Below are 72,089 nucleotides of genomic sequence, written 5' to 3' on the forward strand. Positions count from 1 at the left end.
TGTTATATGAATGGGAATGTAAGATTCAATTACGTGTTATAAATGGGTATGTCATTTTATCTAAGTACCTCAGGTAAAATGACACACTGTTGCATTTTTCAAAAAAACTTTGTAAAGAGCATATAACATAACATATATTATTTTTAACTGTACCATATAAAAGGTAATGCTTTGAGTTCTTAATATGTATAAAATAAACAAAGAGTTGCAATTAGTACACTTGCTACAGCATTTTTTCCTTACCGTATGTCATTTTAGGACAGGTTCCCCTACATAAAGCAGGCCCATCCCCCCCCCTCGAGCCATGAATTTTTTAAATGCAAACCTATAAAATAACTACAAAAATAACATGGACGATTTTTAAGATTTTGCAAGAGTTTCGATTTTCTTCTGTCATGCATGTGTTGTTTCTGGAGAGAGGCTGACTCCAGAAGTCTGCAGTCTATTATATTTAGTAATTTTAGTTTCATAAATATTTATGCGAAACTGCTAAATGTTCCAATTTGGTCGGGACAGTTCATCATTTTTACTCCCTGTTCTGAATTTTTTGGAACTGCAGTTTTGATGAGATTTTTTTTTGTTTTTGTTAATTCACATTCAGACATGTTCTTCATTATAAGGATCATTCCATAACGTTGGTGGTCACATCCAGAGTACGATTCCCATGACGGAAGGGGGTCTGCCACCTTCCCACCGACGATCTTCTTCTATTCAAATCCCCCCCCCCCCCATCAAAAATTTCCGAGGGTAATAGTTTTTGTTATAACAACAAAGACAAGCAATTAGTTTTGACTTCAAACATACTTTACTAAGACCCTCTTCCTCCCCCCTCCCCCGTCCCCAACAGGCTACGGTCATCGGCGTCCAGGATTTTCACTTATGAAAGATAGCAACTCTAGGTAAGGGTAAACTAAAAACCTCCTCAGAGACGCACTCATCTCAAAAATCTAAAAACATTTGTTAAAAAACTGTCATCATAATCCAACATGAATCAAAGACAGTTGGGAAGGTTAAACGTTCGTCCGAGGAATGTAAAATCGGCACATTCGTAAGTATGAGTATGATTTGTAGGTAAGGTGCCTACGCTATAGTAATTTTAATAATAACGAACGAACTCTCTAGCCTTTATAAACCCGAAGGTTTATAGCAGCAGCAGCAGAAGCCTTCCATCTGTCCCTGTCCAGGGCAAGATCAATCCAATCTTTTCCATCCTTACCGATATCCTTTAGATCAATCTCAATGCTATCCCTCCATCTTCGTCTTGGCCTTCCTACAGGTCTCTTACCATCAGTTTTCCCAACAAGAATTCCGTAAACTCTTTCCTCTCATATTCTTGCCACATGGCCTGCCCTCCTAGGTCTTCTTGATTTAATTATTGTAATCATATCTGGACAGGAATACAAATTGTACAGTAACCTTCTCCAGTCACCTGTTGTCTCCTCATCCCTTTTAGGTCCAAATATTTTCCTAAGGATTTTATTTTCAAATACTCTTAATTTATATTCCTCTTTTACTGTAAGGAACCAAATTTAACATCCATATAATACTACAGACAAAAATTACTGTTTTGTATATTTTAACTTTTAATTTCTTAGATAGATATTATACGAGAAGATAAAAGTTTATGAAGAGAAAAGTAACACGCACTTCCTGAATTAAGTCTGTTTTTCATTTGTTGTTTATAATAATTTTCATTTTTAAACTGATTCAAACGAGTTGTTATCAATAATTACATTTTGATTATTACCTAGCATTTGGTTTCGACCTGTAAGCATATATTTAGTTTTCTCTTTGCTAACTTCCAAACCTCTATCTTTAGCTGCTTTGAAAAATACTTTAGAATTATTCTTAATTGTATTTACATCATCCCCTAGTAAGTCTACAACTGAGTCAGATCATTTAATTTAGTCCTTATAATGTTGTTATATCGATGTGGCTGTTTAGGAAACTATAAATACTACAAAGATAAAATTTTGTGTAATAAATTCGGATTCAAATGCAAATTAATTATGATTAAGATAAATAATGTAATTGTTTTATGCGAGTACGAAGTTCAGTGATCCGTGGTGGTAGAAACGTGGCTACCACGAAGTCCGTTAATTTCGCCTTGGTAACGCCAACGGACCGTACGTGTTGCTAGCAGTTGATGCAATTCCCGCGGATAATGTTGCTACGGAAGTTTTGATGAATGCCAGAGCGGCCATTGGTGGTTTATTCTCTTCCATTCTCCTATTGGATTCAAGTGTTCGAAACGTTGGGCTGACTTTCGCCACTGTGAGGCGAGAGGAACAGATGTTGAGGTGAATTAGGAGGTCTATCTTGTTTCGTTGTCATGCTTCATTGTTCAAGTAATCCGATTATTTTCGTCTGTTGATCCCCGTGGCTGCGCCAGACTTTCTGTCTTCAAAAGCGATCTCAAACAAATTTTTACCCAACAATAGTATGTTTATATATCGGAGTAAGTTAAGTTAGGTGCAGGTAAATAGGTCACGTTAAGGTTTTCGGATTTTTAAAACTTATTATTTGTTTAGCAAACGACACAAATGTTACAAACATTTACAGGTAAATGCGCTATGGTTAGAATAGCACTACAAACTTGTTATGAATACTTACAATATGTTTATTGAATGGAGTAAGTACCATTGTATTGCGTGGCAAGGTAAGAAATGAAGTTAAAAAGACGAAGGTATATAATAAAAGTTGCTATAATACAAAATATAGAGATTTAAAATATAGAATATACAGTAAACCCTCGTTAACACGAATCCCAAGGGACCGAAAATTCAAGAGTTCGTGTTAAAAAAAATCGTGCTAACCGGTGACTCAGATTTTATTGTTGCAATACAGTTCTTTCTACACATTAACCATTTACAATACGTATTATGTATGTCGTCATAGAAAACACTAGTATAGTAAAACAGTAATTAACTTTTAAAAAAAGTACTCACAGGTCATTTTCTGGTGAAAAATTCCTTTATATTTCGATTAGACGATTAAGACCTCTTCATAAGAGCAATAATGCCTTGATGCAAAGGCACTTGATGTTACTCGTAATGGCTACGTCTTAAATAATAGAAAAACACATCTGAACATACAACTGAATTTGTTGGCTAAATACGTATAAGCTCATTGTTGACGCGATGATGGCAATTGTCGAGCAATTGCACACAAGTTTTAATCTTTATGTTACTCGTACTGGCTATGTTGTAAAGAATAGAACAACATATTTGAGCACATTTTGATCTGAATCTGTTGGTTTCAATACTGTATAAGTTGATTGTTGACAAGATGATAGAGATTGTTGAGCGATTTCTTACATACCTAGCAGAGGAATGACAGCAACAGAAAAATATTATGAAAAACTTTGAAAGTTCGTGTTAAATAAGATCTAATGACGCAACGGACTAAAAAAGAGTTCGTAATTCGTGGTAACCGAAATTCGCGTTAACCGATAAAACTTTCTTAAGATATAATACATCCCTGCCGGGACCAACATTTTGTTCATGTTAACCGAGTCTTCGTCTTAGCGAGTTTGTGTTAACGAGGGATTACTGTAGAACAATTTCAACAATTGAATAGGTGGGTTTCATGTGACGTCAGGATGCGCACAGCCGCCATGTTTGCGGCAAATTTTACCACAATGCAACAGTTGGTGACGTAGGTGAAACACACCTATACAGCAATTGGAACAGGTAGACACATGCATATTATTTTCCTACTTTTTAATGCGTTTTAAAATAACCGTTTGTAGTTAGAAACTACATTTTTGGTCAATATATGTGAATACAGTTCAGCCAGGGAAGACAAAACTACTTGAAGAGGTCTATTCCGAACGTGAGAGGGGAAGCAGGCAGATGCACTTGCCAAACTACACTGTGATATTTCGTTTATATAGATTTGTTTGTTTTTATTTTTATTCAGAACCCTTCCATAATACTGCTACTTACTTCATTGATATTTCCACAGCAAACTATTTCCACTGAACCCTTACCTTCTAAAAATGTCATTGCTGCCACAGACCTCCAGGTACCAGACCGGAAACATGAGCCTTTTTTATGGGTCAACTTTCAGCTAAAAAAAATCGTAGAAAGGGGGGATACCATCATGCCGGCAAGCATACGTTCATATTTCTACTTGCAACAACTATTGTGAAGATTGTGAGTCATTACACCACACAAGATTGTAATTTATAAGTTTACTTTTGTAAGAAGTATATAACTCTATATACATATATTACGCTCCACAAATGAGTACAAATAATTTCTTCACAAAAATGAAAACTTAACAAGCTCTAATGTGCATATTCGCCATATTTCTAGCCCCAGGACTATGCACAGCTTCAAACAAAAGCTCATCGTTTTCAGTCTGTGATTTCTGCCGTCACCCCTATTTTGACAATGAACAAGTCCAGTTTGCGCATGCGCACTTCTGTCCATGGTTTCAGCTAAGGCAGCCGGACTGTACAGGCACTTACGCCATATTTGCTGCATTTACGTGCACTGCATTTTTCTTTCTTTATAGGCTTCATTGTTTAAATACCTAATGCGCTCGGAAACAAGAGGTATTGTATTCGATTCGTGCAAGGTTTCCCGTCATAAAAACCATTATCTTCATATTTTTATTTTATTTTTATTACAATATTTTCCAGTTACATTTTCACAGTGTGAGCCAGCTCTTTATAGCTACAACTGATTCGGCTATTTAAGTTTTTGTATAGTGGCTTATTGTTCACTGCCACATTATTCCAATAAAAGCTCGTCCCTTCAGATTATATTAGTAACAAGTTGAAAACTCTTTCCACAGAGGAACAACTTCCAAATAAAATATAAAAATACTTTCAATGAACAGGTTTCCCCAATAGAATAGTAGCTAACGCTGTCATCTTGTTTCCAAGGGACTGAGAGTTCTCTTATTGGTGGAGGCTCGTTACACAGTGTTTCATATTTCACTTTAAACAGAAGGCCCGGTTTCAATTAACCTACCCGTCTCTGATTCAGTATAATTCCTTCCGCGTTTTATTCTCAACTACAAATTTACAATTAAGGCCTACGCATTCTCGAGTTTATTTGAGTTTTTGTTTTAAGTCCACTTTATGCACAGGTAGGCTAATCGGGACTGGACCTACAGTTTAAAGTGGGATCCGAACCACTATGTGCCTCCAACCCGGAATCCCTTGATTACAAGGCGACGACGTTAACACTGCGCCATTTGGGAGGCTCCTAAGCATGCTCGACTAGATGAAGTTAAAATTTTGAATATCAGGTGACTAACGTGTTTGTACAGTGAGATGCGTAAGTATTACCAATCAAATTGTCCATTACCATGTTCATTCTCTTTGTTTTAGCCAATGAGAGCTTCGAGAATTGAAACAAAGCAACAAGCAAGCTCCTGACAACCTCTGTACCAGCATACTTAAAAATATATTCCTTAAAAATACATATGGTGCGAAAGAAAAATTAATAAAAATAGTTATTGAAAATTTGTTGAGGAATACATGTATACTGTACAGTCACTGGCAATAAAAATGTGGCACCTAGATCCTGAGATACTAGCTTTCCTGCATTGCTTTACGTGTTGCCTAACTGTACGGTTAAAGCAGAACTTGTCATTGAAAAGTTGATTCTGAAGCCTGCTCATCGCCATAGAGTTAGGCAACACACATAACGCATTTCAGTATCTAGGTGTCCCATTTTTATTGCTGGTGACTGTACGTATATACACAATGCACGCACACACCTACTCAGATACACCAACCACGTGCATTGGTGGTAACTCAATTCAACAAATAGCCAGCGGGTGCTGTTTACATATATTGTTTCAACAAATTTTCATGTCTGTATAGTCTATGTCAGAGTGTGGGAGGAAGGGTGGAATAGAAGAATCCAGTACGTACGGCATTTGAACATCGCCCGTTATTGTTGTTATAAAACTAATTATTATTATTACTATACCTAGAATTATTTATTTTATGAAAATATGTAAAAAGAAGGTAATTAGTGTTTTTAAAAGCTATGCATATGATTTTGTTAATTACTGTAAAGTATGTAATGTATGAAATGATAATAATTAACGCGTTTATAATATTGAATATAAGATTTTATGGTTTATGAAATGCTATGAATGGTGGTAATGAGTGCAGGTAAAAGTCCAGTTACGATTTAGGATGGTCCTAGTACTAGATCCCACGATATGTATTGGTAACAATTATAGTGTACTATGTAATAATGTTATGAAAGGAATTGATCCGACACGCTAGACAGAAAACGGTGAACTCCACGCTGAAGAAGCGACAGAGGAAGTTTTTAAGGAAAATGTCCTACATCATTAAAATGGACTGAATGAACATTATTTCGTATACATAGACTTTGAAATTTGTACTTTAAAAATAAAGTAAAATTATTATAGCTTTAGTAATAATAATAATTAGTTTTATAACAACAATACCAGGCTATGTTCAAATGCCGTACGAATTCCACAAACAAAATTACTAATCGACTTTGAATCTTAAATTCATTTAACTTTTTCTATGGTTTCGGGGGCATCTCCAGCGATTCATCTGCTGAGTCACACATGTTCGGAATCGGGACGCGTACATCGAGGGGGAGGGAGGATGATTCTTGATATGTACGGAACCTTGAGGAATTTTTGCCTGTTCGGAATCTGGATGATACGGAATAGAAGTGATCGATCCCAGAAGGCATCTCACCAACAGGCATTTGTTACAACTGCCCCTGCACGCAATTCATATAAATCGTTTTGACGTCATTGAATTTCATTATTGCATAATCTCATCCAAGCAAGCAAGCAGCCATGTGTTAAGGCGAAGAGTTTATCACCAGGAATGCATTTATTTCAATATCGCCGGAATGGACATTGCTACTGAAAGAAGCAAAACATCGGAATAGAGGGTATGAATTTCCCTCCATCTTGCAACTAGAAGCGTTTTCTAAGTTGATTATCATTAATCTAAATGCGATCTGTAAAGAATTTGTTCAACTTGAAGTTACGACTAATGAAATGGAAGTTTCGACTTTTCCCAACACATCTTCAACCTGTCTTGTTTCCGCTCATGTGTTTTTCAAGAGAACAAGTAAAATAATACTCCCATAAGCGTAATGCTAAGCTTTCCCCCCTCCTATGACGATCCAGTGCATAGATTATCTCTTTCTCCAGATCGTTACGGGGAATGGTCGGTGCAAGAGGAGCAGTTTCTGGTCCTCGCCACTGACTGGACGTGCAAACTGTCCGTCGAGCCCTTAAGCAAGTGAAATACAAGCAGCGACAGATTAAAACGACTTAATGGAGTCAATTGTTAAGAATTATGAGACTAATGTAATTAAAATCAAGAAAATTATCGGACTATACGGTCCAATAAAGGTTTTGATAATTTTAAAATACTAACCACAAAGTAGAAATACAAGCATCAATATGTTAGTAGTATTAATAGTAGTCCAATTATCAGTATTTCTAGAGCAGCTAGAACTAGAAGCTAACTAGAGGGTGTCTCACTCTACCCCTAGACTATATTACATAGTACATTTTACCCATATGCTCTCTCCTGGGAATCTGTGGAGCAAGGCCGCGCATAACGGTAGAGGTGGGGAGAAAGCGAGTAGGCGGATCGAAGCAGTGTGCACTGCTGCTGAAGGCTGGTGGTAGCTGCAGCCGCATTTCCCTCTTCATGCACTGACTTTCCTTCCCACGTGTTCATTGCTTACTCCAGAGATTTCCCGGGATAGAAAATAGATATATGAATGATGGCTGGTAATTTGAAAGTACACAGTAGTAGTAATACCATAACTAAAAATTGTTCTGGTACTGTATACCTACTTTTGGGCCACCCTGTATATGACACATTTATTTATTATAACATGTGTATATGTTTATTTACACTATAACATGCTTGGAAACTTTACATTATATTAAAGTACATCGTTTGTCCCGTGTGTTGTCGTTCATGCACCCACACACACATCACAGCTGTAACTATGTCCGCTTACATCAGCCATGGCGTAACGACTGACATACGAATTGTCGCGAGCGATCAATGCGACCAACCAGCCATGTTAACGAAATCATTCCAAGCAACCGAATAACAGGCTAATTTTCAACACGGTCGCAACACGATACGAGGGCCATGGCAAGTATTTTTTCCCGCGAGAATGCAGGAACGGCACAAAAATTCGAAATATACAAATGGAAGAGAACAAAAACAAGAGAGGCGCACGCAAAGCGTGATATAAACGCTTAAAGTAGTCCCCCAGAACTTCCACAACACGTTTTGTAGTTGCTATGACTACTTATGTACTGCCAATGTAACATTGAGACTAAAACACGCATGTAGAATGATACATTTTTAATGATTTTTTTTGGCACTTCCCTACCAATCCCTGGTACACATGACCTGCATTGTTTGTACATTGTTCACTTCCATACAGGGTTCTCTTCCACTTGTATATTACCAATTTTTGTGCTGGTCCTACCTTTTCGCGAATATAAAAAAATAGTTGCCATGCCCAACCCTCGTACATACAAGTGGCACGGAGACTTCTCGAACGCTACTTTTTCTGTGAAAATTGCAATATCTAAATTAGCATATTTGAATTTCTGTAGTTAACTTCTAGTAATTATTATATCTAATATATATTGTTCATCCTCCGCACATCACAGCACATCTGAACATAGCACAGCACGTTACGAAACTCGCAAGATAGTGTCTAATTTATTTCTCCATCCTCAGATGTGATCCGTACCACTGTGCAATATGCCTTTATGGAGGATCGAACCCGGTACCGCTTGATTATTAGCTACAAAATGACAGCGTAACCACTACACCATACGGGAGGTCTCAGTGTGTATAAGGAAGATTGTGCAGTAAGGTAAGTGATGCTATCTTTGTTACACGAATCTTCTGATCTATACGTCAATTCCAATGATCAATCGATGTCGCATTTCAACCACTTTATATATATAAGTGAAGACCATTAGTGGCATTATTTGGAAGTGGAACCTTTTTCCTAACATCTTCAACCAGCCTTTCTTGAGCAAATCCCATGTTGAATTGCTATTTCTCTTTCTTGAAATGCTTCTGGAGATTCCAATCCATCAATCAATCTTATTATTTTGAACTTAACAGCTTTTAAGCCGTTTTTGTCCATGAGTTCTTTCTAGAATATACATATAATTGCTTTACATTTAAACTCTCGTTACATCTTTCCCCCCATTATTTTACAGACGTTATATTAAGACTATTTAGAACAAAATAAAACCACTCGACTTCAAATTGTATGTTACATTTTCTTAAGAATATTAACTATATCCCAGTTGAACATATGGATTGGCCACCAAACTTGTAAATTTTCTTTCCCTATTATATTTTGAACATTCAAGATTTCAAGTAACAAATGAAGTTCTGGCGTTACAACAATGCATTTTTGTCTGTTTGGCAATTATGATTTCTATTGTTGAAACTACAAATTATAGGTTTCTTTCCGATGTTTTCACTATGAAAACTGAGATGGAACGTGGCAACGGTGCTCAGGACACTGGTAATACGTTGCTGTTTTAGGTATGAGGCCAGTGCCCCTCTAAAAATCTCAGCTTTTATCATATTGATCGTGAGCACATCTTCCCGCCAAAAGCGTAGAGAGGTAATACGCATCCGTGCCAATGAACTAATTAGTTTCATTTGTTCATCGCTGAGATTCGCACAGGAACACTAATTAGGGACATGCTCTTGCGGACAAGAAGAAACATTGCAGGCTTGATCAACTCCGAGGCTTGTCCAAAAAGGAACCAGACTTTCGAAATAGCAACGAATGTGTCGATACTGGTCCTGCGTAGTGGGATTCTTTAGAAGTAATTTTCCGTTTGTCGTGCGCCACTGTACATTGTTATATTTCCAGTCTGCAAAGGTGCAAGCGAGACAGTGTTTCATATTTGCGGCGATTTTCAGACCTCTTACAAAACGTGGAAGCTGCACCTTGAGAATGACAACACAAAGCATTACGCAAGGGGTGATCTTTTCAGATGGCATCCAGTGTCAACCTTTCTTCCAGTTATTACTATTTTATTACGATTGTGATTAGTACACCCCGGATTTTTATGTAATTTTAAAGTACTAAATATGTACATAAATATGTAACAATAATTGACAAAACATGTATCATCAAAGGGATATGTAGCTAAATATGTAGTATCAAAGAATATGTAATATTAATATAAATCGAGTATCCAAGCAATTTCAAGAATTCTGCTAGATATTAATTTTATTTGAACATATTCAACATAATTTTAAGGATATAAGTTGTTCAAATTATAATTTGTATCAAATTTATAAACTCATAAAAGGACAGCAACGTATTTACGAAATATATTACATATTTATGAAACCAATTTTGTCAACTATTAATTACTTTTCACATATCAAATTATTGTAAAATATATAAATATATAAGAGAGCTCTTTGTAACTTCGAAACTAATTGTAAAAAGAAGCATCTACAGAAAGAACAATCGAATGAAAATACGAGCTACTTTTGCATTTTTTGTACAAGGGAACATATTGTGTAACTCGCTACGTACAGAAAAGTAGCTTTCTTGTCCACCGATGCAAAGTTTCTAGGTGCTTTGCCTAAACCTAAAAGTGAAACAAAAATATATAAACAGAGGGGGGGGGGAACTTCAGTATCTTTCGATAAATAAAAGTTCCTGTCAGTGGCAGCGATTAGGGGAAAGGCCGAAAACACAGGGAAAGGGATCAAGATATGAAAAAATTACGGAAATAAGTTGTTTTATGTATAAATTAGCAAATATGTAAAGTATGTAATATCCTGGCAAATACTCTATGTGATCAGAATTATCCGGACACCCATCTGAAAATAAAGTACAAGTTTGGGCAACCCTCCATCGGGAACACTGGCAGTCAATACAGTGTTGGCCGACCCTTAGCCTTGATGACAGCGTTCACTCTTCACAGACATACTTTCAATCAGGTGCCGGAAGGTTTCCTGAGGAATGGCAGCCCATTCCTCGCAGAGCGCCAAAATAAGAAGAGGTATTGATGTGGATCGGTGTGGTCTAGCACGAAGTCGGCATTCCAAAACACCCCAAAGATGTTCTATGGGTTTCAAATCAGGACTCTGCGCAGGCCAGTCCATTAGTGGGACATTGTTGTCGTCAAACCACTCCCCCACAAGCCCTGCAGTATGGACGGGTGCTCGGTCATGTTGAAAGACATAATGGTCATCCCCGAATTGGTCTTCAACGGTAGGTAGCATGAAAGCTGTTAAAATGTCAACGTAAACTTGTGCCGTGACATTGCTATGTAAAGCAACAAGGGAGCCAAGCCCCCTCTAGGAGAAACATGACCACACTGTAACCCCGCCACCTCCGAATTTCACTGTCGGCACTATACAGGCTGGTAGATGTCGTTCATCAGGCATTCCCCACACCCACACCCTACCATCGGATCGCCACATTGTGTACTGTGATTCATCACTCCACACAACGGTTTTCCACTGTTCTATGGTTCAGTTTCGACGCTACTTGCACCACACGAGGCGGCGTTTGGCATTTGTCTGTATGATGTTTGACTTATGGGCAGCTGCTCGTCTATGGAAACCAAGTTGCCACACCTTGCACCAAAGAGTAATGGTGCTTGGAGTAGATCCTGATGCAGTTCGAAATTCCTGTGTGATGATGGCCATGGATGATTGACGATAATGCTGTACGACCCTCTTCAACACTCGATGGTCTCTGGAGGTCAACATGGAAGGTTGGCCTTCACGCTTTTGGGTTGTACACGTCCCTTCACTATAACATTGGAAACGTGGACAGAGGGATGTTTAGGAGGGTTGAAATCTCACACACAGACTACCTATACAAGTGGCACCCAACCAACTGACCACGTTGAAAGTCTGTCAGTTCCTCATACCATCCCATGCTGCTGTCTCACACTGTCTGCAGACTACTGAGTTCGCTGACTATGTGTTCCACGCTGTAGATGGCAGTACTGTGTCGCCTTCTATCATAAACAAACGTTTCGCGGTGTGTCCGGATACTTTTGATCACATAGAGTATGTAAAAATACGTAACAAAATTTATGCAAAAGCTTGTCAGTTATATAATTCGTTGACATTGTATGTATCTAGGAAGAAATTGAATATGTAATTACATACAAATTCGGGCTCTAGTGGTTAAGTTATAATATTAAATTTCTTCATTTGAAAATTCTTAATTTTTTGTTTATATGCAACCAATGCCTTTAATCAACTTATCGAAGACAGATAAGGCTAATTATTCAAATACCCTGTTCTTTGTGAGTGTTACAAAGAACGTGATCCTGGACTACATGCTTGCATACTAACGAGGCTCTGGCGACTGGACCTTCAGCCAGTAAAATTCTTTTGTGGGATACATGTTTCTTGTGTCCGTATTATGTTTGCGATTGCCTATTTAACCATCTTCGTCCTGTAACCATTCATCCTCACTGTCACGATTAGCTCAAAGTAAAAGAAAAGAACTTGTAAAGTAATGAAACAAGCTGTCATTGTACCCCTACTCTCCTGATTTGGCATCTCCAGACTTATTTTTGTTTCCGAGAATAACTTTCTCCCTGAAGTTTCCAGGCAACAGAAAATCTGACGAAAAACAGTTTTTATCAATTTTGTGGAAAAACTTTTTCTTGGTATTGGATACTCCTACAAATACAATATTGGTCTTGTTTTGAACATCTTTGCATCGTTTTTAAAATCCATTATCATTGTCATTTCACATTGCGAAACCGATTTTATGCAGATTTTTATACAATGGAGTAAAGATGCACGTGGAAACACCGCAAGCACTGATCGCAGTGATAGTTCGAAGTTTCAACTGTTCAACGTACATCGTTGTGTGACAAATTTTGAAAATCCGAGAATTTAGAATTGTTCCATCACGATCGCAACACAAGTTCCCTTTTCATTTATTGAATTTCAAAGACAGCCATTTTTGCAAAAGTAGAAGGCATACTCGAAAAAAAAAAAAATGGTTACCACATCTTAACGCAGAATTGAATAAGCTAAATTTTAATGTAACTCGTTTTTAAGTAGATCTACTGGTTAATTTCTAATTGGAGTTCTAAGTCGAATATATTATTTGTCGTTTTAGTAGCCAATAATGTCTTAAAGAGTTCGGGGATCGTTGTGTTTCGAACGCGCGACGCATGCCCGCATCCCCTCCAGTTGATGGAGTTTACGGGGGAGGCCCGGGACGGGGAGAGGGCGCCAGCTTCGCGCGGGAGAAATTCACTCCGTTCAACGCATTCGGTGCAACTGGCAGCAAGCTAAACGTTGCGTGAAGTCTCTCAGCTTACGCAAGACGACTGACGCAGATCTACGCGAGAACTTGTCCACGTCTGTCTTTTGCAGGTAGGTAATTCTCTTCTTACAAACACTTCTTTCCCGCGGCATAGTGTACTTTATGAAATAGAAACGTTACTTTTCACTCCCCTCTTCTCTGCTATAAAATACTACAAGAAAAGTATGTGGAAATTTCACGGACTGTTTCTACTTGTTTCGTATAACATCGATGTTATATCTAATAATATATTTATTTTTATAAAAAAAAGCAAGAAACGCAATTTAGCCAGGGACGATAATATTTCACAATACATAACCGGAGAATTTTTACGATTCTCGGAACATTTTACTATTTTATTTCAAATTCGCCCATTTTATGTATAAAATAGCTACTATGAACCTCAAGAATATTTCAATATTTTTTCAACCTTCTTGTGTCACTGCTTTTATAATTTTTTGCAATTTCAAGTAAACCAAATCCTTGTGAATTTTATGGAAGCATGAATTAATTTTTTCTTGAATGGCCAAGGAAGTATTTAAATTTAAAAATTACTTCGTAATGTTCTCACGTTAAGCACAATTTTCTGGCATTTTTCGGAATTGTTGAAATGTGAAATTGTTGCTTATTGGAAACACTGTGGACAAGTGGAGTAATCTAGACTGGACTACTTTGTTGCCGTTTACTATAGTGATTTGCTAATCTCTCAAAGCAATTTTGTTAGGCAGTTAAATCCGCATTTATCCCGTTAGGCTAATCGCAACGGGTAAAGGGGACGAAACGTCTGTTGAAAAGCTGATGAATTGAGTGATTTGGTTTATTTTCGCTTTTCTGCCACTTTTGGCTAATCGCGAAGATGAGGATGAGTGATGATATGATGAAATTAATGAAGGGGTGCTCACAAAGAACACCCAGACCGGCATGGGCGTAACTTGGAACATAACTTTGGGGGGGGGGGAATCGAACTTGGGGCTTAACTTAGTGAGGAAGGGACAGAATCCAACTTGGGATTTAACTTTTGGGGGGGGGGCTGAATCAAACTTGGGACGTAACTTTGGGGGGTGGCAAAATAAAAGTTGGGACTTAACTTTTTTGGCGGGGGCAGAATCAAACTTGGGACTTAACTTTGAGGGTCAGAATAAACTTGGGACTTAGCTTTGGCGGCATAATCTTAACTTGGGGAGAGGCAGAATTAATAAGCTATCCATCGCATAAAAATAGCGTCCACAACTATTTTTCTGAATAGCTTACATTTTCACAATTTTCACATTTGCTTCTTAGGCTCCAAGAGGTTAACAAAAGTAAAATTAACTTTTATATTTAGTAGCCTGAAACGTTTGGGGGGGCAAGCGCCCCTCCTTGCACCCGCCAAGTTACGCCTATGCAGGCCGGGATTCGAACACGAGATCCTTGGAATCTTAGCGCCCTGTGTACTCCGTCGCGGAGGTCGACGTTTGTTGAAAAGTGCCCGGAACGACTGAGGGGAAAATCGAAGTTAAATTGACTAACATAATCACTGTTTCAAAGGCAACAGATCTCATTGCGGCATCGCTGACAGACATTTCCACATAAATAAAACCAGTCTCCTTGGCGAAAAGGTTAGCATAGCGCGCTACGATAACATGGGTCCTCGGTTCGAATCCTGGCTTGGCCATGGTTGTTCTTTGTGAGTGTCCCTTCATCAATTTCATCATATCATCACTCATCGTCGGAATTAGCCGAAAGTGGCAGAAATGCGAAGTAAAATAAATCCAATCATCCATCAATCAATGCACACAGGTAAAACGAAACCAGGGTTGACACAGTATGCCAGGGACCCAAGTTCGAGTTCTGGTCGAGCCTATATTATTCGATTAACTTTCTGATAGTTTATTACACTTTAGGAGAGAAAGAACGAAGAGAGAAAGAAGAGATGGGAACAGGAAAAAGGAAGGGAGAAAGTAAGGACAGAAAAAGTGAAGAAGGGATAGGTGACAGAAAAAAGAGATGGAGGGTGAACGGACATAAAAGAGGGAAAGAGAGTATACGAAGCAGGAACAGAAGACGAGAGAGAAAAGAAGTTGGGACAGAGAAAAGAGAGTGAGGGAGAGGGAACAGAAAAAAGAGGGAGTAAATTGGGGACGTAAAAAGAAAGAATGGAGAAGGAACATGAAAAAGAGAGGAGAGAAGAGGCAGAAGAGAGAGAAGAATTAGGAAGAGAAAACAGAGGGAGGGACAGAAAAGAGAGGGGCGAGAAGAGACAGAAAAAGATAGAATAGAAGCAGGAAGAGGAAAAGAGATGGAGGGAGAAGGGACAAAAAAGAGAGGGAGCTAGAAGAGATAGAAAAAGAGAGATAGGAAGAAGAGAAAAAGACAGGGAATAGAAGAGAGAAGAAACAAAAAGTTAGAAGAGAAGTAGGAATAGATAAAAGAGAGGGAGGGAGAAAGAACAGAAAAATGATAAAAATGAAATGATACAGAGAAAAGAGATGGAGGGAAAAGAGAAAGAAAAGAGAGAGGAAGGGAGAAGAGACATAAGAAGAGAGATAGGGAGAAAAGAGGGAGGAAGAAGGGATCGAAGAAGGAGAGGATGGGAAAAAGTGAAAGAGAGAGAGGGAGGGAGAAGCAAGAGTGCTCAATTACTGTCTCTCATGCAACCAAATTCACTCGAGAGCTAAAACAGTTGCATAAGTGGTAGGAAACCTGTGCAACAGAGCTTCATAGTACTCCTTGAAAATCAAAACCTTGCAAGAATTGTAGGTGTATGTATAGATACTTTATATTCCTTCGGGACATTTCAAGCATAAGAAAATGCTATCTGCTTTTTTAAACTCAGCGACATCTCTTAGTAGGTTTATATAAATGTCTCAGCGATTGCGCTGACATCTGGTAATGGAGAAGAGTACCAATTTTGAAAATCCTCTTAAAGTACGTAGGATTTTCCTATATTCTTCATATCCTGGTAAGTAGAATTCTCTTCTTTACATATCCTCCATCTCGAACTGCACAAACTTCTTTTTGTACCGTATTTTTATCCAGGAGTTAGTCATCTTTTTTTTGAAGATATAATCCATGTAGTATGTTTTCCCTTTCAAACAAATTTTAGCAAGAAACAAGCTAGGATTTATATTTGTGGATGTCCAGGAAAAACACCAGCGTGATCCCCGCTCCCCTTCCTGCACAATTTCAGATATAACTTTTAGCCTATGTTATGTCAAATGGTTGCTTATATTTTTAAATATTCTTGCCACATTTCAATTATCTTATTTTTTCCCAATTTCTGGCCTTTTCAAAGCAATTTTGAAAGACGAAAGGCGCGGGCTGTGGCCTCATACCCCGTTAAATCCGGCCCTATTAAATCCATATTAATTAAGTTCAAATTTAATAGCTTCGAATATAACAATTACAGTGAGTGTAAATTATTTTATGGGAAGGAATTTCATCTGTACTTATCCACCTGAATATATTTACATCCTCGTTATGCATTATTTTAATACTAGCCAATGTATTTTGTCGATATTTACACTTTGAATTATGCATTTGAATAAATTAAACACCGAATATTTATTTGTTAGAATCATATATGCAATAAGAAATAAATATTCTATGCCTATATGAGGTAACACCAACCCCTGTTCATTTGACCGTGTCTCCACACATTCACGATCTCGGTCATTTGGGGATGTGATGTGATTAGCATCACACTCCGGTAGCCTTTAACCCAAATGGTTGCCTTCAGGTATGCATCTTATCGTAGGTTGGGAGAACTCCAGAGTCACTTCTTCCAGAAATATTCTTGATAAAATGCCCACGTGAAGTCTCACACCCTGGGAATACAACCTTCGTGGACACACAGACACACACACACACATAAAAATAAATTAAAATATTTTATGTCATTAACTTGCTCAATGGTCGCCGTGGTAAAGTGGTTAGCGTTATCCGCTACGAGGCTAGGGATCTTAAATACCAATCCCTAGTAAGGAAAGGCTTTATAGACTTGTTTTAACATATTTTCCCGACCTCCTAGGCGGAGTGGTTATCACAACACCAGAGGTTCCGGATTTGAATCCCGGCCTGGGCATGGCCATTCTTTGTGAGTGCCCTTTCATTAATTTAATCATATCATCACTCATCCTCATCTTCGTGATTAGCCAAAAGAGACACAAGGCGAAGTAAAATCAACCCACTTACTTAATATCTATTTTTCATCATTAATTTTCATCGTTGCGATAAACCCAGAATGGTAGAAGAACAGCGTAAAATATGAGGTCTCCCGAATAGCGCAGTGGTAGCGTCGCCGCCTTGTAATCAAGGGGTTCCGGATTCGATACCCGGTGGAGGCACATAGTGGTTCGGATCTCACTTAAAACTGTAGGTCCAGCCGTGATTAGCCTTACTGTGCATAAAGTGGAATTAAAACACCAATTCAAACTCAGACAGCGTAAAATGACCAAAAAATAAAATAACAAGCAGTATTGAATGGTTTAAGTAAATAATTGTAATAATATTACTTTCACTGTAGCAATATGGTTAGCCGCGCTGGTCTGGATAATAGGCGTGGCACGCTAGAGACCCGGGTTCAATTCCCGGACGGGAATCTTTTCGTCAAAGATCCTCTATTCACTGGGGCCAACCTTGTGGGTAGAGGTGACCGGAGCGTGGTGCTGATTACATCGCCTTCTCTATAGCCCAGCTCGAAAACGTCTCTGTTACCATATTTTTACTCCACATTGTAACTTCATGTCGCTGTGTAATGCCCACGGGATATCTTTACCTCTTGTCTTACTGTAGCATTATAAGGAGCACACGTACGTCCGCGCGGACGCATGTGTACATATGAGGGGAGGCTGATAAGTATTGAGCCTTGCCCAGAAAAAAATGAGCTAGGAAGCTGAAATTTGAAGGGTGTACTGGTCAATTCTTCGATATGTAATGATGCAAAAGTTAACTTCACTTTTTTTCAGGTCAAAAAGTAACCACTAATTTGCAGCATTAGTTGCCTCCTGAACACTCAAAATAGTTGTCCCTTTGGGTGTTTTTTTCAGGTGGAGGAACAGATGATAGTCAGATGGAGCCGGGTCAGGCATATAGGGTGGATGGGGCACCGCTTGAAAGCCTAAGGAGGCCAGTGTCGCCATTGTTTTACCTGCAGTGTGTGGTGAGGCATTGCCATGCAACAATCATGAAACTTTCCTGGAGGTGCTGCCATTTTCACTTTGGACCTGCAGAACAAAGGGAAGTTAAAATCATAGAAAGTCGATTTTTACACCATTACATATAGATGAATCAACCAGTACATCCTGCAAATTTCAGCCTCCTAGCTCATTGCTTTCTAGGTAAGGCTCAACACTTATCAGCCTTCTCTCATACACGTACGCTCACATATTGACTAAACATAACGTTTATTTGATGCAAAAATGTCAAAAGTACATGTGAGTGTGTGTGTATGTGTGTGTGTGTATACGAGGGTCATCCAGAAAGAAAGGGACGTTTTGCTCCACAGTTAGCTGGCACAGGGTTTAGTGACAACGTCTTTGGGTTCATCAGTAGTGGAAAAGTGATTTCCGGAAAGGATGTCTTTCGATTGCTTATGAATTTGGCACGAACATTTCTCGCATTCAGAAAGCTGTATCACACTCCGCGCCTCACATTTGGCAGCAGGATTCTCAATATTGTCGCACATGTTCAGGGCTCACAGGGGGAGGAATACATTTATATATATATGACTTACAATGGATCGTTACAACCATAAGTGTCCTTGACTGTACAACATATTTTATACTTATAGTAAAAATTAAGACATGTTCACGCTAAATGTAGGATAATATTGTTTGTCATTGTCTACCATTTTACAGTAAAATTACTCTTCTGAAAGGAGTTTTCAGGTCAAATCGAAACTCAGAAACCTTATGACGTAATGGGGAAATGATTACGTAATATCCGGAATGGAAAACAGGCATTCGAGATTGCTTTGTGTGACATGCTGGAATTACTGCTTTACAGTGGGTTTCCCCAACACTCAACAAAGTTTCACGAACTTCTTGTATGTCTCCTTTTAAAGTTCCAGTAACATTTCATATGTCGCTTTCTTCTTTCTCTCATTAATACTTCCACGAGAGCCCTTGTTCGTTTGACGAAAGCTAAAACTTTCAAATCTAGAGTCTTTGTACGAAGTGTTGAATGGCGTACAAGACAGGTTTCTCGTCTAAGAACTCAATGTAGAAACTACTAGGGTGACATCTTTTGGAAATTTTATTGTCGCTGGTACAGTGTCTCTCAAAAGTTTTAGGACAACGACATTTTAAACTAAGCAACCCAAATTACACAAGGCGTTGGTGGGTTGCGTGTACAGTTAGGCTCAATTTCAGGGTTGCCACATGCACAATAGATATTTATAAAATAAGCGAAAGAAATAAAAACAAGTATTATTGTATAAAATTATTAAAAATATCACTATTATATCGCAAGTGACAAAATTCTTTCTCAAAGAAAAACATAGGTTTTCTAGTATTTCATTGCTGATGAGTCTACAGAAAGGAAAAGAGGTGATAGAAAACGCAAGGTGACAAAGGAGAGGAGAAAGACAAAGCGAAAGGAGAAGAGGAAAAGTAGAGGAGAGAAGAAAGAGAGGATAGACGAGGAGAGGAGATGTCGTGAGGAGAATGGAAGAAGATTCTAGGAGAGATGAGGAAAATGGAGCAAATAAGAGAAAAGAGAAGGAAAACGAGATGAGAGAAGAGTGGAGAGTAGAGTAAAGGAGAGAAAAAGAGAAGAACGAAAAGAAGAGGAGAAAAGTGCGTGGAGTCGGAAATCTAAGACAGGAAAGGAGATACGAGGAGTGGAGATGAGTGGGATAGAGATAAGATGCGAGTAAAGTAGGGAAGGCGATATGAGATAAAAGCAGAGCAGAAGGAGGGGAGAGAAGAAGGAGAAGGAGAAGAGAAGAACAGAAGGGACTGAAGAGAAGAGGTAGTTGCAAAAAATATCGTCTCAGCGTCAAGAATTGATGCATTGGTCAAATTATTATCGACATGAAACCTTCAATAACATTTTGAGATGTATTGGAGAATATATTAGATCGGTGCGAAATGCCTTTTGGCGTATTCAGAGCAAGATAAATTCTTCCACGTAAGATCTTTGATTTTACCTGCGATTATACCACTAAAAACATGAATGTAATTTTAATATTTATAAGAATTATCCAATTTTTGTCCACTTCTCGGTTCGTTGAAATGGAGATTTTGTAATTTAATATTTCCCCTCCCCCCATCGTTAATTCCAAACTGAATCATTCCGTTTCACATGGCGTGGAAAATGAACACAATGGGTTAGGTCTAAAACTTACGAAAATTTTCCGCCACCAGAAGGATATGAACCTCCGACCATCAGATTGACAGTCCTGAACGGTAAACACTACCCTACAAGCTTTCGCTCCTGAAGTAAGTAGAAGGAGCTGACCAATGTGAAATGTAGATGCAACTCTCCTCCTACATGTAGTGTGCAAACAATACTTTGTAACAAAGAAAACGAAGGTAGTACGACTCGGCGAAAACATTTAATGGAGAATTGCACATGTTGGAAACTTTTCATTCTATATTTGCGGAGGTTTCCTTGCATTGAACTCGAATGGGAAAAGGGGTAAAATTAGTATGTCCTGAATTGCCATAAATATAAATAGTTATTTCATTAATATTTGTCAATGTCTTTGAAGCAGTACACAATTATCGTTAGAGTATCATAATTCACGATCGTATACATGAAAATATCCCTTTGAACGTGTGTCAATTCATTTATTTGTTTATTTTTTTATTGTTTATTATAATGTTACCATGCTTTTGTTTAATAGGAGGGGATTTAAAAAAAATAGAAATAAAGAATACCTCCTAAGGAGCATCGAACCTGGGACCGCAATCAATGCTTTCAAGAACTCTAACCAATACACTACGCCCTTCGTTTCCCTTGGGGCAACAGTTTTTAATTATTCTGTCGCGTCAATATTGTAAACGTTATCCTGCAAAAATAAGTTCAATACTTTGATATAGCTCTGTACTTCTAGAATTACTCTATACACATTCATTTGAAATTTAACTGTGAATTTATTTCTTCGTTGTTAGTATATCTAAGCTTGTGAATATATTTTATTTGTAATTTTATAATGGTTACATGAACATCTACGAAATAGTTCCTTATAATAACTTCCGGTTGACCAAGTTGCCAATATAAACAAATGGAATACAGATTGTCTTCGAGCTTACATTGTTAAAAAGGAGCGGATACACGTATAACTTACTATCCCAATACTTATCTCAATACTCATTCAATAAGGTTTCTTGTTTGACAGAAATTATCACTTAAACTATTGCATGTTGAGCAAGTGCCCACATAGCCACCTCTGATGAAATCTATCATTCTTCAGATTTTCTTTAAAATTCGACTGTGGTCACTTGTGTGCAGACACTGTGCATCGACGCACAGTGTTTTGCGATAAGAAGCGGCCTTGAATAGCGTGAGTGAGTCACTTTGATCGCGAGCAAGCTAGACTACCAAGCTTGTCTGCCTTTGAAAACAGTCATTTTTTTCGAACGCGATTGCTATTGCAGAAGTATATATTCTCTCAAAAGAGCAAGAAAGGAAATTAGACCAATGTTCTCCCGTCGTTTAAAACCAAATATTATCTATTAAACGAAAAGTTCACGATTGTCAATAAACCTATCTGAGCATAAGGTGGATGGAAATAATAAATTTAATACAAAGATTCTCCAAAATTTCTCTCTCACTGTCTACGTCAGGCCAGTACCAACCCTGAAATATTTAAATGTCAACCTACCAATAACTACGAAAATAACATCGTCGATTTTAGGAATGTGTAAAAATTTCAATTTTCTTCTTACATAAATGATTCTGTTTCTTGCGCAAAAGTCTTCAGGCTGCAACATTGGATGGTTTTAATTTCATAATGCAAGGCTAGCAGACGTCCGATTCACCGATTTAGTCAGGACAGTGCGTTACTTTCAATCCCTGTCCCGAGTTTTTCGAACTGCAATCGTGATGCGAGAATGTCTCTTTATTATTGTTTTTTCTTAACTCACAATTAGACATGTTCTTTATTGTAATAATAATTCCTAGTACGCAACATTTAATTTATAAATATATTATTTTCTAAACATAGAATTATCATGACTTTTCAATGGCGCTCGCACTATTTGAACTATTTTGTAATATCTGTGTCTCTCTCATATATATATATATATATATATATATATATATAATATATAATAAAATATATATAAATTTAGATCTGGCCCCTCCCTCAAAGAAATCCTGCGTACGGGCCTGGTCTACGTCAATGTCAGAAATGCAAGCAATATTTTTAACCCAATTAAAAGAATGTGGAAGAATTTAAAAGAAATAAGAAACGACTGTTGCTCTACTTTAAAAATTGTTGTTCTTCGAGGAAGAAAAATAAGAAGGATTTACTCCAGCACCTTAAAACAATGTCCCACGAGTCTCTCTTGACTAATACTGTCAAATATGAAGTGATTTTGTGAATGAAATTTTCCGCCTGTTTACGTCTAACGTTGAGCAGATTTGGTAGTTCGCAAATGGTGTAATTATTTCGTGTTACCTTACGCAACAGCAAATACATTTCATAAGACTGTTCTGAACACGAGACTTGCGTCAGGAAACAGCATTTCTTCTGTTCCAGTATCGCAGGAAAAGAATATCGTTCTGCAATGTTCAAGCCTCTAGATATTTCCCATTAATAATGTATAATCCCTAATAAGTTAGAAGAAATAACTCGCATTTTCACAACTACCAATATTCTCGTTTTTCTTCATCACTTCGAAAATTATTTCTCGAAGATATCTGCTATACTACAAGAAAGCAATTCAAAATTAAAGTAAAAGTTCAACTACATGTATACCCACCGACATTTACAATATTGGAGAGACAGAATACTTAAAAATTGTTGCTTCAGTCGAAGGTAAGGGCGTGGTGTAGTGGTTAGAGTTCTCGATTGGGCTGCTAGTGGTCCCAGGTTTGATCCTCCTTAGGAGGTGTTCTTTTTTTCTATTTTTTTAAATCCCCTTCTATTAAACAAGAGCATGGTAACATTATTTGTAATAGCAGTGTATAGTGGCTATATTGTTCTGCATATGGAATTTATAAAAAATAAACAAATAAATGAATTGACACACGTTCAAAGGGATATTTTCATGTATACGATCGTGAATTATGATACTCTAACGATAATTGTGTACTGCTTCAAAGACATTGACAAATATTAATGAATTAACTATTTATATTTATGGCAATTCAGGACATACTAATTTTACCCCTTTTCCCACTCGAGTTCAATGCAAGGATACCTCCGCAAATATCAAATGAAAAGTTTTCATCTTGTGCAATTCTCCATTAAATGTTTTCGCCGAGTCGTACTACCTTCGTTTTCTTTGTTACAAACAAGTATTCTTTGTACATTACATGTAGGAGGAGAGTTGCATCTACATTTCATATTGATCAGCTCCTTCTACTTACTTCAGGAGCGAAAGCTTGTAGGGTAGTGTTTACCGTTCAGGACTGTTAATCTGATGGTCGTAGGTTCAAATCCTTCTGGTGGCAGAATATTTTCGTAAGTTTTAGACCTATCCCATTGTGTTCATTGTCCACGTCATATGAAACGGAATGATTCAGTTTGGAATTAACGATGGGGGGAGGGGAAATATTAAATTACAAAATCTCCATTTCAACGAACCGAGAAGTGGACAAAAATTGGATAATTCTTATAAATATTAAAATTACATTCATGTTTTTAGTGGTATAATCGCAGGTAAAATCAAAGATCTTACGTGGAAGATTTTATCTTGCTCTGAATAAGCCAAAAGGCATTTCGCACCGATCTAATATATTCTCCAATACATCTTAAAATGTTATTGAATGTTTCATGTCGATAATATTTTGACCAATGCATCAATTCTTGACGCTGAGACGATATTTTCTGCGACTACCTCTTCCCTTCAGTCCCTTCTGTTCTTCTCTTCTCCTTCTCCTTCTTCTCTCCCCTCCTTCTGCTCTGCTTTATCTCATATCGCCTTCCCTACTTTACTCGCATCTTATCTCTATCCCACTCATCTCCACTCCTCGTATCTCCTTTCCTGTCTTAGATTTCCGAATCCACTGCACTCTTCTCCTCTTCTTTTCGTTCTTCTCTTTTTCTCTCCTTTACTCTACTCTCCACTCCCCTCTTCTCGTCTCCTCTTCTCTCATCTCGTTTTCCTTCTCTTTTCTCTTCTTTGCTCCATTTTCCTCATCTCTCCTAGAATCTTCTTCCATTCTCCTCACGACATCTCCTCTCCTGTCCTATCCTCTCTTTCTTCTCTCCTCTGCTTTTCCTCTTCTCCTTTCGCTTTCTCTTTCTCCTCTCCTTTGTCACCTTGCGTTTTCTATCACCTCTTTTCCTTTCTGTAGATTCATCAGCAATGAAATACTAGAAAACCTATGTTTTTCTTTGAGAAAGAATTTTGTGACTTGCGATATAATAGTGATATTTTTAATAATTTTATACAATAATACTTGTTTTTATTTCTTTCGCGTATTTTATAAATATCTATTGTGCATGTGGCAACCCTGAAATTGAGCCTAACTGTACACGCAACCCACCAACGCCTTGTGTAAATTGGGTTGCCTATTTTAAAATGTCGTTATCCTAAAACTTTTGAGAGACACTGTACAATCGTTCTAAGTGTTTCATCTTTAAAAATATCCTTCATGTAAGGTAAAATTAGGAAATATACAGGAGTAGAGTTTTGCAAGAGTCGAACTCTTGGTAGAAGTTACAACGTCCTGTTTATCTTTGCATAGTGTGACTCATATTGTATCTATCAATGTCAGTTGGCAACACTGTCCGAATGCAGGCACGCATGCGCAGTAATATCCCATGCGTAGGCAGCTTCAAGGCGCGCCATCAGTCTGCCACAGAAGGTTGGCTGGTTCTGACGTAGTTATACTCTGTGTCGGGAATCTGTGGAGCGAGCGAGGGAATGGGATTGCGTGGAGGGGGAAATTGACAGCAGCAGCGTGTACTGCTTCGCTTCGCCCACTCGCTTTCTCCTCTACTCCACCTTTATGCGCGGTCTTGCTCCACATATTCCCGGGATAGAGTACAGCGGCAGTCGAAGAGTTCATCTGAACAGGTTCCATTCTGAATACAGCCAGACTGATCGCGAGTTTTGCAGCTGCCTGAGCATAGAAGACATATACGCATGCGCACCTGAGTTCCGACAATGTTTCCAACTAACAATGGTTGACACAAAATGCCTCACATTGTATCGTTGTCTATATATATCGATCTTGTATCCCTTTATAAAATATATTTAACCAAAGGTTGGGAGCTTAAAAGACTAAATTTACTGGAAGTTTTGAGCCTACTAAGCATATAGTGAGTGATTTAAAAGTGACCGGCGACAAAGGAAATAATTTCCAATGTTGTGATCATGCTAACTGACGCACGTTTAGAGATTTTGAGCTGAAATATTCATAGACTTTAGATAACATGAAGGCCAGGTCTGCTATTACATTTGAACGAAATCCGTCAAAGGGTTTTAATACGACAGACTAAAAACGATATTCTCTCTGTCCCGACGTTCTAAATTCATTAAAGTGCGTGAAATGTAGCTGAAATATTTGTAACAGCTGGACATCGTTTTAGAGTTTGCATTGTAGCTAGTTCGACCAACACTCTTATATACAACTAGCTGATTTCCCGGCGTTGTCTGGATATTTATTTATCCCAATCTTGTATTGGACAGGAAAATAATGAATTCTAACTATAGTGTAAATTGTTACTAATTTTAAATGTGATCGTGAATGTCACCAATTAGTTTATTGACTCCGAAAACTATGGATTCGACACTAATCTAGGTAATTTGTGGCATTTTATTTTTCACCCCCTCTCACCCCCCATGCCGATAGGTTGGGAGATGAACCCCATTGGGAGTGTCACCACAACTATGGATTCCATTCGCAACACAGCCTGAATATTAGACAACCCGAGAAACACTATCGTTGTGCGGATTGCATAGAGTCACGGAATTTAATATCTGTGGTTCTCGATTATTTTTACATGTTACCCCTTCCCACCCCATCTCTAGGGGTGCCAGGGGTGTCTTACCCCCACAGTATTTATTTCCAGGTTGCAAGTGATACGCGTACCAAGTTTGGTTGAAATCGCTCCAGGCCAGTGGCGTGGCGTGGGATTTTTAAAAGTGTTACCGGTTATCAGTAGGACATTTAAGGGAGGAGCCGTAAGATTTGGTCGCCTCCCCACCTCATTCCCCCCCCCCCAATGTCTTCCAAGTAGTTCATATAATATTAATCTGGCACGTCTGCAATTCAGTACTAGATTTTGGTAAAGTTATTAATCGGGAAATAAAAATGTTGACATAAGGACTGAAGTGAAATCGTAAACATTGGTTGTTGACACAATAATACGTAATTTGATACTTACAGAAACATCGAATTCTACTTATAGAGCAGATCAATCCGACGACTCTTCTTTGAAAATAGTTATATGATGCTGTGGTCCAAGGTTCGAATCCTTGCTTGGGCATGGGCGTTTGTGATGTCTATTCATCAAATTTCATCATATCATCACTCATCCCCATCTTCGCAAATTAGCCAAAAGTGGCACAAGCGAAGTAAAATCAATCAAATCAAATCAAAAAAGTTCTATGATGCTGTCATAAAGTGAAGTTTTTCATTTGAATTTGAATTTTTGTGTGCGTCATGGTCATGGTCCATGTTATCCACAACTGAATTCCACACGTTTTTTTTTTTCACCCGAAAATAGAGTACATGGCCAACAAAAGAGTTTCGACAACTGCGCACATCCACATAACCACGGATAGTCGTTATACCACGAAACATTGAAATGTCGGTCATATCCAGCAGACGACTTGGTTTTTAAATCGTTCAAAATAGGCTTTGGCCTCCCTTTCGCTACAATTTCGATTTTTTCTGCAAAAGAACGAACCAAAAGATCGCTTCAAAATATCTTCTATCGCACAATTACACACACACTGTTCAGATAGGATGAACCCGCCACCTCGGAACTCGGAGCAAGCTCCATTCCGCTTGTTAATTAATTGACAATGCCCGAAAACAACATAAAGACGAAAGACACCACTCACAAAACTCGCACTGCACAGTCCCTCCCACAAACCGTTGTTTACTTTTGTAACACGTGAAGCACCCTCCTTGCCCCCTCCCCTCTCAGCATCGGCGCTTCCCCAATATTTCCTTCGGAACCTGCAAGAAGTCCAGTTCTACTACTGTTGCCATCTTAGTTATTTTGAAACCAGATTTGCCCAAATGGCGAAACTTTTCGTTTCAAATAAGACGTATGTATGTAGAGTAGACGTAGTCTTCATCTGTTTCCTAACTACTCCCACTCCCATGTTTCGCTAAATCCACTGAAATCTCATTTCTGACACCACTACTATTTCGTATATTTTACGTCCCTTGCTACCTTTAAGGCTTTCGCTTTATAGGATAATCGTGACGATGAGGATGCATGGTGAATTATTGAAATAAAATTATTATTTCTTTGTGTATGTAATTATTATTTTTTATAATTATGTAAGTAAAATAATAACAACAAACATTGAAATAACCATTTCTTGCTGAGGATTCGAACCTGCGACACCTGACACTTCAGAGCGTGCTAAGATAACAATCGGGAAATTATGCTTGTAAGTAATGTTTTCACCCAAAAACAGTTCTACCACCCACCTCAAAAACATTGCTTCAATCCGAAATTATCGCATTCCTGCGACAACGTATGTCAATCTCAAGCGGCCCTTTCAACAATTATTACAAATTCCTGTAACCGAAATAATATTATATGTGTGAAATATAGAATTTTAAGTTGACATTTTAGAAGGACACACCCATGCCCATCCCTCTCCTCTCCTTCTCGCCCATGATGTCGAAGAAGGACAAAGAGGACTTTCGTAATCGCTGATATTTAGAGTAAATACAAAATATCACTTGGTAGTTTGATTTTTCCCCAGTGTGATTTGATTTTTTAAAATTTTGATTTGGCGATTTAAGTCCACTCATGCACAGTAATGTTAATCGGGACAGTTTAAAGTGGGAACCGAACCGAACCGAACCACTTGTGCCTCCACCGAGTATCGAACCCGGGATCCCTTGATTACAAGGCGGCGGCGCTATCACTGCGGCATCGTTCCCCAGTGTGACTGGACACCTTCAGAGTAAGATAGACCCGATTAGGCGACTTAGCTCTTTTCTGTCAATTGAATATGGCAACACTGATCTGTTTCCGGTAAGTATCACCGGCAACTGCGGCGGCTAAACAGTCATGTCATTAACCCGCCTCCTCCTCCCGCCGAAACAGTCTTTGCCGCGACGGAAAGTTTTCCTTGCGTGGGCTCAGGGCCCTTTCCCCATGTTGTCTGTGGAGGGTACCAGATCAGTCCTCCTCTTCGCTTTTGCCGGTCTCAGAAAAATGTCAGTCTGCAATGTTTATTTTACGACAATATTACCAGATTATGTACGTAATAATATTTTAAGACAGGTTCTTCAATTCTTTGTATTTTGGTGTTACCTGCGGTAACAGCGGCTACATGCACGCCACGCCTCTGCTCCAGGCGTTCGAGAGTTATTGCTGAACAAACAAACACACACATATACACACATACATCCATTTTTATAGTATATAGAGATGGACGCTAAATGTACCGAAACCAAGCCTTGGTTGTGATTGGTGCCCCAGAATAGATACATGCGTTTATTTGGGGGTAAGTTGCTGGAACAATTTTGCATACTTTCAAATGGAATAGTTCAGATGTATCTTTATTGTTTTATCAACGCGGTGTAATTTACTTGAAATTCGGGTTGTATATATGTAAGTGAGTTACATTTTATTTACCTTTACTTGTGACGTACATCTACGTCACAGGATACTCAACCCTTGCTCCTTGCAAGATATTATGGGGATGTTTTAAAACACATTGAGCTCTCTCTTGTACTGACGCCATTTTCAGTTAGCTGACCCCCGTGACGGAGTGGTTAGCACATTGCGCTACGACGCCAGTTGTCGCGGATTCGAATCCCGGCCTAGATGTTTGTGAGTATCCATTCATAAATTTCATCATATAACAACTCATCCCCGCCTTCGTGAATTAGCCAAACGTGGCACAAAAAGCGAAGTAAAATAAAGCAAATAAATAAATCAAAACATTTTCAGTTATAGCGATTCCTGATCCTCCTATACCAACTCAGCCTGTAAAAGAAGGGGAAAACTCAACGAGTTTCACGTTCGTCTTTCTAATAAACCTCTGCAATGTTGGAAGGACTTTATGGCCACCCTGTATTAAATATATCCTTCAAGCCAAACCGTATCATTCTACTGAATGATGGGATCGAACCAACCACCCCCAATAAGTTAATGGAAATGTAGCTAATCACCATTCATTTTCGTTAATGATGAGACCACTTGTCCTCGTGACAAGTTGGATGCTTTGCTGCGAAAGGTACAACTGAAATACAATGCCTAACTATAAAACTATAAATGGCAAATAGTCACTCGTTCGATTTTGTGAATCTTTGAACCTAAATCATGCATGTTATGGTTAGGATAGTTACCTGTCTACACTTAGAAGAATGATTATGATAAAATAAAACTGAGATCTCTGTAGGCTTCGTACGTATTTCACCTAACTCAGGCTGACTCCTCTCCATCCCAAAGTCTTCTTGCCTCTCCCTGACCCAAACGAAAAGTGAGTCCCTTGCCAGCCTGTCCGTTCCCCTAAACAGCTGTCCGTGGAGTTTCCTCCACTCTGACACGTGAGTTTTTCTTCCTAGTATTCTCCACAGCTTGCTGCTTGTCAACCTTGCAGCCTCAATACAACAGGAAGTTTGCTTGATACACGACAGTGGATATTTCACATACCTGAGAGGAATGGACATCTGGCAACTAACAAGTGAATGACCTGGTCAGCTCGAAGCCTCTAGAGAAACTCTTAAGTGAAATAAAGTATAATCCTAAGGATTGATACGAAACCTTCAGAGAATATGTACACAATATTGAACCACTTCTGTGACGATCGTATGCTGAACTAATCATGAAAGATATTACAGTAAACCCTCGTTAACACAAACTCGCTTAAGACGAACACTCGGTTAACATGAACAAAATGTTGGTCCCGGCAGGGATGTATTTTATCTTATAGAAAGTTTTATCGGTTAACGCGAATTTCGGTTACCACGAATAACGAACTGTTTTTTAGTCCTTTGCGTCATTAGACCTCATTTAACACGAACTTTCAAAGTTTTCCATATTTTTTTCTGTTGTTCCTCTGTCGTTCCTCTGCTAGGTGTGTAAGAAATCGCTCAACAATCTCTATCATCTTGCCAACGATCAACTTATACAGTATTGTAACCAACAGATTCAGATCAACAATGTGTTCAAATGTGTTTTTCTATTCTTGAAACATAGCCAGTACAAGTAACATCAAGATTAAAACTTGGGTGCAATTGCTCAACAATCGCGATCATCGCGTCAACAATGAGATTATACGTATTTAACCAACAAATTCAGTTGTGTGTTCAGATGTGTTTTTTCTATTTTTTAAAACGTAGCCAGTACGAGTGACATCAAGTTGCAAGCAGTAAGATGGGAGTCATGGCCAAGAGAAAGCAGACAGGTATAGATCTGCAAACAAAACTGAGAATCCTAGAGGAAGTAGACCGTGGTGCATTGAACAAAACGACAAATTCTGAACAGTATGGAATTGCCAAATCTACATTATCTGCAATACTTAAATACGTAATACGTATTGTAAATCGTTAATGTGTAGAAAGAACTGTATTGAAACAATAAAATTTGAGTCCCCGGTTAGCACAATTTTTTTTAACACGAACTCTTGATTTCTCGGTCCCTTTGGAATCGTGTAAATGAAGGTTTACTGTATACCTGTATACATATAAGTTATATCCAAGAATACATTTAAAGTAACGATAAGTAGGAGAGACCATGATGTACGCAGCATTTCGCTAATGGTTTCGGCAAACAACCAACCTATGTCAGCCTAAGAGGCAATTTCTGTAATACGAAAAGTTCTTCCAGCAGGGCGTATACCGAGAGAAACTTCCATGAAAGCAAACAAGAGTGGTTGTAGTCACGCCCAGCTACAATGGTTTTTCCAGCCAATTACTCTACAACAGATTCGGACTCTTTGAGAGCAAAAGAGAAACAAGCCCCGGAAAAAATCCCCCATCAAATCAACATAGAAGTGGCAGGAGGATAGAATCAATAGTATTCTAAATGCGCAGAACAATTTCTGAGAATACTTAATAAGCTTGATGTCAAACATGTTGGTTGTTGCCGGGATTTTCTTGTCTGTAGTTGCCCCTCAGGATCGTATAAATAAGAGGGTAGGGTCTACAGTCACTGACAATTATGTGCCATTTGCTTTCAATGGTGCCATTACTACACAGAAGTGTTCGTGACTGTACTTCCACGCGTTAACTAATTACACCCCCCTCTCTCTCTGGGCCTCCCCGATAGCGTAGTGGTAATGTTATCGCCTTGTAATCAAGGGGTCTTGTTTGATACCCAGTAGATACACATAACTTGGATCACACATTAAACTTTAGTTTATTATGTATTATTACATACAGAATATTTATCATAATAAGAGCCGCGGTTGTCTAGTCGGTAGGGCTTCTGACTGCCACGCGGGAGGCCCGAGTTCGATTCCCAGGGCGGTTGATCTAAGGTCGGAATTTTTCCGGCTTTGTCCCCGCTTAAAACGGCTCTGGGGCTCGCCCAGTCTCAAGTCAATGGGTACCTTGGGTCAACCGTCAAGGGGTAAAGGCGGCCGGAGCGTGGTGCTGATCACATCTAGTGTTGCCCACGAGACGAGACTTTGGCCTGTCTCGTCTCGTGGAAATGCTGTGAAATGCTGTTTCGTCTCGAAAATATTCGTTTGTTCTCGGGACACATTATCAATCTCGTCTCGTCTCGAATTTTTAAAAGCCTGTCCCGTCTCATCCCGTGGGCAACACTAATCACATCACCTCAAAAAATTACCTAGATCGCCCAAATGTGCGTTCATGGCACGGTGCTATATGTATGGGGAACTTTAAGAAAATATAATAATTCAACAATATGTCTAGTCCTGATTAGCCCATCTGTGCATGAACCAAACTTAAACTCTCTCTCTCTTTCTCTCTCTCTCTCTCTCACACACACACACACACCCACACACACACACACACACACACCGTCGTCGTCTTGTAATAAAGGGGTCCCGGGTTCGATTCCCGGTGGAGGTACATAGTGGTTCGGATTCCATTTTAAACTGTAGGTCCAGTCCAGATTATCCTTACTGTGGATTTAAAACACCAATTCAATAAAAAAAGAAACACACACACACAGCGCTAAGAATTTGAGGCGAGAGGACAATATACAACATTTTAAATTATTTCCGATTCCAAAAATATATCCCACGCATTTAAATTTAAGATTCTAATTTTTAGCATTCACATTTTCTTGTGACATTCCTGGCTAAATGCTAATAGGTCTGTTTCTAAGTGTCTCAAACTGGCTCAGTGAATACGCAGGTCCGGTACTACAAGCTAATGTAAGTTTTCGGCTAAAGCTTTCTGTGCAAAGGTCACCTGTGGCGATTAAGAGAAATATATCTACAGATTCAGTCAACGTCACGTTAAACATTTATCAACAACATTCCGTTTTCATCAAAGCTGCTTTTGCGGCATTTTCATCAATCTAACGTCGTATACCATGCAAACACAATTTTACAAGTTGGGATCCAATATATCCCCAAGGAATCCGTATATGTGGAAAATTGCCCCTGTAAATGAGTTCGTGGAAAAAGTTTTCCAAAGCGAATGCGTTAATTGTGAACCTGATTGGACGAGAAATGTTCCCAAAATCCAAATCCTTCATGTTTTTTTATGTGTGTTCATATATGTGCGTGTGTGTTATTTGATTTACATTATTGAATATTAGATTCCCTTAAGCTACCAGTTGGGGGAAGCTGTAGTTTGAAGAAAGAAACGTTGCAGTCAAGGACGTATTTATGGGGGTCCAGCGGGTGTGGACCCCTCCGGAGGACTTACTAAGTACTAAAATTAAATAATGAAAATATACTTGTTGCTTAATCGAGGGTTATTAATTTGCACCGAACTAATTGTAAAGCAAGGATTATATTGGAATCATGCGACTTTGAATGACAGTACCGAAGAAGATTTAGTTGTATTAACATGCATAAAATATTACCAGGAACTTTGCTTTTCGTCAACTGGATCTAACATTTTTTTTGATGTTCAATAAATATTCATTTTTGTATCTATTTGACATTAATTTCCTTATGGCAGTTGTTTTGTTTTTTACAAATTTTGACGACCTTAACTTTGTACAAGCTTTATACGCGCTGTTATATCACTATCCTTATGCCGTTTTTCTACTAATTCATGTAATGAAAATATATCAGTTGATTTGAACATTTTAATTAATACTATTATTATAATTATCGTCCGTCCAAGAACTGACAGCTCTCGTGGAATCCACGTGGAGTAAATCAGATGTTGCCTCTTTAGAGAATTCTTAACGTAAGCTTGCGGTTGCAATATAAGGGCTAGGTTGTATTATTGTGCTGCGCTATTTTTTATACAATTTGGAGACCTTGAGAGTATCACGTCGCACTGAATGAATGGAAATACTGCAGGTAAATGTGGCAACAGTGGTTTTCAGATAAAAAAGGTGCTGGCTCAAAACAGCAACTTCCTCTCGAGCTGTGTCAAAGATACCGAACTGGCGTTCCAATGAGGACTTAAGCTATACGGCTAGAAGGATGCGAGGCCCGCAGAGATAGTTATGCTAACTCTGCATTAATGGAATTACAAATGGTGCTAACCATAGGTGTGCTCTTTGATTATTTAGAGACTTGATGGATTTGAACAATGTACCTGTGGATATATGCAAATAGAAACAGGATATAATAAACCGTATATTATCACCTCCAAGATAATATTTATTATTAGAATAATTAAATCAAGAAGACTTAGGTGGACAGGCCATGTGGCACGAATGGAAGAGGAAAGGATAGTCTAGAGGATTCTTCTTGGGAAACCTGATGGTAAGAGACCTGTTAGAAGGCCAAGACGAAGATGTAGGGGTAACGTTGAGAAGGACCTAAAGGAAATCGGTAAGGATGGAAGAGATTGGATTAAGGGCAGATGGAAGGCTTGTGTTGCTGCAGCCATAAACCTTGAGGTTTAAGAAGGCTAGAGAGATAATGTTTTATATTAACTTCTTCAGTAAGATACTGCCAATTAGTTACTATTAATTTTTTGTAATGTTGAATGAATCTAGGGATAGGTTGTACGTGTTGTACGTTTGACCCTCTTTCTAAACTTCCGGCGATATTAATCTGCTCTCAAGGCACCCTAGGAGAGGTGTGAAAGGAGAGAGATTATACTCTGTCCCAGTTATCTATGGAGTAAGGCCGCTTATAGCGGAAGAGAAGGGGAGGAAATCGAGTAGGCAGACCGAAGCAGTACACGCTGATGGAAAGGCTGGTAACTGCAGTCGCTTTCCCCCTTCCACGCAATCATGTTCCTCTCACGTGTTCATTGGTGGAGCAGTCTCGCGTCACTACTTGCGCAGACTTATTTTCGTTCGTCTGCTCCAGAGATAGTTGGGACTCAGTGTAAAAAGGAAAGGAACTAGCGGGGCCGGAAAGAAGGTGAAAGGGGGCAGACCAACACTAAAGGTAAGGGGTGTCCAATGTGTAAGTATAGCGTAATCTAAACACACACATTCAATAATTTACCACAATAAATTGAAAAAAAATTGAAAATTATCACTTATTCTTGAGAGAATGATATGTAAATGTGTAAGTGCACAACAAAGTTATACATTACAAAGTATTGTGAGGGGTGTGCAAAATGTCTGCAGTAATCTCCATACTGTTTAGAGGAACCTATTGAGTATTAGGGAGCGGGGCATATAAAATGTGATAAATATTTTCTCCCTGGCCACATGTGCCACCTGTTGACAGTTTATTGTACTAAGAGAGTCCATGGAACGATATACACATAATTTACTAACATATTAATCGATCCCAGTTTTGGGGACAATTTTAAATTAAAGGACGTCGTATGACGTCACAGGCATTTGCTACGAGACTAGGAAGACGTGATATGGTGTCCTCAGGGCTGAAGATGTTAAATAAATAATAATAGTAAAAAGAAACTAAACTGTAACATATATTTGTATAAAATTTGAAATGAAGGGGGCAATTGCAGCTCTGCCCCCCCCCCCGCAGCTGCTCTTGGCAGTTTGGAAGAAATAATGCAAGAAAGACGTGAAAACAAAATCCATCTTGACTATCCTTTTGTCCTGCTACTCTTAGATTCTGCTACTCTTGCTTTCCTTTACTTCCATGTTTGCCCCCTAAAATTGATTTTCGTTCAAGGTTGTGGGGGGCTGTGGTTTCGCCACTGCACCCCCTTCTCCCGTAGTTGCTTTGCTTTCATCGGCTTGAAAATACTTAATTTTCTTTAAGAGTATAATATAGTTTAATAACGGCGATAGGATTCATCTATCCTAAATTTCTAGGTGAAAATATAATAATATAGGGGCATAGATGTCTGAAAGGGAGGCAAGTATTGCCACATCTTCCCCTTAGAAAACGAATGTCAACCAAAAAGTACGTTTTCACATGTATAATTTGATTTCAGTCATAATAATTTACATTAATTATTATAATGAGGATGCAGGAATGCGATAATGCAACACTATTATCGGGGTAATATGCCCCATGGAAAAATACCTTGCTTGTCTCTTCGTGGTAAAAATCTGCAGACGTCCATGATTATGGGTGCATTTGCCGTTCCCCTGGCCCCCTGGGCGCACGCCTATGATCCCCGTGATGGAATATGTAGCGCAAATCCAGGGCTTTAAGATCAAATTTGTTTTGATATTGTTTTTATTAGTAATTACCTCAGTTTTCTTCCTCTGAAGTTAAATTATTCATGACGACGATTTATGATTACATTAAAGACATGAATGAACATACACAATGAATCCATTTTAGTCGGAACTCGAACTCGGAACCTTGTTCGGCAAGAAATAAAAATATCCTTATGGCATGAGTGTTTCATTCCTCTACTTCCGTCATTTTATCACTAATATATTTCTTTAATATACAATAATAAATCACAACTACCTAAAAGTAAATATTATTTTGCATTTTCACATGCATATTTTTTTTACGGTTAGAGTGTGAACTGGCACCTGTTTATTTAGATTGTTCTTTATGTTTCGTGTGTAGTTAAGGATAGAAAAAATGCTTGAGGAACGATTAGGGCTATAAGAATTCCGTCCGTGACAGAGTGGTTAGCACAGTGCGCTACGATGTCTGATGTCCTGGGTTCGAATCCCGTCGTGCGTATGGGTGTTCTTTATGAGTGCCCCTTCATCAATTTCATCATATCACTCATCCTTGTCGTCGCGATTAGCAAGAGGTGAAAGAAAAACGACGCTAAATAAGAAAATAAAAATACTTATAAGAATCATTCTTATTTCCGGACGTGTCCTACATTTTATAGTTGTGTCTGGCCTCCGGAAGGAATTTGAAAGAAATCTCAAATGTCTTATACGTATTTTGGGCATCACGTAACTTCAAATTAGATAGAAAAACTGAGGGGAGTCTAAGATAACGTGGTTCCTTGGAGAAGTATGCTTAAATCAAAGAGTGTGCATCGTTTCTACTGGATGTTCAGAAAAGCAATTACAATCCCAGCTCAGAAATTACTTCACGATTTTCTAGATCCGGAAAAGTCCGGATGTATGTATAAAAATGCTTACTTTGTGAAGTTTTATCGATATAAGTGTCGGTAATTTGTTCGAAGTAACAAGTAATTATTCTCCTTATTGGAGAAAGAAGGCACACAATTGTTTTTTTTCCCCAGTGTATAGTAGTTTTTTTTACATATTAATAAACAAGAACTTCCAGACTTTGTTTACGAAATTGTGAATTTTTTCCTTCCCGAATTCATGGATTGTTTTCTCTTCCTGGCCCCACATCGACGAAAAACGTTCCGTCTTACATACAAAAGTTGAAATCACATACAGCCGTGCTATTATTTAGCAGTTGAGGAATTTTGAACTCAACCGTTCACTTCAACATTAATTTTTCAGCTGAAGATGTGTCATATTCTCGTTATATGCTAAGATGTCCTAGTAACCTATTATATTTACTGCAAATGCGTTCGTGTTGAACATTTTGAGACAATTTGTCCTACTTTCAGCTGAAGAGTGATCTGATAGCCCTATGCGTGATGGGAACTGTTTTTACTCAATTTCTGATATAATTTATTCCAGCATTTCCTTCAACCTCCATTACCTTGTTATTATCTCCAATGATTACACAACTTTTCCTTCGTGCTCGACCTTTGGGTTCAGAAATGTTTACAACACCCCCATCTCCCGCGTGTAAATAGCAGGCAACAACACTCTGGAAGACCATAATGTATACAACTTGTTTACTACATATTTTACGAAAATATTAGAATGTTAGCTTGATATAACTGTGGATTGGAACGAACGAAATAAAATACCTGTTTCATACGCACACTGGAACTAGCGCAGGCCTGCTGTGAGTCACTCTGGCAGTGAAGGTCACTGATCGAAGCAGTTGGTGCTTGCTTACTACAAGCAGGCGCCTTATCTTTCCTCAAGGAAACACGGAAATCTTAGTTACTTTCTTTCGCCAGACTAATGGTGAACATTTACAGGAACGTAAGGAGTAGTATCGCATTCTATTGGAATTAGATTTCGTGGTGTTTAAGAGATATCATAACAATATGTAAATCTCTTTTGTGACCTACACTGAACTTATTTTAAAGTTTCATTGACATGTGAAAGCGGAAATTTAGAGATCCTTCTTCCTTACGATTTCTAAACAGCCGAAGAGTGTGGTGAACGTGAAACTACTTATTGTTCGCAACAACGATATGTATTATACAAATGGTCCTTAATCAAAAACCCTATTACATCACAGGAAGTGATATTTAAAACAATTCTACCACGTATCCAACGTAACCAATATTCAGATTGATTCCAAGCTTCTGTTTGGGTTATTTTGTGTCGCAATTTTACCTCTTGCGATAATCGCGACGACGAAGATGATGGGTAATAATACGAATGCAATGCTACATCTAAGCCTCAACAGGTTTCAAAAATGGATCCTCTGGCTTTGTAGAGAGTTACGGTGATTTTGATTTTTATTTTCATTTGGTATTTTAAGTCCACTTTATGCACACAAAGGCTAATCGAGACTGCATCTACAGTTTTAAGTGGGATCCTAACCATTGTGTCTCCACCGGGTATCGAACCGGGGACTCCTTGATTAGAAGGCGACTCCTATACTACAGCGCCATCGGGAAGGATGAGAGAGAGAGAGAGGGGGGAGGGAGAGAGAGAGAGAAAGTTACGGTGACTACGATAATGAAGAATTGAAAGTAGCAGAATGCCTAAGCTATTCTTTTGTCAATATTGGGATTGTTAATGAATGTTATGAATGTCATTTCAAATTGAAAAAAAACAAAAACTAAAAGATTTCCAGAGTGTCGTTACAAATCGTTAATTTTTCTCTTTCCACACATTACTTTGCTACTATGTAGATATTTGCATGCTAAGATGTAAAAAGTGCTGCATTTTCAGTGTTTGGAATTGCGATTTATTTCTGAGAATGGAGTGAGTAGTGGGAAAAGGATCACCTCACATGTTTGGATTATACCTCCCCGCCAAAAAAGGCACAAAATATATATCGGAAATATAACATGTATGAATTGTGTCAAGAAATATTGGAGCCTATTCACATCCCTACGGAACTTGGGAGAAAGCCCACGTAGAGATTGGGAAGTTTTGTTACGACAAAATTGGGATGTATAGTAAATTAAAATGCAAAGTTCTACCTTGTGCTTTGCACCAAGCCATGAAGGCGTATAGGGGGTGTGGAGTTAGTGGAGTTAGGGCCCCACGCTTTCTTCATCAGGCCGAAGGTGGGAATGATGTGATCAGCACCACGCCCCTGGCCGCCTTACCCCCCCTTCCCCAGAGTTTCCTCTAGGTACCCACTTTATACGACGCTGGGTGGGCACCGAAGCAGCTTGAACAGGTGGACAAAATCCCGATTACCCCCCCGTCGGGGATCGAACCCAGATCTCTCGCATGGTAATAAAATGTCCTAACGACTGTGCTACTGCGGCACATACAGTAATTAAGGCAAGAATTGTTTTAGCGTTTCGTTCAACGTTTTTAGGGGAATCATTTTCGGAGATATAACGTTTAGCTCTTGTCGGTTCTGCGACCTGGCTTGAGAAAAGGCGATTTTCTGACGAACAACATTACACCTGACAAGTCACGTGACTTTCCTACATTTCCTGTGCCTCTTGGCTTTTGCATGAAAGACGAGTTGCTTTTGAGACAGACAGAATTACCCGATCACCTAATGGTGCAATGTGTGTTGCCTACCCTTCCGGCATTATTTACTGCCATTAAAGTCTTATGGGGAAGAACTTTTTTCCACCACTGTACGTCCCCTGGCTGACAAGTCTGCACAAGCAAACAAGAAAACCTACACGAATAAATTATCTTTTAGCCCAAATATGAATATTTGTGTGGTATCTAGAGATATATTGGCTAGAATTGACAATACCGGAAGCGTCTATAATTTGTTTCCTACTTCTTAGTCACGAAATAATTAGTCACGGTGGTTTATCTGATGTTCACATGTTGGGGTGAAGTGGTGAAGAAATTAATTATTGAGCTGTAGGAGTTGTATAATAAGCTTCTTCATTTTGGCATTCATTCTCCGTATAGAAGTATGTAAACCATAATTGTTGACATAAACAATTGACGATCGCAATCCGTTACGCTGTCTACAGCGTTGCAAGACTGTTGACTTGAAACTTGGAAATCATGGATCGTGGAGGAATGGCGGAAGATAAGAGTAATAAAGTTGTTAATGTATCACAGATCGTGAAATGGAGTATGGAGGAGGATGCACGAGGACTAATTATGATTCAACGTACATATATAGCCTATGAGAATTTCAAATACGTAGAATTCAACTTTTTTTAAATCATCTTTTCATTCGTATTATTTAATGTTTTCATTAAAAGGGACTCTATAGAAAAAGGCTGGGCCGCGGTAGCTGTTGGGGGCGATAGGTCAATTACCCCAGGGGCGGAGCCCGGAATCGGGGGGCAATTAATACTACTTTTTTTTCCAATTCCGATTCTTTCCTTACCTTAAATTTTACATTTATGGAATCCTTGATTCATAAACTTTCCAACGATGTTTCAAACATATTTTAAGAGGGATCGATTCGACATCCTTACATCTTTCATTAAAAGTAGGTTTGACAACAGTGCATAGATCATACAAATTTGCAAGTTACGAAAATGGCGTCTTCCGTGTAGAAACCTTGAAGATATAGTACTACTAAATGAAGATTTTTCAATCGGTAAGTGATCGCAAATTATCAAATTCACGGTAAGGTTATGTTAGTTTAGGTTAGGTTATGTCTTGGTAATATCAAGAACATATATTTTTCGTTCTGAAGCGTAAAATATTGCGATAAACATTGTTTTCGAGGAAAACTCCAGAGTTAGTGTTCGGATCAGGGAGAGCTAAATTTCACTTATTTCGCAATTTCCAGACGTGACCCCCAAGTTTTAACTTCATATTCGTGATTAGAAGGTATCATTTAGTGCGTACGTGAGATATTAACAAAATCGGAGAGGCTTCCGGTATTGTCAATTCGCTCCGATATATTAAACGTGACTGCCCCCAGGAAACTTTGCAGCCACCCGTCACCATTGTGGTGTTACTTCTATTGACATTGCCGCGCTTGTAAAAGTTTACGCAGTACCTTATCGATTTACAAAGAATCTAGGATGTGTGAGCTTGCGCGTTGTCATGCAGCAGAAACTCTAATGGACAAAAGCTATAGCGGATATTCTTAACAAGACAATTTCAGAAAAATACCTTGAAATCTGGATAAAGTATCACGTTTTTGAAAGATGTTCAAGTGCATAAAATATAATAGTAGTAAGAACAGAGTTTTGATCCGTGCTGAGCTTTTCGAGAACTGGAGAAGGAAATTGTTCAACTGAAATGGCTTACTTCCGTAAGAATTTAGTTCCACTCGACTTCCTCCTACACACTATGAAACTCAGGTTTCTTGTTTAAGGAAGTATTGGGGAAAATGTTCAGGCCCAGAGATTGATCTGCAGGTCTCCACCCACCCTTCTTTACTCGAAGACAAGGCAATGAGATTAATGGTTTAAGAGAAGATTGCCTTTGATGAGGGTAGCTCAAGCAGTATTAGAGGAAACTCGGAAAGGGAAAAATAATTTCTTTGGAAATCCCTCCTTCGCGATATCCTTAAGACGTAACATTAATTAATTTCACTCTCTGAATTAGTGACACAGCATGCTAAGTACACCATCTAGTTCGCTGCATATTTTGACTCTCTTTGCGCAACACCGAGCCGTCTGCTTTGTCGATTCTGTGCCACGTGGTGCATTTGGTGTTCACACCGTTTACACTACATTCTGGCACGGTGTACGGTGTGATTTATGATCACGTGGTGCGTGCTAACCAAAGAAATGTACGTTTAAACTTTAGTCGGCCAATGGTCCACCAGTGGACCATCGAAAATATAGGCGTAGTCCGTCGATGGTTCACTGGTGGACCATCGAGCTGATTAAAAAGTTCATGAGGTTTTAGGACCTTGATACTTGTATGTAAGGTTGTAAACGCTGACAGATATTGAGATAAAACTTTGAAATGTCATGTGGAAGAAAACCCACCCCACGACCCCCCCCCCCCTCCTCGCCCCCCAGACTCCAGAGTTACGTATGGAAGCTGGCGCGAATATTAAATTTGTACACTTATTTGACAAAAAATGCTATAACTCGTAGACTATTTGACCAATCTACTTCGGGTAACTATTTTTTTGAGCCAGAACATCAGGGCATGTAACCGTGGAGGAATAAAAACGCCAAAGCCAATAAAAGGGGTTGGGTGGGCTGCGGCCCCCAACTTTCAATGTAAAAATCATAAAAATGGGGAGTTTGCCCCCTCTTTCCCCTCTATTTTTGGAAAGAGAGGAAAACTTTAGCCTTATTTTCAAAGAATGATCCTTTATCAACCGAATGAAAGTCATTCCATGTTCCTGGGTGCATTACATTATAGAATATGTGAAAAAACTCCCCATTTTTATATTTGTTTTCATTGAAAGTTGGGGGCCGCGGCCCACCAAACCCCTCTTATTGGTTCTGTCGTTTTGATTTCTTCACGGTTGCATGCTCTGATGTTCTAGCTGCAAAACAAAAGTTACCCGAAGTAGATTGGTCAAATAGTCTACGAGTTATAGCATTTTTGTCAAATAAGTGTACAAATTTAAAATTCGCGCCAAAAGGCCTCGGCGAAACGGAGAAAAAATGTTATAACTCGTAGACTATTTCACCAATCTACTTCGGGTAACTTTTGTTTTTCAGCTAAAACATCAGGGGAGATGCAACCGTGCAGGAATCAAAATGCCAAAGCCAACAAGAGGGGTTGGGTGGGCGGCGGCCAGAGAGAGGTTACTTTCGAAAAACCGCTCGGCGGTCTAAAGGTTAAAGCAGCAGACAGGGATTTGCTGAATCTTCACCGCTATTCTTGCACACAGCGCCTACTTGGTTGAACGTAATTTCCTTGCACCACCCTGATACTGTGATGCACCTGCACTACACCTGGTGCCATAAAGTGTAGCGAACTAGGCGGGGCTATTAATTTATCTTCTGCTTCGCATAAACGAATGATGATAACTGTATAGAGCGACCACAAGAGAAATAACTTTCGCCGAAAGGTGCCCGCGCAGCTTTTGATTCTTCCGTTCAGCTCGAGCCATAAGAAAGCACGAGAGTAGAGTGCACGGGAGTCGCGGGTCTGCGCAGGTTTTTTTGCTTGTGGTTCCACTATAATAATGATAATATTAATATAGTAGTGCTAGGATTTTCATGACTTAGCATATTTATTTTGTTAAGGGTGCTGTGTTCCCTAAACATATAGAAATTCATATTATGAAGAAACTAATTAAATTAAGATGCTTCTTAAGGACATATTTTGGCATATTTAGCCATTTCTGCGTGATGGAGCATATTTTGATGGATTTTAGGTCATATTCAGCATATTTTTGCTTTTTCAAGAATTATATACTCATTTTCGAAGTGGATTCGTTCTTACTACCAGGTTCACTTGAGGCTTTTCTACTGCAGCAAAATCGTTTTCATTTTCATTTGAAAATTTACAGAAAGTATTCATTGTGGATGCAACTCAGGACCCATAAAGTGAACTAAAAATGTGAAAATATCTCAGCATATGTTAAATATTGATGTTTGAAACAGTCCTGTTATAAGGGCATATTTTTCAAATTATAGTGCATATTTTGTACAATTTTAGGACATAAGAGCATATTTTATTTTTAATATTTTGGTGATTTTTATGTCATAAAAATCGTAGCCCTACTCATAAGTAACGAATGTCATTATTGTAGTACAGGGTGGCACACGAAAGGTCATACCATTGAAGTATCTTACAGAAATTATTGAACTATCGACATTGAAACTGAGTGTGCAAAGCGATCGACTAGCGACAACCCTGGCAACTTGGAAGATATATGCTAACAGCACCAACCTAACCTATCCACGTAGGCATATAATAACAGAAATAAGCATGTAAATAGGTTAGGCAGGTTAACTTTGGTTTATTTAAGTTATTGCGAGGGGCGTACAATAAATTAGTGTCCTGACTCACTTCCGGTTGTGTCTAATGAACCAAATTCTGTATTATTACTCATGTATCATTTCGTTGTAAGTTTCAAGCATGTATCGAATAAACTTTTGTGTTAGAGATGTAAACATTCGAGGAAGTGAGGCTATATTGGAAAATGGAGCCTTCAGAGTTGCGAGCTGTGATCAAGTATCTACGGTTGAAAGGTCTATCAGCTCAATAAGTACATAATGATATGGTGCAAACATTGGTGGATAAAGTACCTTAATATTCTACGGTAAAGAAGTGACGTAATGAATTCAGATGCGGTTGTGAGTCATGTGAAGATGAACAACGTACCGGAAGACCACCAACAGCCATTACCCAGGAAACTATGAACCATGTGCAACAATTAATCAACACTGATAGGAGATTCAACAATAGGACACTTGCAGACATTGTTGGCGTATCAAACGATAGCATTCATACAATTTAAAGTGACCACTTGGATATAAAAAGAATAAGTTGTCGTTGGGTGCCTCGAATGTTGACATGCTCAAAAATACGACACGTGTAACCACAGCGGCTATCCAATCCTGTGGCTTTCAAAGCTTGCGACGTCCACCTTATTCCCCAGATCTGGCCCCGAGGAACTACTACATGTTTGCTAAACTAAGGGAAGAGGTGCGTGGTAAGTAAATTTCACAATGATTCCGATGTCATGGACGCTGTGGAGGGTGGTTCCAGGAACAAGGCGTAAGTGACTGGCACTCGGAGGGGACTATGTCGAAAAGTTTCCCGATACCACTACCGGAAGAGGGTCAGTGCACGAACTTATAGTACGCGCCTCGTATATGCCTACGTGGATAGGCTGGCCGAGGTTTGGTGCATTTCCAGTTGCTAACGCTGTCGTTAGCCTCTGATGTCGGTAAATATTTTACTTCACGGAAAATACTCTAGATGACGTCACAAGTCCAGTTTGTAGATGGCACACAACGTTAATCATCGTTAAAAAGCACTTTTGACAAGGCTCCATATTGCTAGAGGCGTTAGCTGTGGTGAGGCGTACCTCATATTTTCTCCTATTGGTTTTTCGTATAGTGGAATGGTTGACGCTCTAACCTTTGGTGCGTGCTGTCTCGGGTTCGATCCTTGCAAGCCCTCATGGCGGAGTGGTTAGCACGTCGCGGTATGACGCCAGGGGTCCAGGGTTCGAATCCCGGAATGGGCATGGATGTTTGCGAGTGTCTATTCATCAATTTCATCATGTCATCACCATCTTCGCAAATTAGCCAAAAGTGGCACAAAAAGCGAAGCAAAATAAAGCAAATCAATCAATCAATGAATCGAGTTCGCTTCGCGTTGAATCAGCATCCTGAGGACAATTGTGGAGATTCTTCAGCAGAAGAAGTAGCGGTTTCCGGCCTGGAACGTGAGATATCTTGGACGAAAGGATTCCAAATCCCGACCCAATAAAAATCCTGTCTCCGAAAGAGCTAGTGCCACAGAGAAAGGACTTTACTGATACGTCTGGACCAGAAAAAAATAAATACAAAATTCGTTGTATATACGAGGCACGTTCAAAAAGTAGTACCTGTTCGGTAATAAAAAGAAACAAAAGAAGTTCGTTAAACAAAGCATTTTTACTCTCAAAGTACATACCTTGAGTTATGTACAGCCATCAGCAATAAAGAAGGTACACTTAGATTCTGAAATACTGGCTTCCTTGCAATGCGTTATGTGTGTTGCATAACTCTCCGGCGATAGCGGAACTTCCTCTTGAATAGTTGCTATTGAAGTCGGCTCATCGCCATTGTAGTTAAGCAACACACAACGCATTGCATGGAAGCCAGTATTTCAGGATCTAGGTATCCCATTTTTATTGCCAGTGACTGTACAATTGCACCCATGGCACTGAGGCGCGTATCGTAATTGGAGACACGTTTTTGTATACCATGGCCTTGTAAGTCAAAATATCTATTAAATAAATGAATCTTCTATATATATAAAAATGGATGTATGTGTGTGGATGTGTGTGTGTGTTTGTTCCGACATAACTCTCGAACGCCTGGAGCCATTTCAACTGATTCTAAAAATATATACATTCTCCAACATGTAATATTCTTCTTATGAAGAGTACTCGTTTATGCATTCTGATAGCGTTGTTGGAAATAAACGACCTACTGAACCGTGGGAATGGCTTGTACGTATCGAACAATTAATGAACACATGTGCTTCTATTCTCATTAACAGATAGTAGGTAATTATCCTAGATTACAATCTCTCTTTTTTTTGCGGAACCAGTATAATTCGAATCGCGTCACAGAATAATAACATGAGAACGTTTATCTTTTCATAATAAAATTCATTTTTGTGCTTTAGGGCAGGTTTTTCGATTCAAAAATGTAGATTTTTGTGCTATTCTGCATTCAAAGGTTTACATGAACTTCTAGTATGGATGAAGTGTAGCTTGTCTTGCTCTCGCGCTGGGAATATAGTAAGACCTCGTTAATCCATTAATCCTCGTTATTGCATTGTATTGCTCTACATTTTACTGTACTGTATAGTGTTCTTAGGCCTATGCCCTTTAAATACACCATAATAAACGTGTTTTGTTGCTATAAACAGAGTTTTAATGCACTTTCTACTATTCTTTTAGGTTATTTTAGTTAATCCGGACTTTCGTTAAACCGGTCAACTTATCCCTCCATTAGTCCGGATTAACGAGGTTTTACTGTACATGATTTCTTCTCGTGTTTAGAAATAATAGATTCAATGTTCGTAAAAAAATACATTAAAACGAAGTAAAAATACAGGTTTTTACGCATTGGGAATTCCGTCTCGTATCGACCATCAACATGAACGACGAATTGTTAACACAGAACGCATAACGTGTCAACTGACAAAAAGGCATATTTTTTTACTATAGTAACATATTAAAATGCATAAACTGCTAATGATGCACTCTTCATGCATCAAACGGTACTTTTACCATCGGTTGCTCGGTGTGGTGCATCAATTGACAAGATAATTTCAAAGAAACCAAAAATACACGTGTCTGTATTTTTAACTGCGTCAATAGAGTGGAGTAATAGCGAACGGCGGGTATTCGCGAACACACAAGTATGACGCTACCGTCAAGTTTCAGGACAGCTTGATTGGTGCTGCCATCTATCGCGTACTACTGGATATACTTATCTCATATCGCCATCTCGATCAAGTACGAACGAACGAAAGTGATCCAATGCACTACTCTACTCTCTATGCTTTTGCAAGTCAAATGAGGCTGTGTTAAAAAAGTATTTCCACAAATTGACCGATATTAATTTTAACTTTAGAGAAAAATCATAGTTCACATTTTGACTTCGAGACAAGAAATTAACTTTATTGGAGTAATTTTCTGTCAGTAGTCATTCAGATTAATCAGATTGAGTCTTATCAAAGTTTTCTTAGTTTTTTGACGTTTTGTCTCATTGTCTTTATGTATGCTTAAAGGTAGCGCCCAGATCGGACGTTCCTCTCTGCCCACCCAATGCTAAGCAAAGAAGCGAAAACTCACCTGGACAACACACTTGTAATGCCAAAAATTAATTATGCTTCCCCCGCATTTATGAACATCAACAGTACCAAAAATTACAAGCTACACTGGCGAACCCAGAATTTTTTCCGGGAGGGTCTGGAATTGTAATTTCTGGGGGGTTTCATAAACAATAAGATATTTCGTATTTTTAGAATTTTCCTCTCTCAAAATGCAATCGGGGTATTTTAAGGGGGCTTTGCACTTCACTCTCCTTTTTCCCCCGAGATCTTTACTGCTTTTATTTAAAAAAAAAAAAAAAAAGATTTCAGAGGGGGCTGTAGCCCTTTCACCCCCCTCTGCGTACGCCAGTGCAACAGGTGCATAACATTTATGCTGAATATCAAAAGAAGAGCACGCATTTCCCCGTAATTAAAGGAACTTAATTGAGATGATTTTTGGCACTGTCATTACTAGGGAAAGGAACTTTAGGTAAATAAATGTTTTTTCTGCGATAAGATACAGACCCTCATTTTTGCCAAAATTCTGATCATAGCCTTATATGTCAACACAGCAAATTTTATTTTACATAAAAACACATATTTTCCAGTTTTCCGTATGTAAATACATATTTTGCGAATTTTCATTTTAAATACATAAAATCGCTCATTGACTTCATCTACCTCGAAATCCTCGAAGGAAAAATGTGTATTCTCGGCACCTCTTTCATATCGAGAGTGCTAGGTTTGTTTTGTCTTTGAGCACCCTCGCTGGCAGACTTCTGGCACCTCGCCTACGAACCTATTGGGAGAAAATAGCTGTAAGTAGCTGGGGCTGGCTACACGTAACGATAGCAAGGCTTTTTAATGAAGCAATGCAGCTATTGTGGCCGGAAGGCATAAAATTTGACAATGTTCTTCTCTTGACAGATGCTGCAGCTTACATGCAGTAGGCCTTGCTGTTAGCTACCCCAAAATGGTGCACGTTAAATGTGTGACTCGTGCGTTGCATAGAATATGTGAAAAGATAAGAGCTCTTTATCCCAATGTCGATGAACTGGTTTCAAATGTGAAGAAAGTTTTTATCAAGTCGCCTAGAAGAATAGACATTTTTAAACAAAAATGTCCTGAAGTTCCCCTTCCCCCTACACCTGTAGTTACGCGATGAGGCACTTGGTTGGATGCAGATGTTATGCCCAGAACTTTGAAAAAATTGTATCTGTTGTAAATGATGTCGACAAAGAAGAATTCTGCAAGAACTGTTGATGGAGCCCTCCTTAAAAGTCGAATTGGCATACATCTCAAGAAACCTGTCCTTTCTCTCCAATTCCATACGAAAGCTTGAATCGTCTGCGTATAGTAGAAACAAAACTGAAAGAATTCACTGGATCTAACGCACGAGTGCAAATGTCTAAACGTACAGAACGTTTTGGGAAAAACCAAGGTTTTCAAACTTTGTGCCAAATTGCACGTGTTTTGAAAAGTGAAGTAGAGGAAGAGGAAGCTTTGGAAAACTTCAGCGTTAGTGACATTTCGTGCTTCAAATATGCAAGAATTGTTTCTTGTGATGTGTAGCGATCTTTCTCACAATATAAGATGCTTTTTAGAGATAATAGTCACAGATTTACAATAGAGAATTTGGAAAAGCTATGGTGATCCTCTGCAACTCTTCCAAAAAATAGCTCGCTAAGAGGTAATCATTTAGAAACTAATTTCAGGTGTTTAAAATGCATTTTATAGTTTGTTTTTGTTACCAAATGTTTTTTATTTTTGTCACATATTTTCCTGTTTTTATCACATATTTTCAACATTTATGACACATAAAAAATAAATATTTCTGAGTTTTTTAGCACATAAAGTTCCGTTCCCTAGTCATTACTGTACAGGATTCTGAACAACAAGGAACGTAAATTTTTACGTGACCTAATTGTCCCGTACAGGAAGGACAGAAAACAAATTAACCTTCGTCATAAAAGTAAATTCACGATTCTCATATAGAAAACAACACTTTACGGAAACTCTTTCATAGTCACCGCGATAAAAGAATGGAATGAACTACCTCCACCACTGACCTCAGGGGAGACCCACCCTGCAACACATAAATCGAGCATGAAGAAGCATTGACTGACCAAGCAAAAGTGCGTGGCTTTGGCTTTTCTGTAATGAACAGGAATGAGGTATTAGTTTTAGTTTTAACTAACATTAGGATGACCATAATATTTTGACTAAAAAAAGGGACACCCTAAGGAGATCAGTTTCCCCCCACCACCTCCTGAAAATTGGTTAGGCCTAATTATAAAATTATTGTTATTATTTATTAAAGGATGGATCACATAAGAATAACTGAAATATGATCTCCCGTTGTCAAAAGGAATAATTATTATAATCTCGGTATGGCTTACATAGTTTCTAGTTCCTCGTCCTTTCTGATCAACCTTTGATGTCAGTCCTACGCTGAAGTTGAGTAATGCCAGAAAAAATTAGCAGAAGAACCAATCTTCTTGAGAGCATCTTTATCCTTCATCAATCGTTTATATCTCCCCGAAAACCTTACCCCACATATCGGACACACAACTAGATTTTTCTTTTGACGCAGTGAGTTTAAATTCTTGTTGCAATTCAGAAACTGCATACTTACTCTACAAATGACGTAAAACACAAAATGCAATACATTTTTTTTTTATTGTGAAATACTTGGCTTTCAAGATAACTCCCAGGCTTTTTATAAAACGGGATAAATAGTGGCCTTTTAATAATATGGACGGGACGGGACTGTCCCGGTCAAAACGGGACATATGGTCGCCCTAACTAACATAGTTTATTAATTGTGGTTCTTGATTTTACTATGTGTAATCAGTACATTAATACCTTATATTACAAGTATACAGGGTGTTTTCGGGCTGATGATACAAACTTTCAGGGATGATTCAGAAGGGCACATTTCTCAATTTCAGATAAGGAACACTGGTCCGGGAACGACTTAATCGAAAGTTATAAGCGAAAATCGGTGTATGAAGATGTAATACTTTCATTACCTACACAGGTTTCACAAGCTGCTACATTCACAACAGTTGTTCGAAGTGGCGTCCCCAAGCTTCGCTGCAGGCATGACAAGACAGCCTTGTGTAGTAGACTGAAGAGGATCTCCTGGCAAGAATTCTGGAAGTCGGTGACATTTTTCGAACGACCTCGGGGTTGTTCCAACGGGTAGGCCAGAACTTTGTGCGACGATGTCATGCTTGTAGCGAAGCTGGGGGACGCCTCTTTGAACAACTGTTGTAAATGTATCTCCTTGTGAAACTTGTGCAGGTAATAAAAGCATTACATCTTCATACACCGACTTTCGCTTATAATTTTCGACTAAGTCGTTCCCGGACCAGGGTTCCTGATCTCAAATTGATACATGTGCCCTTCTCATCATCCCTGAAAGTTTGTATCATCAACCCGAAAACACCCTGTATATCTATTACTTTTATATATTTATACTTTTCTACTGTAAAACTGATTTTCAGAATGTGTTATGTAAAGTATCAATTGCATTATGTATTTGACAAGGGTTTGTTGTAAAAGCGACTCGTGAGGCCGAAACACGTACGCTGATTAAATGTGATTGTATACTAATGGCGGTCAAGGCTACACTACTGATGTCGGCTTTCATTTGCGAGTCAATAAAACGAAAATCCCATGGAAATCGTTCGCATACAAATCACCTCCCGTTCACATCTCCCACGAGAGGACGCAGGAACGTAAAGAGAGGGAGAGAGAGTACACAATAGCTAGTGTACTTTGAAAACGGAATATGTTGAATCGTCATATTTAGCAAACATGCGATAATAGGAATCTCTTGGATCGTTATTCGTGAGGGTTTCAATCGATTTACATGGTTTGAAATCTCTGGACCAGCGCATAAACAATATAACTCTTTTATCTACAAAATATCATCACTCATCCCCATCTTATTTATTTATTGAGAAAATTCCAGATACAGCACAGGTGGCCATTTTACACTGAAATTGTCAACAATGAGAAAGCTATAATTATAATAAGAAAAAATAATTAAGAGTAACAAAACAACATAAAAGTGAATAGCAAATGAACAAAAAAATAAGTAAAATATGGCACTATGTGATATTAATTACAAGCATTTCTTCTGATGGAAGACCGAAAGGCAAATTCGGAGGAAAATATATCAATATTTGTGGCAAGATCATTGTATTGTGCTCCAAGTCTGTAAAAGAGAGATCTTTTTTGAATTTCTAGTCTAGTTTTATTTTGTATAAAATAATATTCTTTGTAGCTAATCAGTGGTGATTTATTCATTCTAGTTTTTAGACTTTTAACCACTGTTATTTTTTGTGACCGACAGAGGCGGTGGATCCTAGGCCACCAAGAATAATCCTCCGAGGCAACCATTTATATGATCTAACAAACTACACGCTACCCTGAAGACGGAGGCAGATTCAGCCTCCGAAACCTAGGTGAATCTCTTTAAAAAATAACAGTGGTTAAAAGTCCAAAAACTAGAAAAAATAATCTTGTGTTGCGTGTTGTGCGCATAGGTACTCTAAAGTGGAATTCCTCAAGAAGTGTGTTGCAGCGGATTTTGCCATTCACAGTTTTGTATAAATAACTGAAATCATTCTGCAAACGTTGCTGATAAGCAGTTTGTAAGTTTAGAAAAGACAAGAGATGCGGAGATGAAAAATTGCGTAATGAGGGAACCCTGTGACGGACTATAGCTAGGAAGAAGTGAAAGACGGAATCGATTCTAGAGAGATGAGTGGGACATGCCATGGACCAGACGGGAGAGCAGTATTCTATTATTGGGGAAATGAATGATTTGAAGTACAAGGTGAGGGCTGAGATGTCACTAATTTCAGTGAAACGGTACAGTAAACCTAAGAGATGCATGGCCTTTTTTTTGTGGTGCAAATTAGCCAAAAGTGGCACAAAAAGCGAAGTGTGACAAGTCCTTTCCCATTGCACTAATATTTATAGTTATTAATTATCTTTTCTCTTTTACAAATGTTTATTGTTCTTAATCTTAATTTCTGTAATTTACCTATCACTGATAATGTCAGGATAGTGACTAACCTGTATATACTTATCTTGTAAGGGCTGTTACCATGGCAATTACGAGTGTGTTTTGTCTTGACTTGGAAGTTCGGGCTCGGTTTTTTGAATAGAGTGATCAAGTTGAATTATAAGAAGTTTAATTTCTTTGTGTGACTTATATGTTAGGCATATAAGTATTTAGTTTGCAAAGAAGTAAAATAGACTTACTTTTTCTTAGTGCAAACTTAACTTTGATTTTTATTTGACGAACTAACAGAGATATTACCCCATAACCTGAGAGGCATCAAGTGAATGCTTTCGAGTCTTTCATGTGAACTTATTATTTGCTGTTTGAGTGAAATCATGTTCCTTTGACTAAAAGAACGTGTCAAGTAAAATAAAGCAAATCAATCAATCAAAAAATACCAATGTCGATATATCTTCCGGATATGCTCATTAGCTTCACTAACTTCAACTGAGGCTAACAAGGTTATTTCAAGTACACAAGTCTTAATTAAAGCTATATCGATGGATGTGAAGTGTCTTTGATGCAAATAAACTTTCAGAATTTTATTGATTAGTTTCATTATGAGATGCTATGGAAAGTACACGTCTCTTGCGTCTTCAGGTATATTTCTGAACTGTCAGTGTTGCCAACCAAGAATAAATGCCACTAAAATATATTTTTTTCCTTATAAAATCACTATATCCAAAGCCATCAAGAGGTGTGTATGATCCTTAATGGTTGTAAATCACAGATTAATATGGCATCAGTCACAAGACTTCGAATTGCGACTTGCGTTCATTTCGTATATCGTCTTCTCCTCGAAATTACATTCAAGAGGAGGAGGATATCTCCCATTTGAGTCATTAATTACTTTCTTGAATTTCACGTATGGAGTAAACTGGACGTCAAAATTAAATTTAAAAATATCTCAGTGTGGAAAATCGATGTAAATGTCTCTTACAGTTGTCATTATACATGTGATCGAAGTTAACAACTTTTGAAACACCGTGTACAAAGTGTCCTGTTCTGATGATAGACAAGGGTCTTAATCTTTGTAAATTAAAGATTAGAGTCATGACTTTCACTTTCCCCCTTTTTTTGGAGAGATGAATTGAGGAACAACTTCTACTTTACTTCTTTTGGAGAGACTAGTGGAGCCATAACTTTTAACTTATCCTTTTTGGAGAGATGAGTCGAGCCACAACTTCTACTTTATTCTCCTTGGAGAGACAAGTTGATCCACAACTTCAAATTTATTATTTTTGGAGAGACAAGTTGAGCCACAACGTCTACTTTATCCTTTTTGGAGAGATGAGTTGAGCCACAACTTCTACTTTATTCTGCTTGTGAGTGACTAGTCGAGTCACATCTTCTACTTTATTCTTTTTGGAGAGACAAGTTGAGCCACAACTTCTACTTTACACTTTTTGGAGAGACCAGTTGAGCCACAACTTCTACTTTATTCTGCTTTGGAGTGAGTAGTTGAGTCACATCTTCTACTTTATCCTTTTTGGAGAGACAGGTTGAGCCACAACTTCTACTTTACCCCTTTTTGAGAGACTGGTTGAGCCACAACTTCTACTTTATCTTTTTTTGGAAAGACATGTTGAGCTACAATTTCTACTTTATCCTTTTTAGAGAGACAAGTTGAGCTACAACTTCTACTTTAACCTTTTTGGAGAGACAAGTTAAGCTTCAACTTCTACTTTATTCTGCTTTGGAGTGACTTAGTCGAGTCACATCTTCTACTTTATCCTTTTTGGAGAAACAAGTTGAGCCACAACTTTTACTTTATCTTTTTTGGAGAAACAAGTTGAGCCACAACTTTTACTTTATCCTTTTTGGAGTGACTGGTGAGCCACAACTTCTACTTTACCCTTTTTGGAGAGACTGGTTGAGCCACATCTTCTACTTTATCCTTTTTGGAGAGACTGGTTGAGCCACAACTTCTACTTTATCCTTTTTGGAGAGACAAGTTGAGCCACAACTTCTACTTTATCTTTTTTGGAGAAACAAGTTGAGCCACAGCTTCTACTTTATTCTGCTTTGGAGTGAGTAGTTGAGTCAGATCTTCTACTTTATCCTTTTTGGAGTGACTGGTGAGTCTCATCTTCTACTTTATCCTTTTTGGAGACACGAATTGAGCCACAACGTCTGCTTCAGAGCAGCTGCTACTCTGAAGACGTAGTTGTTTTTGTTCATCTAACTGCTTCCAGTTATTTATTCGTGTCACTTTAAAAAACTGAAACCTTCTTCCAGTAAAAAGAAGCCGAACGAAAGCTAATTTTTGTTTTCGCTAATTATAAGTTATTGCTTTATAACCTTTCCCTTTCGTTTCATTTTCCTTTCCTATTTTTTGCTTTATGTGATGCTGTACAGTTACTGAAAACGCAAGGTATTGTGCTAGAATCAAAAAAACTTTCTCCCTCTCTCTCTCTATACACCCCCCCCCCCACACACATATATATATATATATTGGGAATTTCATGTCAATTTCTGAAATTAAATTAAATTTTGTATCTTTATTCAATCTTGTGAGTAACAATCTAGACTTGTTATTTGGATAAAAATTCTAATTTAATTATTTATTTTTTTAAACCAAATTAAAACAAAAAAAGATTTGGTAAAAATGTCAATAATTAAGTTAGAATGTATTTTTCATATTGATTTTATTTGTCTCAAATTTTTAATTTGCTTTGTATTCTTTTATGCCACACCCGTGACACAGAAAATACACAATTAATTTATCCTTTACTTGTTGCATTTGCCCTTCAAATCCAACAGAATATTCAAAGGTCAAGTAAGGTGTTCCTGGTTCGATACCCGGCGGAGGCACATAGTGGTTCGGACCCCACTCTAAACTTTAGGTCCAGTCCCGATTAGCCTTACTGTGCATAAAGTGGACTTCAAATAAAAACTCAAACTAAAAGGTGAATTCCCTTCTCTCTTTGTCTTAAATAATTTATTTTTCGAATTTGAAAATTTGGCAGAAATTAAAATGAATTTATTGTTAAGTAAGGAGGCAGTGTTTCGTCTGTTCCACCCGTGACACAAAATTGTTCACTTACAGCTATGAATCTGGAAAGAATTTTAAAGGTAGTGATGTTTAATTAACAGTGTTAAGTATCATATTTCATTGCACAGAAACTGTAAGAAAAATGTTGCTTAACTATCAGTAGAATAGTTACTTTAATGCCAGAAATGTAGTCTGAGTGTCCCATCTGTGACAATGGAATGCACCATATGTGTGTGTGTATGTGTGTGTGGAGAGAGGGGGGAGTGGGGGGAGACGAGTTGAGCCATAACTTTTAATTAAATTAATATTTTTGGGTGGACTGGTTCAGGTCTCACAGTGGCCAAACAGAATAAGTTGTTGTCAAACGGTATTTTGTATTATGATAGTGCCAAACATAGATTCAAGCGCTACTATTATCTAGCTTTGTAGACGAGAGTCTGTTACTCTTTCATTCTAGTGCAGACATCCGTGGAGGTGTGGTTATCACAATGCGCTACGGCGCCAGGGGTACCGGGTTCGAATCCTGCGTGTTCTTTGTTAGTACCCCTTCATCAGTGTTATCATGCCATCCCATCACTATGGGCGTTGCCAGAAATTTTTGCAGGGGGGGGGGGGGTTCGGGCAAATGATAAAAGTTGAACAGGAGAAAAATATTATTAGATATTACCACGATAATAATAATTATTATAAACTAACAAAAATAAATTTTATTCGAAATAATAATAATTATTATATAAATGGGAAGACTCGATCGAACAACTATTTTCTATTATTTATTTTGCATTTTATGCAGTTAGTGTCTGAAATGCATTTTGATATTTACCTTTGCACGTCTCGTTCAAGAAAAGGCTTTAAATGTTAGGGAGATTTATTTTTTCATAAAGTTTATTGTGTGTCCTCTCACCTAGAACTGTAATTATTAGAATTTTGAAAACTGTGGAACCATTTGTTCTTTGGATGAAATGGTAGAATATAACTTTGTTCCTGTATTTTTCACTCAATGTTTTCCATCCAATGCATTTTTACTTTGATTATTATGTTCGAACACTAACTAAATGAACTTTATTTCTGTTCTTAACAATAAGAGTAACAAACTTTCGGCTTTCTTGTATCTTTAAATGAACGATGTCAATTTCCGGGGGGGGGGCACCGACCCGTTCGACTCCCCCTCCCAACGCCCATGGCCATCACCCATTCTCATTGTCGCGACGCTAAATTAGAAAAATCAAATTATTTCATCCAAGTACAGCTCACCGCTCACGAGAAGATACCCAAACGAGGGGAGACGGGGAGCGGGGGTGAAGGGAAGGACCAGTCCATTTGCAGATTTTAGGGGTAGCAGAAAACCTTCCGCTGCGGCTTTTCGAAGTGCGTGGGAGTTGATTGCGTCAATCACGCAGGGCGTATCCGCAGCAACAGTTTGCTGCTTTTCTTTCAGTGGCCAGAATACTTTTGTATTGCTTATCCTGTGAATTATTTAGACTTTATTTCAAAGAATTTTAAAAAGAATATACGGCATTTGGTGAGCTTATATATCACACACCCCTGTAAAACAATTTCACACCGTTTCCGTATAACTAATAATAGGCCTCATTATAGGCATTCTAATATTTATTCACTATGCCCGTAATATTATACGGTGTGAATCTCGGTCTCTTACTTTAAAATAATAACATAAATTGACATTCTGCAAGACATTCTGCCTTGGAGTTGTTTCTTCCATGCCTAAAGTCAGGAAACCATTTTTGTAAGGTAAGTCGTTACTAAAATCACATTTGCGTTTCGGCCTGGTTCAGATCTCCGTGGTTCAGATAGGCTGATTCACATAACTTCACTTCTCCACTGACATGTAACAACTAAGAGAACAGCAGTTAAAAACTATTGTTTATTTCTGAATTCTGATGTCGTGAAACTCAAATCAAAGAAAGCCGCGGCGTATCGCATATTCTTACCTATTGTTAGAAACTTGCTGATCACCATGAGCCGTGGCAGATATCAGAAATGCTTTGAAATCAAAACCTTACGCGACGAGCGGCGACAACAGAAGAGACGCAAGAGTTCAACAATTTTTCTTTGTTGGAAGAAACATTTCTTTTCTTTACGCTTGCAACTGAGTGTGTCGTATTTCTTTACTTTGAAATTGAAGACTGAAAGAATATTAACAATTATTATCAAATAACAGAAAAGAGAATATTTCCAAATTTTCCTAAAAATCTGCCCGGACCAATTTTAGGACTCGAAAAATAGGATTAGCCCAGGTAGAACAGGACGTCTGGTAACCCTAAACGACTTGTATCGCTGCACCGATTACAGCGAACCCACATATGGTGCACTCCCCTAATAGTGGAGCCGCCTGTCGCTACGTCACTGCACTTCCGTTGGGGATCATCTCCTGAGCGGTGAGCTGTAGCTTCCTAATTGCTCTCATGATGTTGAATTAAAAACTGGAAAACTTGGGAATTCTTAATGGCGATTGAATCCCTGACTTATTGTATCAAAATCGAAAGAGGTATTTCCGATGCAGGATCTTTTGCTTCTGTATAACGGGTTCCTGAGATATTCATAGTTGGCATAAATGACACACCGTCCTCTTCGCATAAGGATGCTTTTCATGCTGATCAATAACCTTGTAACGTCATTATGTGATATTAAAACAGAAGTTTCTATTGTCCAGTATTGTACATAACAAAATTTGTAACCAAAGGGTATCGGATTTGATCCCCGACGAGGGAACATTGTACAGTTGTCCGGATTCAACTTTTAAGTGGAGTTTTGTGGGCTCGGTGGCCAAGCGCGTAAGGTGGTCGATCTCGACAACGAAGATCCCAGGTTCGATTCCCGGTGTTACTTGTGATTGTCTCTTCATGAATTTCATCCAATGAGCGCTCATCCACATCGTCGCGATCAGCCTAAAATGAGAGAAAAGCTACGTAAAGTAACAAGAATACAAATAAATTGGAGTTCCAGTCCCGATTAGCCTATCAGAACAGAAAGTAGGTCTAATTAAACTTCTTGTTCATTACTTATTCACTTTAAAAATAAACTATAAATGTTTTCTTCTAATTGGTGCAAGATACATATTTAGTCGAGGCAGCAGGTTTATCAGCACAGCTCTATTGCGGTACTTACAAGATTTCCCTCATTGCTGATTACTCATTGTGGTCTGTACTTGATATAGCGACTTCTATCCTAATTGCCCATTAAATACTTGACTAAGATATTAACTAAACACAAGAACAATATCTTCTCGAACAAATACACATACGTGTTCCTATCTCCAAGACACGATCCAAAGGGGGCCGGGCCTCTTTTACTGTAGTAACAGAAGATCGAACATTATAAATAAATCACCTATCAGGAGAATGTGTGAACTGTACAACAGATGTTCCGAAAGGGAACCAAAATTAGATATATTTCACATACCTATTGGGACATTAAAAAAGCTATTCAAGGAATGGAAGAATAAATGTGAACAATGTAAACATAAACGCAATTTATATGTATATATATATATATATATATATATATACATATATATATATATATATATATATACATACATACATATAAATATACACATACATATATATGAATACACACACACACACACACACACACACACACACACACACACACACACACACACACACACACACACACACACACATATATATATATATATGTATGTATGTATGTATGTATATATAAAGGGTGTTTCGTAAGTTCGTTTACAACGCTTGGGAAGTGATTGTACGAGTGAAAATAAGGTGGAAAGTTCATGTAACGAAATTCCGGAAACGGCTTTGTTGCCGAGTTATTGACGTTTGAAAACGTGGGAAAATGATTTTCCGAAGTGAATAGTGGCAAAACGGGTGGAGAGAAGTCGTCGGTGTTGGGCGGTCCACTAAGAAATTGGGTACGCTCTTGTCAAAAAATCACGCGGCAATGTTGTGCAATGTCGGCGCAAGGGATTCCCCAAAGGACGCGAACGAAGATGTTGACGGGAGTGGGGTGGGTTAGCGTTCTGCGTGAGCTGGTATCGACGAAAATTGGCATGTGTTGAATGGCACCAAAAAACAAAGAAAATTTCCTGAGCGGGGAAATTCCATTTTAGAAGAGCTCAAATGGATTTCCTGTTTTTAATGGAAAGTTTACTTAAATACATCTTATTTCTTTAGTTTTTAGAATTCATGGTTATTTTAGAAACGGATAATTCCTAAACATATAAAGCTCTAAACCTCGTTTTGGGCTCATCTCGAATGTGATGGAACGGAAATTCAGAAGTTTGGCATTTGAAAGTAGCTAACAAACATACATCTCTTCATTTTAATGTAGGGTGAGATTTGAAGGGGATAGGAAGGATTACCCCTTGTTTTGAACTATCAAACTTCCGGTTATGAATAACTCATCTCAACCAGAGATCATTATTCCAGTTCTGTTCAATCAAGTTTAATGCACCATAGATACATACAAAAATTTCGTTGCCCAATTTATGGCTTATGCGTACATTGTGACCAATTTATACGGGTCAGACCAAACCCGATATTTTAAGTCATTTTTTGTGAATTTATAATTCAAGCGTTTGAGCCCACATAATGTTTTTGAAAAGTTGGCTCCCTGGATGTGTCTTTTTTAGATGCCATACATTCGGCATTTTTTCAGACTTCTGGTGTTTCACATGTATTTTTGTATCGAATACTAAAAGTGGCTTGTGTTTTATTTGGGTTGTTTCGTCGTTTAATCCAGAGGTTTATTGTATCTTAAATAAGTCGAGATGGTCCCCGATCGACTCGTGAGAGGTCCAACTATTTCACAAAATAGTCAATTATAATAGAATCGGTGAGACCAAGAAGGGAAAGATTCCACTCGACCTTACTCTCTGAAAAAAAACAAAAAAACAACCTCATAGCATCCAAAACTAAAAGCCGGATGAAGGAACTTACAATTACAAACTTATTCATCAAAACCATAGTAACAATATTCCATAAGTGGTTTGTTTTTAAAACCTTTATTCTAGCTCTGATATGTATTCAAAGTATGCAGCCCATGCTTTCAAAACGTGGAATCTTTCCCATCTTGGTCTCACTGGTTCAATGGAAATTGCTACAAGTGCTGAAAGTATTAACATTGTATATGTAAAACCGAAAGTATTCAGTTCTTAGAGCAAAACAAGAAAATGACGGCTGAAATGTTTGCCGGCCCTCGTGGCGGAGTGGTTAGCATATTGCGCTACGACGCCTGAGATCCCGGCTTCGAATCCCGACCTGCGCATGGATGTCAATTTCATCATATCATCACTCATCCCCATCTTCGCAATTAGCCAAAAGTGGCACAAAAGCAAAGAAAAATATAGCAAATCAATCAATCAATTATGGAGATATTTTAGAATGAGTAATCTTGAATTTCAGTCTGCCCATTATTTGTCTTGGTCAGTTTATAAATACTGTCAATGCTTCTTACAACATCGCAAGTATCATTAATGTTTTGAATTTTGCTCAAGCAAGACTCTCAAGTTGTTTTTTTCAAGTCGTCTCTCTTAACGAGGAACGCTAGTGGCAACCCTGCCACGCGCCCCTGGTAGTTATGTCAGAGCAAGCGTTTGCTGTGTTGGGTTGCATACGTACAGGATAGATTTTTAAGCGCTTATAGCGCAGAAACTAAGCGCTTTCGAGGTAAACTTTATAGGGAAAAGTTGCTTGTTTTTATGATATCTACCAGCACCCAAGCGTTGTTGAAAGAGTTTTGCGACACCCTGTATATGTGTGTGTGTGTATATATATATATATATATATATATATATATATATATATATATATATATATATTTATGTGTGTGTGTGTGTGTGTGTATGTATATATATATATGAGGAGATACTAATATAATATATTATAAATTACATAAAATATGGAAATAAAATAGGCTAAATACAGTATAAATCAAGGATAGAAGTTATTTACCTTGAAGAAATACATTAATTATGTATGTAATAATATAATAATAATAATAATCCTTTGCGCAACAGCCCTGAAGGGCCTTGGCGTACCTACCGACTACCGGTCTCTCTCCCACGCTTTCCTTCGTCACCTCTAAGCGTGGAGATCTTCAACCAGTATTGGAATAGTCGGAGGTTCAGCCCGACGTATCCCAGCCGTTATAGTAGGTTTCCGGGAGGACGTGTATGTAATAAAGGAAGGACCTGTAAATAATTGACACTCTAGAAAGTACGTACATATATGTATATATATATATATATATATATATATATATATATATATATATATATATATATTTGTAGAGATATGGTGATTAAAAATACGAGAAAACCTCGTCAAGATATTATTTTATGCTTGTTTATTCACTGGAATTGTCCGACCAGCGAGCAATCTCAAGAATGCGCAAGCTTCGTAACTTCCTCGAAGCAATGACTGAGAGGCAAATACGTGGATCTAACATGATCCAGCGTGTTCGAAAGGTGTAATGGTGTAATAACCTTTCGAAGCAAAAGATTATAAAAACAAGCTCAGCCTCGAGCTGGCTCTCATTACTCTTATATTACTAGTACACATTACAACGAACTAAACTACGACGACGGTGTACGAAGTTTACGGCTGCATAAGCATGCAGCCATTCGCGCGGGATTGCTCTGAATAGTGGGTCAAGGGTCACAGTATCGAACCTTGGCATCAGTCACAATTCGGTCTGCAAGTAGCATCTGGACAAGAACATCATTCGCCTACCAGGTATGAACAAGCGTAAATAACCTTTAAAATCAACCTTCCATATCTCATTCCTCTTAGTCGGAGCAGGTTCAGCTCACAAGTATATTTAAGCTCTACCTAAATGTGTTACTGAAGCATCCCTGGTAAGACGGGATTACAACAATATATATATATATATATATATATATATATATATATATATATATATAGTCTATACATATGTGTGTGTGTGTATGTATGGAGGACGAATTTTGTACCCCCCAAGTGAAAAATATTCCTGCGCCGCTGAACGCACCTATGCACCATCCAATGTCAATAGCACAGCAACCCCCGAAAAAATCCTGCGTACGGCAGTGGTTCAAATAGAAGAAAAGGTTCCACAGTCTTAACTTCGCCGTGTAAAACAAGACGAAATAAACAAATAAATAAATGATGCCCCTTAATGACAGTCACTGATGAAAAATAATAAAGTAGATGTAGTTGTTTTGAATCTGGTCTACGAAACCATTTTTACATGTAAATTAGTCTCTGAATCACAGAGAGGGGAAATGAAGGAGGGGCAAAGCACATTGGTGCCACGGAAATTGAAATTCTTTTGATATATATTTTCGATTAGTCCCGGACACACGGCCCTGTTTCGTACCCATCAATAGAATAAAACAGTCAATGAAATGAGTTTTTTTTCTTTCTCCGATTGAACATTCATGAAGGCTTCCCCCACACATAATCGGTGGTTCTGCACACGCCTATGCAACAAAGAACGGCGCAAGTTGCAGGTAAGAGAAAATGGAATACAGTGGAATCATGAGAAACGTGCACGTGCATTACTTTCATTTTTTAATTCGTGTTTTAGCAATAGCCTATCAGAAAGACAAATTCAATATGCTTTAATTGTACGTTAATGTTTACATTTATGGTGATATTTTCAGGAAATCTCTCATTTCCATATTTCCTTTACCACGCAACGTACAAATACAGACATCGATTGAAATGGTTTGAATTTTTATTTGATACCAGGATAGTTGGGTTGTTTTTGACAGATGATAAAAGTATGTGTGTGTGATATCCGTGAAAGAATAAATGATATACATTGGCATTAACATTGCAAAATCTTTGCGAAGCATTCCCCCAGTTGTCTCATTGTCACAATGTTAAAACATGGAAGCATCCTCTTAGCTAACCCCAAGGTTCGACCAAACATGTGCCGGCCCCTGTAGCGGAGTGGTTAGCACATCGCGCTACGACGCCAGGGGTCGAATCCTGGCCTGGGCATGGATGTTTGTGACTGTCCATTCATCATTTCATCACTCATCCCCATCTTCGCAAATTAGCCAAAAGTGGCACAAAAAGCGAAGTAAAATAAAGCAAATCAATCAATCAATGTTTAGCATAGAGCGGGAGCAAAAGTATCAAAAAGTGGGGGGCGACCGCCCTTCACGCACCTTAATCGCCGCCACTGGTTTTATCTCATTCCACCTGCATAACATTTACGGTTATTTCCTAAGTGCATACCAAAAAACGAAAACGATCTTGCGCAAATATTTTGAAAACAATCACCGAAATCGAACTTGTCATACTTACGTACTTTTCCATTTCATAAGTCACGACAACCAAAGTGACGTGTCTTCATTCCACATGTAAATTTCTCTTCCACTGATGTATTCTTCTTCGATGCTTTATTAAATAAATAACAATATTTTTATCGTACCATATACAGGGATTTAGACGAAATTGGGCCTGATGCTGCATACCGTCAAATTTTTCTGTACAACTAACTTTCAAGGTGAAAAATTTACTACCTGTGTCTAGGCGTACGAAATTGGGGCCGCAAATTTCATTTTAAGACTTATTTTCAGGTTAAGTTACTGGTGCGATCTCGCACAAACACTTTTCACTCGTTTCTTTCGTCATTTTTAACAATCGTACTTACCGATTATGCATTGTGAAAGGTTCTTGAAGGTGAGATTTTGCTCTTGTGAAGAAAATAACTTCAATTTATCACATTAACAGTACGACTTTGCTGTTACTGATTTCGGATTTTTCCCGAGTTCGAACACCAAAAACCATTGACGGATAGCTCCAAAAACCATTGACGGATAGCCCCGAAAACCATTGATGGATAGCCCCGAAAACCATTGACGGATAGCCCCACGAACCATTTCCGGCAAGGTTAGGTTAGGCAAGCAAAGTTTTCTTGAAATATACATGTATTTGCGGTCAAATATGAGTATATTGAAAGATGAAAAAAAAAAAAATACATCCACGGCCTTTCAACAATCTATAGAAACTCAATTCCGTAAGTACTTTCTCCTGTAAAAAATGAAGAAATTCGTTTGTGCGAAATCTCACCGTTACCCAGGTTAATACAGCAAAAGAAAACTGTTCAGCTTTCGGAAAATTCTCGTCTGTTTTCATCTGGGCCTATTTCAGGAATGGGCCTAATGCTGCAGCATCAATAGCACACACCTTAATCCGGTCCTGACCATATACATGCAGCCGAAAAGAAGACGAACGAATGCTGCACCACCAAGCGTTACTTCCCTGAAACTAGTTTTCTGGCTTTCTATTGGTCGAAACTCTAAGATATGGCATAGCTGTTTGTAAAAAATAATTCTCGCCAACCGGGCTGCGTTGCTTAGTTCGAGCGTCAGACCGACCTCTCTCTCCCCGGGCACTTTTGTGTCATCCCTGACCTTTCGAGCAAATACTGTCAGTTTGTGTCACGTGGATTACAAAGACCAACTCTACAATGTTATCTTTAATTCTCTTAAACCTCCAAACACACGGGAGTTGTGCTCCAACGTGGCAACAGCGCGAACTTGTGCCACCCGACTAATTTCATGGTCGTGTGTTTGTTTGAAGTTTAGTTCAAGATCCAGGACTTTCATTGGTTTTCTGTGTTGCGGGCTCAACTCGTGCCGAGCAAAAGTTCAGGCTAAAGCATACGTTGTTTTTCACTAGGCTTGTTTTTCAGTCTTTCCATGAGTTCACTCAAGGATGACACGATCTTGTAACACCCTGCCCTCTACCGAGTAGTGTATTTTTTAGTAGAGTCAACACATCTGTATGATCTGTGAAAATGAATAACGGCCACTAGTTATTTCCATGAACGTTTCTGTGTTTTAACAGCTTAGATGATATTCAACTTGACCAGAGCCGGATTAAGACGAAATTGGGCCTGATGCTTCTTCTTCTTCTTCTTCTTTTGCTCTACAGCCCTTGGTGGGCTCTGGCATCCCAAACAATCTTCCTCCACCTCGTTCTATCTTGAGCTACATTTTTCCAATTTCGTATATTCATCCTTCTCAAATCTTCCTCAACCGCATCGATCCATCTTCCCCTCGGTCTTCCTTTTGGCCTTGTTCCCCACAATTTCTGATTGAATACCAGGCGTGGTAGCCTATCCTCTTCCATTCTCATCAGATGTCCTGTCCATCTTAAGCGTTGAGATTTTATATATCTCACCACATGTTCATATTGAATCAATCCTTCTAACTCCATATTATTCCTAATTCTATAGGATCCATCTTCATTCCTAACGGGGCCAAATATCTTACGTAATATCTTCCTTTCAAAACACATTACCTTGCTTTCTGCTTTAGATGTAAGTTTCCAAGATTCTGCACCATATGCTATAACTGGTCTAATAAGTGTCCTATACAGTCTTAATTTTGTGTTCCTAGAGAGGTTTTTTGACTTAAATAATTCTATATGTGCATAATACTGTCTATTTCCAGCCTGTATCCTTTGGTTAACAATCTCTTCTTCTTCTATGTTGTTATGTAGAAGAGCTCCAAGGTAAGTAAAAGTGGGTACTCCTTCAAAGTGATATGTACCTACATTCAAAGCCAGAGAGTTTCGTCTGGCTGGCGATCTGGACATTCTCATATATATATATCTTGTTTTAGTTTCATTAATTAATAGTCCTATTTCTCTGATTGATAACATTAACTCGAAATCTTCGGTGAACAATAAACTAAACGACGTTACGTCACAGCGCAAGGAATAATAGTAACTGTATAATAAGTAACTCTGTGTCTAGGCGTCCGAAACTGGGGGCTCCAAATTTCATTCTAAGATTTATTTCCAGGTTAATATAGCAAAAGAAAACTGTTCAGCTTTCGGAAAATTCTCGTCGGTTTTCAGCTGGGCCTATTTCAGGAATGGGCCTATTGCTGCAGCATCAATAGCACCGACCTTAATCCGTCACTGAACCTGACGTCATCACGCAGTGCACTTTGGGAAGAAACAGCATGAAGCCGGGCAAACATATTCGCACGTGTTAAGGAAAGCATATGAGAAGCCTTCTTACAACGAGAAATTTGTGATATTTTATGCGTACACATTCCTCATATGATCATGAATAATCATACCTTGAATCACTTCGGCAAAATTCATATGCACAATGCTTACCCGACATGTTTTCAACGCAGGACCTGATCTGTTTGCTGGAAATATGGCGGCGAGCGTGATTTCGCGCAATGAATTGTGGGAAAGATTTTTACTGAATATCACCCATTCAAGTTTGTTGAGGTTAGCAACTTAAAAAAAAACATTTTTTTTTCAGTTTTTAAAACGCTTTGTACACATATATGTTGTAACTTTTAAAACATCTTGCTGGCACATTACCACGTAGACTGTAAATATAAATAACGGGAAAATTTGTTCTTACTGACTTTAACCTTTTGATTACCGAGCCCATTTTGCAGGTAAGCCTCCGGTGATTTTTAGCAAAATGCAGAGTTTATTTTAGATGACTGTAGATCGGAGGCTAATTGCCCTAGACAGACGAATCAAGTACCGGTATACGCGGAATGAACCATAGATTCTGACTGTATACAATTTATGCACATTGAGTGTATCTATCGATGCGGGGGGAGGGTAGGAGCCGGAGAATTCCAATATTTCTGAAGAAAACTCGCACCCTCCTCTCTGGACAACAAAGTAGAGGACATTGTGAAAATACACATGGAAATTATCGCAGGCATGTTTGGAACATGAAAATAATTGCACTATTATCATATGAGCAATTGAACACGACTTGTACCCCCAAAAGACATGTCTCTACGCCACTGACTCAAGCCTCGGATTTCAGCAGAATACGTCCTTTCTTACCTCCGCCCCCTTCCTCCACCCCCTTACTTCCGCCCCAACCCCCCTTTGCCGACACTGAAAGCACTTACGAACTTGCAGCTACCGACCGGAAAACTTTTCCAAACTCCAAGTACGTCTCCATTATTGTCATGGAACAAACATTCCGGCCTTTATTGTGCACAAGAATGCTTTTCTCTTTTCAAAGAAAGCCGCCATTTTCCCGCTTTTTTTATGGCATAACAATAAATTTCCAGGGACGTGCAACAATCCTTACGCCGACATACCTTGTCTGGCCATAAATACTGTTACACACTATTTTGTGAATAAATTGAATATGGTTTCAGATTTTTTAATGTTCTTTTAGTATGTTACACGTACATATATTACACGCAAATAGCAACAATCAGTTTTCAAAATGTACACTTTTGGCCCTCACACAGGCTCAAAGTCTCCTTGGCCAGGCATCTATTGCAGCACGGGTGGTCTTGATGCGAAAGTCCGCCCCTGCTGCTATCAAGGAGGGCTTTTAACTTTCAGTTGTATGGTGCCTCTTCTTGCAGACAGTACCCTCTAGCTCTGGGCAGAGTTTGTAGTCAAAGGTACTGAGATCATGGCTATCAGATGGCCAATCAAAAGTGGAGAAGAAATCGAGTACACTGGTCTCCAGTCACCGTTGCGTCATCCTTGCCTTATGAGCTGGGGCAGAATATTTCTTGAACACCCAGGATTCATTGTGAAACATTGTTTGGTTCAACAGTGTCACGAGAGGATCCAGGACACTTTCCACATACACTGTCGCACGACTTTTAAGCCCTTTTCTTAAAAATGAGGCCTGGTGGAAGTCTCCTAGCTCACCCCCCACCAATCCATGACTGAGGAAGGCTGGTGGCATCTCTGATTTTTGGGAACTCTCTCACAAACTTCTCGAGAGTTTGAAGCATACAGCCTTTCATTTTGGCAGTTAAAACTTTATTCAGTGGTGAACAATTTCTTATCAGTGAAGAGAATCCTGCAATGCCCATTGGCAACGTACCGCTACAGGAGCCGTCTCGATTTCAGTTCCTTCTGCTTCTTCACTTGTGTCGTCAGGAAATTTCCAGTACTCCACCGGTAAGCCCTAACTGCTTTAACAGCCGCAGCTGTTCATACTGTGTGAAGTCGACCAACTCTTGGGCGATCTGTCATGCTACCAGTATCAGTGAATCTCTGTATTGCCTGATACACAAACCTTTTGCTGATCTTCGGGATTTTTAGGGGCTGCAAAATCTCAGTGAGTGACTTCCCAACCATATGCCGAGCAATTACGGCTACTCTGTTTCATATTCTCTCCACTCCATGCTAACCACAAGAAGATACGCGCTTGCTCTTTCACAGCTGAACACACAATGGTCAGGAGTGAACCTCAGCACAAGCATGGTTCATGAGCCTGACTACCGGATGTACAGTCCAAGCCGAAAATTTGTAACAGTATTTATGGCCAGACTAGGTATATGTGTTAACAATAATATAAAATAAATTGCACAATTCCAGCGAATAACAGCGACATTATGACGTAAAAACATACGAGCATGACAACTATTTATAGATACGTGGTCACCTGGGCTTAACCGAACGTATCTATTTATAGATACGTGGTAATCAAAAGGTTTACCAAGGGTATACGGTGGTATACGTTCTGATAAACCTTACTAATTAGACTATACCATTTGCTAGTATATACCTTATACTTTAGTTTCGTTCATATCTATTTAAATACAGTAACATGCTGTATAAAATGCAATAACATGCTGTACTGTATCCCTTACGTTCTAGCCGACCTTCGTGCCTAACCGGTTAGGACAGCAGGTCCCGGGTTTGAATCCCGCCTGGGTATTAGGCATGGGTGTTCTTTGTGTGTGTCCATCACATCATCACAGACCATCTTTGCGATTAGCCAAAAATGGCAGAAAAGCGAAGTACAATAAACCGAATGAAACCATTAAAACCCTTACGTTTAAAATATGAGTGTCCTATTTCAAAAATGCCTTCTCTTTTGTAATATGCTTCATTTAGGCATTCTATCATCAACGGCCTTTCTTCAGAAGTTAATGATTTCGTCCATGTATTTAATGGTTGAGTTGGTATTTTAAGTCCACTTTATGCACAGTAAGGGTAATCGGGACCGGACCTACAGTTTAAAGTGGGATCCGAACCACTATGTGCCTCCACCGGGTATCGAACCCGGGACCCCTTGATTACAAGGCAACGACGCTACCACTGCGCAATCAGGGAGGCTCATGTATTTAATGGATCCATAATGCAAAATTAAGGGAAATATGGTCTGCCCTTAACATTTCACGAAACTTGGCGTATACTCTCTGAAAGTTTTGGGACTGCATCACTTGACTTTAACTTTGCTTCTTCAAGGGCTGAGAGAGAGAGAGAGAGAGAGAGAGAGAGAGAGAGAGAGAGAGAGAGAGAGAGAGAGAGAGAGAGAGAGAGAGATAGAGAGAGAGAGAGAGAGAGAGAAAGCAGAGAATCGAAGAAGGTTCGGAGAACAACCAGCTCTAATTACTAAGCTCATTATGGGATGAAACAGACACTAATGTTTCGCATCAGAGCATGTGTGTTTGGTAACACTATCTTCAATCTAAAGTTTGCAACCTCCTAATATTGCGAATACAGTTCTCTTGTTTCCTGTGGATCAATACGGGTACAGTTGGGGACATGTTATTCACACAAGAATTACATTTCCGTAGCGAAGTGCATGGGACATGTAAACAAGTTATTTTCAACTATAAATGTGGGCCAATTGTTTGCTCTTTTTTGATGACACAATTGTGGCTTAAAGTGAATGTATCCATGTAAGCTAATACGGAAATCTGTGAGTCAGTGTTACACTATCAAAAATCTCGAAGAACTGAAAGGGGGAAGTGTAGTCCACAAACGCACATCTTCATGTCAGTTGCTTTATTTTCCATGCATATTCAGGCACGTGTAGATCCCAAAATGTGTTGATTGATATACAGGGTGTACCAGAAGTGATAGCGCAAAATGAGAGGGTGAAAAGTACATGATAGCAGAAGTAAGAAAGTCTCGGTAAATATGTGTTCGCAAACGAACTGACTTGATTGTTTGTACACATCATACGCTTGTCTCCTTAGCCACTCCGAGGTCTCTTTGTTTAAAACTGAGCACTGCCGAACATTTAATATACTGTACAGTAATTTCTAGCGAGGTGAAGCTTTTAATTATGTTATTTGTTACTAACTAGGACTGTGGCACCTCACACGTGAAAAGCATACGATGTGTACAAACACTCAAGTCAGTAAAGGATCGTAAACATACATTCGAAATTATCTCGCAAACGAAACCGTTTGCGATCCCACGTTCACTGAGACTTTTTTGCTTCTACTTTTCACTGTTTCAGTTTGCGATATAACTTCTGGTACACCCTGTATATATATATCTCTTTACATATAAATTTGACTCAATCAAAGTGCATGAACCGCTGCTAACGATGCACTTGTGGTGCATCAAAATACGGAAAATGCATCAAGAGGTACTTTTTTCAGCTTATCGTGCGGTTCACTAAAATTAATCAATTGAACAGACCAGATATGATAATTTTTAAAGAAACCCAAATTATATCTTTAACTATGTCAATTGATGCAACAAAAGTGCATCAACTTTGATTGATACATTTCGAATATTCTATGCGTAAATTTAAGATGCAGATTTCCAAATGCGAACACATTATATCTAGCAAAGTAGAGGGAAACTATAGTTCCAATAATGACTTAATTTTACTTTTATGTGGGCGTGTGGTGACCCCACAAAAAAGGAACAGAAATTATTAAGTAATTGGTATTTGAGTCAACTTTTTTTGGACACCCTGTACATTTCGGCGCATTTGTCTTCCAAGCTTAATCCACAATATAAAAACCATTAGTTCGTATGTTATGTAAGTTCACATAGTAAAAAGTACACTCCATTACTTCAGATAGTTATTAAACGTGAAATTGAATTTTTAACACTGAAAACATGTGCGATTCTGCTAAAAAGGTGCGTTTTATGTATTCAGATGTTTGTATGTGCACATTGTAACTGTGCCGTTTTATATTTCATTGATACATTACTTTACCAGCATTACGTCATTGCATATTCGTTCTACGAGGACAAATCGAAAATTCTTTGTCCCTATTTTTTTTTCCGGCCGAAATGTATTAGTGTGATTGAGAAACCGAGATGTACAATGCAATAGGTTTTTCCTGGAACGGTCCAGCTTTAACTCTCGGCTGCTCCGCGGCATGGCGCTGCTGTCAGTTTACAAAGATGGCTGTATTGTATTGAATTGAATTGAATTGAAAAAGTCTTTTTATTTACTACAGAGAGAGATTCAGCCTTGGGCTGCTCTACCACCTAACTCTGGTGAATAAAAGTTAAAATACATACATTTATAATACTGAATAATACTGAAATCAAATAACATAACATGAAT

The sequence above is a fragment of the Lepisma saccharinum genome, chromosome 12 (assembly GCF_977018435.1).
Source record: "Lepisma saccharinum chromosome 12, izLepSacc3.1, whole genome shotgun sequence".
Classification (NCBI taxonomy): Eukaryota; Metazoa; Arthropoda; class Insecta; order Zygentoma; family Lepismatidae; genus Lepisma; species Lepisma saccharinum.